The sequence below is a fragment of the Anguilla rostrata genome, chromosome 3 (assembly GCF_018555375.3).
Source record: "Anguilla rostrata isolate EN2019 chromosome 3, ASM1855537v3, whole genome shotgun sequence".
NCBI classification, from domain to species: domain Eukaryota; kingdom Metazoa; phylum Chordata; class Actinopteri; order Anguilliformes; family Anguillidae; genus Anguilla; species Anguilla rostrata.
In genome coordinates, this window is record NC_057935.1 from 60589249 (window position 1) to 60659802 (window position 70554).

Consider the following 70554-nt stretch of genomic DNA (forward strand, 5'->3'; position numbering starts at 1 on the left):
TGTTTAGTACACATGTTAAAGGTACACCTGCTGAAATTTCTGACCTATGCAAATTACTCCAACATCACAAAAGACACAAGAGTTTCTAGCCCCAGTTGGATAGGTAATCGAACCACTGCACACACAGTAGCACAGTACATCTCTCTATGCATACCTCAACATTCCTATCTACTTCCATGTAATACTAAATGAGGGCAAATGACACAAAGCTAACGATGTAAAATGGTAACAAAAAACACCGGGCACTGTTTTTGAGAAAATATTTATTTGTATAAAACCCTTGCATAGCATCTGTCCAGTGAGAGGCAGTATTATGGTCGCACTATGGCTATTGATGCTGACACGCAAAAGCATTTTCTTGTCATCCTGGTAATTACAAGCTGCTTCAGTTAAAATCTGCCATTATAAATTGAAGGGAAGCCCAATTGGTTTCTGCGTACCTCACAAACACAATAGGGGGTGTTCAGCACAGTATTTGAGTGAGAATATTCAGCAGTGTATGGAGCAAATGAAAGGTGATGAGACCTGGGCATCTGTAGCCCATTCTCCTCTGACCTGTGTTAATCAAGATTACAGGTATGTCTGTTTACTGATTGAATCTATCTTGTTTTTATTTCAGTGTATTTTGCTAAACACATTCAACCTTGGTAAATTGTATTGCCCTTTTTAGTGATGAACCTTGAAATTGCATTTTACAACAGTCATAAAACAATTTGACACTCACAAAGGTGTTTTCATATTTAAAATAAGATAAATACAAGTTCAATATGGGTAGCAATAATCCAGTGCATGATAAGTGCAACTTAACTAAAACATACCCATAGATCAGAGTCATTATAACCAAATAAAAAGACTGTCATTTAACATTTTTCATATCTAAAACTTTTATGTATCAATAAATTGTTTCTAAAGACAAGCAAAGTACATTTAAAAGATTATGAGCAATAATATTTCCTTGGTAAACAAACTACTAGGAGAATGTAAGTGATGTCCAGAAGATACCCAAAATGGAAGCAAAAACTGAATTTAATGAAATAATGAATATGTGAATATAAAATAATGAACACAAGAATATGTGTGTGAGTGTGTGTTGGATTGTGGTCCTGAATTTAATTTGTAAAGCTCAGAGCTAACATACACAAATTAATGCTTGGTATAAAATGGCAACGCAGACAGCACTTAAATACAGTACAGATATTAATAAATCAACTAGAAAATATGCATTTCTGTAAACCTGGAATAAGGCTCTCAACCCAATTCCTACACTTTGACGTCTCCACAGGTTTTGTAATAACTGAGCCCTCATGCACAGAGCAAACCAATGTCTATCAATCTAGTCATCAAATTATTTTCTTTCCCACGTCTTAAATTTGATACTATAAATTCTGTAAATTAGCATGAAGGTCGCATGTCTTTCAACCCAAATCTGGAAAATGGAAGCAAATGTCCCAATGCCCAGAATATTTCATAAAAACATGACATTCAGCTACCTTAAAGCAACCCAATAAAAAAACCTCAGCAGGTTTTTTTTTTGTACAAAGACCTCCGGATTCAGGTTTCTTCCATCAGTAATATTTAAAAGGTTATACTATAAATAAGCTGTCAGCCCATCCAAATTAGGAACAACTCTACCTTTCAGAGTTAGGGGGAGTCATGATCTAATCCTATCAACTACAGTAATACCATATTGCTGAGAAAATCTGTCTTTTCACAGTTTGCAAAACCTAAGATTACTCATAGTAAACTTCAGAGTAAAGATAAGTAAAGGATAGAATATTTAACCAAGCAGGGAGGGGGGAAGGGGGGGTGCGTGTGGATAGTTCATGGGGTTATCACGCCACAGGGTCAGCTGGTTCTTCATGGCTGGTGGTGACTTGTTACACATGCTCATCACAAACCCTGCCTGATGCTCTGGATAATCTGGAAGATGGCTACAGGAAAGAGAAACATACACTTGAAGTCATTTCTTCTGTCTCCTTTGTCACTCAAGGCAGCTTTTCAGCCAGAAAGCATTCCAAAATACTGGCATAGACAAAATAACTAAATGGAGAGAGAGTAAAAAAGCTAATGGCAAAAAATGACCGGAATGCTGAGCTTCATTTACAACCAAGGGCTACCAGCAATATGTGGAAACTTGCTTTCTTTCAATGGAAAGTATTGCCTGAGCTCAGTAAAAAAAAAAAAAAATAAATAACACAATCGCAATTTCCATATTATTTAAATGTGGCATGTTTTCCCAAGGAAATGTATTCAAATGAACAAGATTAGATGATGTCTGTCAATATATGGTCTGTGTATGCATGTGGTTTCTCATGTCGCTTCCATTGAACAAATGACAACAAATGAGAGAATATGAATAACTGTCCATTTAAAAAACAAGTTATCTTTTCACAAACTCTACTGATACATGTGACCAAGTTTAGGTTTAACCACACCCTATCAGACATGTTTCTTTGAGGTTTTATCACCAAACAGACAGCAACCAGGCTATCAGGCTCACGGCCAAGCAGAAATCAACCCAACAATTCAGAAATCACATAGAAGGTTCCCGTATATTATTATAGAGAAAGCGATAAAGAGAAAATTTAAATAAATGACATATAAAGCTTGTACACATTTTACCAGAAAATAACCACATACTCACCTGATCCACACACTACAAAGACAAAGAGTGCCAGAAGCCATGGCCCCACTGGTGACTTATCCTCATTCACCACCCGCTGAAAAAATAGGGTAAGAATGGGTAGTTCAGAGAGGGGATAAAGAGGAAATAGCATCAAATACAGTCATTATGAAAGAACAATTTCTGTCCAAGCTGTTCTTCACAGATCGACATTTAAGCCAACTAAAGCACAGCAGCGTAACGGATATGGAACTCAACTCCAAGGGTTGAGACATGATGTGTGTGCTTGCTGCATCGCATAATTCTGGGATACATGATAAAACGTAGTGACCCGACATCACATTAAGAGATTTTATCACTAATTGCACATGAGAAATTGTGCCTATTGGTCAATTTAATTGAGTTTGTGATCACTGAATACCCTAATAAATAAAATAGGATCTTAAATCTAATAAACAGAGAAGAGATCTACAAAATATTTTTCTGTTTGGACATTGCTTTCTGTTCTAACTTTAAAAAAAATACGTTTTAACATACCTGTACGTTACTAAAACACACGCAGATTAGCTTCAGTTACTTTAATATTCGCAAAATTAATCTGCTAGTATTCTCTGACATTTACAATCCATTCTCTGTTTATCCTAAAAAGGAAAACCATCCAGGTCTACCCCAAAGAAAACACCAACCTACAGAGATGTGGTCCACGCCGCATAAAATTCTTTAAGACGGGAATGTATGAGCTGGTTTGCTAACTGTTGTCAAGTATTTTCATTTGTAGCCAACGTCAAAATATTGATATTACGGTCTGTGCAAATTTAAAACGCGTCTTTGTGCACGTATACGTTAATAAAAGCTAAAACAACAATATAAAGCAAATACATTTCTAGAATCGTCTACGTTAGTTACTAGCTAGATTAGCTAACTCACTTCGTTTAGCCGTGCAACCATCACGCGAGAACGTAGCAAAAGCGTTCGCAATCTATCGATATCTAGCAACATATAACGCAGAATTTTGGCTAATCTAGCGATCATAACTGGTACAGCGAATTCGATATCGTTCGCCAGTAAATGTGATTTCTGTAACTTGTTAGTCAGCTAAGCAGATAGCAAGATAATCAGTGCTATAAAAATACCGTTGTTTTCTGAACGTGTCCGCGCTGTGTGATAGTCTTGCTGTGTTTTTCGTTGGCCACTTTCATTCGCTGGATCGCCGACATGATGCAAACTTTAAGCCAAATACAGGCTAAACGAATATATAGTCGCTATTCTTGCACCTCGGTTTATGTACAAATCGTACGCAATGTCGTCTTTGTGGTGAGTCTTTGTGGTGAATCTTTGTGCCGTACAACCTCCGACCCTATCGAGAACAGCTGCAAGTTGCGGAAGAGAGAGAAAGGCTAGGGGAGAACGTGACCAGAAATTGAGGCTTGGCCTTTGTCATGTGATGGGGGTTTAGCCTCAGAGCCATGATGCCACTGCATCAAAGCAGTAAAGAGTAATCATCATCTTTGACTACATATGCGTAGCCTATATGTAGGCTATTACATCGACTAAATTAATCATAGTCTATGCATTCCACTTATTAAGCCAACTTTTTTCTGTTCATAATTCTAAGAAATTTTGTTTCAGTATGTGGCATGGCTTGAGTTACCAAATCCCACCAGACAAATTCCGAGAGACGTTCTTCATGCAGATGTGGCCTACTCATTGTCAATTTCATAAACTCAACTGTGGGAATTGCAGTTTGGTGTATATGAATTCACAGAAATGCAGCACTCTGACACTGTCATCTGACACATTGGAAGGGAAGAATGCAAGAATTTCTCACTAAGGCGAGCATGGGTGCATGGCAGGCCAAGTAGCAGCTCATTAATATTTCAGTGAAAGAGAAGGCTAATAGACATTTAGAATGAGATAGAAAATAATTTCAGACACTGTTATAATTCACATGAAATTTTTACTGGGGACATTTCCAGATTTGAATTTTGTGCTCCAGTGACGAAACAATAGACCATACGCAACATCGTCAAACATTCTTATATAAGACGCTTTGATCTACTTAACCAACTACTGCTTAGTAAGAGTCTCTGTAAAACACTGGATAACAGAAAATAAGTGATGGATAATTTATGGGAACGAATTGGTTCTGGGGTAAGTTTTTAATTAGTCTACTTTAGGACTAAAGTTTCTTTGGTGGTGAATTTTTATTACAGTTTAACCTTGTCCTGTATCACACACTCACACAGAGAGCGGGGAACACGGTTTCCTTCAAATTCATAAGAATATGGGGTAACAAACCGAGTGACTGAACAAGGGACGTTACGTCACAAGGTTAAAATTTCTTATATAAGTTACACGGTAACTAATTTGATTAACAATATTCTTCTTAAGACGTTGGACAAGAAAATAGCGATGGATCGTTCATGGGAAAAAATACGGTTTAGGGTAAGCTTTCACATTTTAAACCGTAGTCTATTTTAGGGGCCGTATAGGCTAATGGCTACCCGTGAATTATAAAATGATAGATTACTTTACTTTTTGTGAAACACAATATTGTCACACACTCACAAATTCGGCATAACATCCCTAAAAAAAATTCTATTATATATAGTATTTTGGCACTGTCAGGGACTAACATCTCTCAGTGCCAAAATACTATATATAATAGAATTTATTTGGACTGACATTGCTTTAATCGACAAATCTATTTGGACTGGCAACTAAACTTAACTGCCATGTTGAAAAATTACATGTACCAGTGTTTAACAAATATCTGGATTATGCATTCTAGCTGGTTTAAACATGAGCAAATACTCTTTAGCTATCTGGCTACTAGTGTGCTTGAATGCATAAGTCCACTCGTGAAAAACACTAATGATATAATGTAATAAAAAAATTTTTTTTAAATTTGTAAAGATTTTCTTGAATTATTAATTTGTGAATCTGTACACATAACAGTAGATTGATATAAATTTGTAAATAGTTTGTAATAGATTGCAATTATGGAGTTTTGGTTGTGCATGGACGGAACACTTGTTGTAGCTATCATGCTGCCAGTGATAATACTTTGTGTCACACATGAAATGGGCTGACAAAATTTTTGGACAGAATTTGAACCATTAGTTGTTTTATGCACTTTTAACATGAGGACATCACAGTAACATCTCATTGTCAATAATAAGGAAGGTCTTGGAGTGTAAGGAGGCCTTCTGCTAATTTGTTCTATTTGAATAGAGTACCATAGAGGAGGCATCAGTGGAGGAGGAGGAAGTGGAGAGGGAGTTTTTGGAGAGGGAGAGAGCAAGCATGGAGAGAGCAAGCGGGAGTATGGTGACAGAGATGAGCCCAAGGTCCACTGTGAGGGGCCTGGAGCACACCTTGAGCCGCTTGGACATGGAGGCGGAGGCAGAACGAGAGAGTGAGGATTCTGAGGGGGAGAGTGTGATTCGGCAGGAGCTGGTGCTGCTGCAGAACAGGCTCCTGTTGGGCAGAAAGAACACTGAGGCCCTGAGGGTGTTGAGGGAAGAGCGGAGGAAAGAAAGGCAGGACATGGAGGTGGAGAGGGAAAGCATTGAGATGCAAAGGCGCATGGAGAGACCAGAGAGGGAGGAGGAGAGGGCGTCTTGGCAGAGGCAGAAGTGGAGGAGAGAGAGGGAGGATATGCAGGAGCAGAGGAGAGGAGAGAGGGTGGAGTGGGAGGAGGAGCGACGGAGAGCATCTGATGAGCGAGAGGAGCTGCTTGAAGAGAGCAGGCGGGAGAGGCACTACTTGTCAGAACAGTCGAGGCAGGAAAGAAGCAGACTGGAGGAGGAGGAGCAAGAGAGCAGTGAGCATGAAATGTGGACAGAGAGGCAGGAATGGAGGAGGGAGAGAGATTTCACACAGATAACACTGGAGCGTGTGGAAATCCTGCGCAGAATTGACAGAGACAAGTTCGAGGGGGAGGTGAGGGTTCTTATTGAGGTGACAACATTTGGGCCGATCAGCGAAAGGGAAAGCACAGAGGAGGAAGAGGAACAGGCCGAACTGATCGTGAGAGAGAGAGTGTTGATGGAGGAGGAGAGCAGTGGGAGAGAGACAGAAAGAGAGGAGAGCCATCTGACAGTGGAGACAGAGAGCAGTGGGAGAGAGATAGAAAGAGAGGAGAGGCACCTGACAGTGGAGTCAGAGAGCAGTGGGAGAGAGATAGAAAGAGAGGAGAGGCACCTGACAGTGGAGTCAGAGAGCAGTGGGAGAGAGACAGAAAGAGAGGAGAGCCATCTGACAGTGGAGTCAGAGAGCAGTGGGAGAGAGATAGAAAGAGAGGAGAGGCACCTGACAGTGGAGTCAGAGAGCAGTGGGAGAGAGATAGAAAGAGAGGAGAGGCACCTGACAGTGGAGTCAGAGAGCAGTGGGAGAGAGATAGAAAGAGAGGAGAGGCACCTGACAGTGGAGTCAGAGAGCAGTGAAGACAAGATTGAACCAGTAGAAGAGTTGGAGAACATAAAACAGAAAAACAAGTCAAAAGGGGGTTTTTGGTCTCGGCGACCCTGTAAAAAGCGAGTGGCTGTGGAAGGAGGTAGCACGGAGAAGAGTGGTGAACAGATACCTCTGGCTGCAAGGAAGGTGGGCACAGCAGTCAGTGCTGTGCTCATACAGGACAGCAGGGAGGAGATGGAGAAAGAAACAGAGAGAGCAGTGATGAATGAGGAGAGCATAACCACAGGGGAGGGAGAGAGCAGTGGCACAGAGACAACAGAGAAAGATGAGGAGAAAGAAAAGAACATGTCGAAGAAAAGATCCTGGCCATGGTGCCACAGGCGAAAGCAAGCAGCCACAGATAAAGAGAGCACAGGAGAGGAGACAGGTCAACACGGTGGTTCGACAATGGGGAGAAGAACAGGAGAAGTGTGTGCCACGTTAGATGAACTGAACAGGAGGGATGAGATGGAAATGGAGGAGAGCTCAGTCAGAGCTGAAGAAGAGAGCAGCGAGTCTGAAACGGGTGAAGAGGAGAAGAAAGAGCAGCCAACTGTGGAAAAAGAGACATTGAAGGGGGGGAGTGGTCCGACTGAGAGAGAAGGAGACACAGTGGCGAGTCTTCTCTCGAAGGAGGAGAGCACAGAGGAGAAGAGAGAGATGGAGAAAGAGGAGAATACCTTCACATTTCACAAAAAGAGCAAGGAAGCAGAGATTAAAGTTGAGATGCAGGAAAAAGAAAGGAACAAGAAGACAAAGAAGGGTTTCCCATCGCTTTTCTGTTGGAAAAAGAGGTCAACTGTTGAGAAAAAGCGCTTGAAGGAGGTGAGAGTTCAACAGAGTGTTCTGACAGAGAAAGAGACAAAGCCCTTCACAGAAGAAGGAGAGAGCAGTGGCACAGTGATGAAGAAAGAGAAAGACATGAAAAAAGAAAACCAGACAAGGAAGACAAAGAGATTTTGGTCACTTTTATGCTGGAAGAAACAAGGAGAGTAGAATCCAAGGACAGTGAACTCAACTAAAGGACAGTTGGATGAATTCAATTTTTAAAATGGTCGACCTATGCACATATTTTTGAGATATGCATAATGGGGTAAAATCCACTCTGAACCAATACGTTTAGCTTTTAGTCCCTCGTGTAAATAAATTGTTCATTGTTGACTTCACTGCGTATTTTGCTATGAAAAACCCATTTAATGACAAATTTTTTCATTGACAGGCTATAGGTTAAGTAAAAGCCATTTGTTATTAGCCTGCTAGCAGAGCAAGGGATGGTTTGTTAAAGAGGATATTATCCCTGGTAAGATGAATTCACACCTTGCTGATTAGATCATATCTTAGTTCTGAAAAAAGTTCAAACTTAATACAGAATGCAGTATGTGTTGTACACACCCAGTTCAACTTAATACAGAATACAGTATGTGTTGTACACACTCAGGACAAAAAGTGAAATAAAATACTTATGATGCTATATCAATGTTTTCTGCTTGATGGTGAAAAATATGCATGTCTATAAAGAGACGGTGTATGGTTTTGATTCATATTTACTTATATGTATGAAACACATGAAAGCTGTTGTGCATTCAGATTTTTGTTTTTTTTCCCCCAGCATTAAAACAACGACTCACTAAATAAAGGACTCAAATGAAGGCCCTGCTTTTCTTATTGAAGTGATTGATTGTCATTGTAATAGTTCAGTCAGGAAAGGCAGTTGTAAAACATTTGTGCGGATTCCTCTGTGCAAGAGGTTTCCATTAAAAACCAGGCGATCCACATAATTTGCTGGCTTGGTCATTTAGCTGGGGGCTGAGAAGCCTTTGTGTTAATCAGATTCCACCGATGAACTCAGCACTGAACTTGAGTCGGGGGGGGGGGGGGGGGGGGGGGGGGGGTCTGGTGAGCTGGCAGGACAGGGTGGAGAGGTGGGGGCAGTCAGGTGAATCGGACAGGGAACTGAAGAGAGAGAGAAGATATCTGGAGATTTAGGGGAGAATGAGTGATTAGCTCTGGATTTTACAGCTATGCTAACAGATTCACCCCTCCCCCTTCCATGCTGCAATTTTTGTAGCTGATGTGTGTGTAGTCAAGTATGCACTCTTCTCCAAAGCATGTGATGTCACCCATCACAACATGACTTTGAAGTATGGCTCTAACAAACTGATTGCAGGCACCCAGTTGACCAGTGGAGGTCGCTAGAGAGAAATTATCCTGCATCCCGATGTGGCGGTCCTGATAGGGCCCATCCATGCTCAAGTAATTCTCAACCCTGGTCCTGACAATCTCCTGATTAATGTGATCTAAGTTCTACTGTAATTGTGCAGATTGACTTTTTTAAAACATTTTTTTAAAACATTTTTTTAAATACAAGTTTGTCTTGTTCTCATTTGTTCCATTAATTTTACACAAATGGTTTTAGGTTTTGGTACTCTCAGCAAATTGGACCCAGCTGATTTCACCCGTCAGTTTGTAATTGAATCGATTAAAAATGGAACATCTTTCAATTGAAATTATATATATATTGCTATATAGTATATGCAGCACTGTAAATGAAAGGATAAGTTGGTCTGACTGATATATACTGAGATATAAATATGGGATCTCTATTTTTTGGACAGGCGTTGCCATTTCTGGCATTATGTGGCTTTAAGAGGCTAAATTGTCCTTTAATAGACGTAAAATCTAATTAAGAATAATTAGTAATAATCAGGACTAGAGTTGAGACAGTGTCCTAACAGGAGGAGACACCCAGCAGCCCTTGAGTTATTCACTCTATTAAATTAATAGTATTTAGAAATAATTTTTAATTTAATCCCAGTATATAGCTTGCTATGTGCTCTTTTGTAACTATGTTAAAACTTTTTTAGTTTTCTGTTTGTTCTGTTTTCTAAATGCTTGAAAGATTTAGTTTGACGTAACACCCTAAGTCTGCATTCCCATAGTACTGATTACATGTCTACATTTCCACAGTTCCACAGTGTTTTCTTTGAAACACAAATTTTGGATTATAGGGTAAAATGGCATGTAGTCTTGCAACCTCAGCTAGCAAAACATTTAAATACACTGTCTTGTGACCTGTCTTTTCTGGTCAACACTAAGAATTTTAAATGTAAGATACTTTTGAAATTGCAACTCCCTGCTAATGTTGGCAAACTGTATTATGTACTATGATAAATCTGTTGGAACAATTTCAGTATTATAACAGGCAGATAAAAAATTAATTTGGTACCAGAGTTTACCGCAATATAGGATTGTTTATTTTGGTAATTGAGTGCTCTAGGACCTCTGGGCCCAATATATTAACTTCAATAATATCAATAAAACAAATGCAGTTGCCTTTGGCTTTCATAAAAAAATAAAATATGAGTTGAATGTAAAAATATTTAGAATACATAATAAATAATACTTATACAAACACGACACACACAGCAGGTTTAAACTCATGTTGAAATTTGGTTGAGGAAAGTATTAAAGTGGGAATTCCCCACATGCTCATTTGACACACAACTGATAGCAACAACTTGTCATCTGATCAGCAAAAAAAAAAAAAAAAACATAACAAAACCACATCAAGACACAAACAATAATACTACAACACAATCACGCCAGCTTGTTACAAAGCTGGGAGTCAGGAACATAAAAGTCTTAGACACCAAAATGTCTGGGGTCCACGTATCACAGATCACATTTCAATAACAAGTTACAGAGAATGGCTTTCTGCTTGTGACAGCAGTACAGCAAATTCTCATCAAATAAAACATCAAAGTACTGTAACAGTAACACTCATAATTAAGCATATGATTAACATTTTTTAAATCATTGCCACGTCTGTTGAGCCGATTGCACACACTGTGTGTTCCTATTTTAATGGAGATTTTGTCTTCATTCAGTTGTTGGTTCTAGAAGGACAAAGATGGCGAGAGGATCCAGTCCGTCACCGTACCCACAGGAGATGGGCAGTGTCACTGCCTCACAAGGATCCTGATTGACCATTACCTGGCCTCTTTAAATTTAAAAAAAGTTGCAAGGTTCCCCTGTAATACAAAGCACAAAATTTGTGAACTGTTTTCATTTTGGCAGAATACAGACATTGTGCTATGTATGGTTCAGTAGTTCAGTATATTCAGTAACATCCAGTATTTCTATTTCACTTTAATCCTCAGGCTCAATGTGACTCTTTAAAGATGAATACTTTACCTTGTCCTATGCTCATCAGCAGCCCAGTCCACTCAGGGATCCAATGCGATCCATCTTAAACCCAAAACAGCCTCTCCCAAAACTCTTCCTGGTTCTGCCCCTGAACTTTCTTTGGTGACCAATAAAGTCCTGGAAGAAGCGGGGCACACCCCTGCGTGCAGGCTCCACCCCTTTAGACAGACCACGACCACCTCGCGAGGCAGTGGGCGGGTTTTCGCCTGACCCCTCGTTGACCTCAGGTTGGGCCAGGAGAAGAGAGCTGATCCGAGCACCAAAGAGATTATTCAGAATCTGCATAGGAAAAGCAAGAAAAAATTAGCTTTTTCAAATTGAATAAAAATTTAACATTTCATTTATTTGCTGTGTGCACGTAACTTCTACTAAAATTTATATGAAAATTCAGAACTACTTGACAATACGCAATTTCCCATTTGACCACACACCAAAAAGCATAGAAGTCAGTATATGCCAGTTCAGCTGATACTTCAGCCTTAGTCTACGTGTAACAACTAACTTCTGACACTTTGATTTTACTGGCTAAAAAGTATTCACAAATTTTTATTATTTATTTTAAGGCTAGACAGTAAACACAATAGTCTGTAAATGTACTGTAAACCTTGCACATTCCAAATGAATTTAATGGTAGTAATATTTTTGAAAATATTTTCAAGTCCAGATTAAATTAGGCCTGCTTTTCACAGTAAAATGCATGCTTAGGATACAATATGACAATGTTTTTTGTGAGAAAAAGTGTTTTAATTGATCTATTCTTGGCTAATTTTATGCTATCTTCTTGCTAGGAAGCTCTTGGTCCTTGTCAAATTGTTGAGAACATGATAATTTGCATTGACAAACTTTTTTGTTTTCCTCAAAAATTAGAAATTTTTGAAAATTCAAGATTTTCCCCACAGTTGAAACATTGTTATTTAGGTAAATTAGGTTTACGGCATATCATTTAACCCTTTGAAAAGGTTTTTTAAAATGTTTTTCAAAATTTTTAGTCAATGTTCTAGAACTCTATTGCTTTCAATTACCAGTAGTGACTGTTACATCAGCATCCACTTGATCAGTTAACATTCTAATCACATATGTGAGATCTCACCACCATATTTTCATAAATTATATTGTAATTGTAATTCAATTTAATTTTTGCTTATGAACTTTAAAACACTCATTTTTATTTGGAGCTTTGGCACTTCTTGAATTACAAATTAAGCGTGGCATGCATTTTTAAAAAAGACTTGAACACAATTATTATTTGAGTTCAAGCATGGTTGTTTGTAACTGCCTAAATGAATTTGTTAGTCAGTTTAGATCTATCACAGAGTTGTATATTGTTATCTTTACATACTGGAAATTTACATCGTATAATTTATAATACGTTCAACATAATGCCAGGGTTTCCGGTTTTCATTATAAATGGCAAACCTTGAAAATGGGAATGGCCAAAATCAGCACTCACCTGGTGGTCAGATCTTTGTGGGGAGGGTCTCGAATCCACCTGCATGGCCACAACCAGTAACAGTAAGAGGAAGAACAAGCAGTGGCATGAGGAAGAGGCTATAGAAGATGAAGAAACCATCTTTGTTTAGATTTTTTTAAACAATGCTTAAAACAAAAAAAATTCTTATTAAAAAAATTTCTTCAACATTAAAAAAATGTTTGTCAAATATAAGATTTAAAAGGCTTTATCCTGGTTCATTCCTGGAACCATGTGTCTATTGATGTTTATATTTTTATTAGCAAAGTTCTGTCCTGTATGCAATCAGGACTGGTCCAGTGTCTGGAGTGGGAAAGGCTGAGACCACTTTTAAAGGCTATTGCCCTGACGTCACACATTCTTAATTGTAGCTCTTGGAAACCATTTACCCCAGTCCAGCTCACGCCTTTCATCAACCAACCAACCCTCCGCCCCCCAAGCACTACTGAATCGGCTAAGCATCTCACTCCCTTTCTTTCTTCCATCCTCTTTCTCCTTCCTCCTTTTCTCTCCTGTGCACTTGTTCCATTACAATGTCCTCACTCCACATTTTCCCATCACCACTCTGTTCTAGATCTGTGGCTTTCTTGTGTACTACATTCTTCCCTCTAACACACTACCTTCCCAAAATATATTCTGGCTCCTGTTTCTCCCCTGGTCCTCTCAACTATCAACTGTTGGTTTCTGCACTGGTTCAACAAACATATTCACTACACCATTAATTCAACTTTCATTAGTTCTCTCATTTGGAAGTATAATCTTCATTATAGTGTTACAGCTCAGGTTCTGTTTTGTTAGACCAGAATAGCTCAACAATGGCCAGCATGAAATTACAGCCCTTGTTAAACCACTGGTACTCTCATAACTGGGGAAGGCAGCTAAATAGCTTTAAAAAGGCAGTGATTAGATGGGGTGAAAGTCTTCAGATGTTGTGAGGGTAATGGACCAATACAGTGTTAAGTAGCTTGCAAAGAAAGTCATTTCGAATTGAATGTGTTTACAGACACACTAATGAAGGCTTATTTTAGAGAAGTCAAAAGCATCACATCTAAAGAGATTTGCTATGACGTGAGACTCCTCAGCCCCAGCCGACAGGTAACACACACAATGCTGATGTGACACCGATGCAATAATATTCCACATGTTGATGTGACACTGGAGAAATGCGATACGGCCTTGATATACTGAGAGTGTTAAAAGGTGTGACATCAAATCACATCAATTTGTACATTTTCCATTTTGCAATTATCGCTTAAGGACCTTTCAGGAAACTTTGCAATTACTCAGACATAACATTTTTTTGTAACTATAACACACCTCAGCTAAATGTCATATTATCTCCTAGTGTCTGGGAAACTGAAATTAGCGATAAAAATGGGAACATTTAGGAGATGATATAAAAATGGAATTTAGTAATAAAGGACCTTTTCAATAATTTATTGACGTTACATGCAATGGTTACTGGTGCAACTGTAGATACATTAATTCTTTCGGTGGTGTTATTAATTGCAATAATATTCCACTCCTTTGTTGTAATGCATTTACAGACAAGGGAAAATGCTAAGATGGAGTAAGAGTACACAACTACTCATATCTAGTGGAATAACTCTCTTAATCCTTGGTCTATTTATAGCCTTTTATTACTTTAAAAAACAACAATAATAGTCCCATTCCAGACTGTCGCAACCTCTGACCTGCACTGGTCCGCCCCTCATAAAAATTCCCCTTGGAAACGGTGCACAATTCAGAAACTATGTCCACCCAGGATTTGAGAGAAGTGGACCCAATAGTTCCACATCTGCTGCAAGTTACCTAAGAGATGGCCAATGGTCGTAGCACCCAGGCCTTTCCGAATATACTCGGTGCAGGACATTTCTGTTGTTGTAAGTTACTGATTATTCAGTCTTCATTTCCATTGTGCGAATGGCAATTAAATCCCACTAGGGGTTATCACTCCAAACAAAAGCATTCCTTATCAGGGCAGCGGTCAGGTTATACGTAGCACTCCTCAAAGCAGACACATTGCATCCGACTCTACTTGCTGCGGTCCACAAAGAAATACCTTACTACAGTGCTTGTCCCAAGTCAATCCTACAGATCTATAAGGTTAAGTTTGTCCTGCTGCATACTCCCTAAAACTAAACTGATAAACTGACCACTATCCCTGTAACTATATGCAAAGGATGGGCAAAAAAGTTTAATGAGTCTCTTTAAATTCAATTCCATTATATGCTAAATACAATAAAGCCACTCCCTTGGTGTATAGATTTCAGCATATTTGTCAGAAGCAGTTTCTAGTTTGACAGGTTGAAATGGGATTGGATTCATATGGTACGAAAAATTTCCTTGATGAATCTTTGTGTTTAATAAAGTGAAAAACTCAAATTTGATTTTATCTTTAAGGAATGTTCAAGGATGAATGAAGGTGGTGTAAAGTTATGGTGCTCTGATTAAAAGAAATTATGCATAAATTAATAAATATAACTCATAATCAGGCTTGTTACTACATGTAAAGCATATAAACTAATAAATAAAACCGTTTAGTACACTGAATGTTTCTTGACATAATTAATAGTAGAGGCTGATATGAAAGGTATATAAATGCGTACAGGTGGTTACAATAGTACTGGAGAAAATGTTCTGCAAATCCTGTTAGGAACTGGAATACAGAAGAAGAGAAAAGAAAATGAATTGAATGAGAAGGGATTATGCACTGGGAAATCACTGGGGGGTCCTGTGGCAGGAAAAGACATTTTGTGAGACATTACACACACATTTTTTTTTGTGTGTAATGATTAGGCAGGCTCATTTATTATAGAGATTATCGCTAATTAGTTTGTTCATTTTGGAACAAAAGAGAATAGAGTGTGAGGCACCTGGTTGTTCTATTAAAAAAGACTCAAAGGCACCCATTTTTGTCAAACGGTGTTCACACTCATACATTTTTTCTGTGACTTATCATTGACGTTTTGATTATTGTATGACTTTTGCAGGTTTTTGTGCCAAATGCTGTACATTTTAAGAACATTCATTTCAAAACACTGTGTCAGTTAAAATAGCCTTATCACACAGGGGTGAAGTGAGCATTTCATAAACTCCCTCACACTGAACTCTCCAAGTCTCTTCCATATGTGCTTCATTTCACTGGCTCCCTGTTAGTTTTAGAGTTGATTAAAAAAAAATTTATCCTGTGTTCTATATCTTTGTTGTGAGTTTAGCTGTAGTCTGTGGTGTGAAAATAAGCAGACGTGCAACACCATGCGTTTTGTAGAAGAGCCACAGCTATCGACACTGGGTGGTTTGCACAGTAACGCAGTAGTGGTCGCAGGCAGTTGGCTTTTCTAAATCAGCCCCATGTTAGTAACAAAAATAAATAACAAATGAAATATTGTATGACAAATGCAAAATCATCACCGTTTTGAGGGTTCTCCCCCCACTGGGAGTTTTTACCTCATGTGCTTGCTATCTGGGGGTGCAGATAAAAAAGAGGGAATGCGACCTCTTCACTTTTATGATATTGTGCACTGGAAAACATAGATTTATACCTGACACTGCATCCCAGACAGAGTACAACACACATAGAGTAAAGAATTGCAATGAACTATAATGCAGAGATGCTCTCTAATGGAGAGCATTGCTAATCAAGTGGACAGATGGAAACTTGGCCATTGCTGCCATTTGCTGGGATCTGCCTGCTGATGTGTGTATGTTTCCACAGAGAGAAACTTGGCTTAAAGCTGAGAGGCCATGTGTCAGGAGGAGATTGATGGAATGGTGCAAGAGATGCATTGGATAATGGGTAATGTATTGTGTCCACTCTTCCCAGGGTTATGACGTCAAAAAGACACCAAAATACCAAGACAACTGGGCTCAATGGACAGGATTGATGAGATGCAGATCAGGGGGTGTTGCTCTAAATCCAAATTTGTCTGTGTGGCACAAAGGCACAGAGAGAGGTTCAGTCAAGCTCAGTGGTTGTAAACAGTAAAACCAAATTACCCCCAATCCCCCACCCCCACCCCCACCACCACAACAACAACCCCCCTGCACCCGTTGCTCATTCGGCACAGAACCAGCTGGTTTCCCCTTGCCCCCACTTTGTTCCGGAGCTGAGTTTTGACTGCTTTAATTAAGTGATCGATAGGATAGCCCAAGGTTTGGGAGAAGACAGAGGGAAGGAAAGGGGATCTCCATTCAGACCACCCTCTCCACATACGCACATCCCCACCAAGCTCTGACGCAGAAAGGCCAATTTTCCCCGCATTCTTCACCTTAACGGAGGGGGGGGGGGGGCGTCATGCCAGATAGGGTGCCACTAGCCACCCCCAGCCGTGTGGCAATTTCAAAGGCTAAAAGTTTCAGCACTAGGGCAGTGCACACAAAAGGGCCCTACTTCTAGCAAGAGGCAGCAGTACTGCTTCTCTTTCACTCAATTACAAACAGCCAATTTCAGATTTACTTTTCCAGTCAGACTGTTTCTCACAACGTATCTACTTTGGTTAGCACTTCTCTTTGTCTGAGCCAGAACAGTCACAATTAGAGCCATGATATGACAACATCACTAAATTTACATGGAAAATCCAGCATTGTACAAAATGGCCTGTTTTTCTTCTGAAATCAATTATAAATTCATTAATTATAAAATAATTAAAACGAGGGAACTATTCAATTACATTTCAATTCAGAAATTTAGTGACTTTTCAGTAATTTTGACTACTATACAGATCAAATAGTTTTTACAGGAAATTGGTCAGGCGTCTGTCAATCAATCTGGTATTCTCAGCGGCATTGCATTGAAGATTATAACATTTATAATTCTATAAAAGAAATTCACATGCTCATGCCTGACCAACTGCTTGGATTATTATGAGTTGTTAAACTTGTATTGCAACTACATGCCCAATGACCATTGCTAAGCAACACACACACCTACCAACAAAACCCCAGGCCCTTTTGAGGAGTTTTTACCATTTACGTCAGAAGGTGGGAGGAAGGGTAGCTGGTTGAATGAGGGGTATCTATGGCAACCCAACCTAGGCTCACATGGTCTTTTGAAGATTCAAATCATAACATCACACATTTGGCTCTTGGATTAAAGCTGCAATTTGCAAAACACACATTTTTAACTCCCACCACAACACAAGACGCAATTTGTAACTGTCAAAGCTATCTCCATCAAGGCATGGAGAAACTAGTTACAGCAAACATTGTAAGTCTGGGAATTGATTTCTATGGAATCTGAACTGAATCTGTTGGAGCAATTGATCACATGATTACAGTAATCCTGCTCAGGGGGACAACAGTGTCTGCCTGAAGAAGGGCACAAGGATTTACACAACCAAAACCCCTCCAATGCACACCCTTGTCACACCACAACAGTCATTTACGTATTCCTTATTATGCACTAAAAAGGAAACGATCATGAGGGCAACCTCTCTTTGCTGGGCTCCTCATCCTGCTAATACACTTCAGTGTAGAATGCACCCCATGGTCAAATGACTGTGCCAGTGTCTGCCGAGACTGGCAGCCTGCAGACTAACATCATCCATGGAGGGAGGGTTCCAGTCAACTGGATTATCCCCGTTTCATTGCCCATGCAGCCTACCTGCAGTCATCCTGCAATGGATTCCTGCTTCTGAAGAGTGCTCCTCTGACACAATGACTGTACAGCTCAGCTGGTGACTGGCACCAAGCCCTTCAGAAGCCTTGAGCAGGAACCTCTCTGGCTAACAATGTACTCTTTCCCTTGGGTATTTTTTTCTCCCTACAATTGGTTCGGGCAATTTTGACGGCATTTGTGTTTAGGAATTTTGTTATAATATTTGCTTGATGTAGATATTTTCTCAATAAAAATAGAACGGGGCTTACTGGTTGTCCACGCAAGTGAAGTGTAGTTGTCTTTGCCTGTAGAAGTTGCTCCCTTGAGCTTCACTGGGATCGGCTGTTAGCATTCTCTCCATCACTCCTTCCTGGCTTCCTCCTTTTTTAGATTTGTGAATCTTACAAGTGTTTATCCCATTCCCCACATCTCTTGATGTTTTGATTCTACTTATCTATCCTTCTACCTCCGCTCATCTTCCTCCACCCTTCTCCCTTTATCCTCCCAGCCCTCCCCACAGACCCTATCCCCTTCATCCTCCTCCCCCTCATCCTACACCCTTGTCCTTTACCCTATTCCTCTGACCTCTACCAACTCAACTATTGAACCACTTACATTGCCTGCTTCCATAGGTTAATCTTGTGAAATACCAAATAAGCAGCATTAATGATGAAAACATAGTGAATCATTTTTTTTAAATCTAAAGTGACTAAACAATAATCAAAATCGTACTTGAAATTAAGCGTTTATTTTTTATTTATATTGTATATGCCCCAACTACACAGTTTTTTTTACATTGGCCCTAGGTCTACACCAGATTCAAGGCTCAACTATAAATCTGCAGAGTGACTCACTTAGAGGAGGGAGGTAGGTAGTTTGTACTTGAGAGTAATACAATAGAGAGGTGTCCCTTCCCCTCATAAAATAGCCAAAACAGAATAATTAGAATCAAATATGTTACAAAATGTTGCAAAATTTGAGAGAATTGGAGAAATGTGATTAAAACTTCAAACAATCTATCCAGAAAGAGAATGTTTAATTTGTCCTTTGCACAGTGAGAAAAGGAACTAAGTTGAAATCAATGTGCAGAGTAGTATTAGTGCCTTGGACAGTGCAGTAATTTCATTGTTCTGACAGACAGAGCGAGGTTAATCTCAGTCGCATCAGATGAAACACGGTCTGGATCCATGGATCGTAAGTGGCTTTATTCAGCAAAGAATCATGGGAAAAGACTGTGATTCGCGAGCACAGATGAGGGAAATGGAATGTGGTCAAGTGCTCAGAGTATCCTTCTTTGAATACCTTTGGGTTTTATATTTTAACATTATCAAAGCTAGAGCCTACAACTGTACCTTCTTATTTCACGCTACGTTACCTCAACTTTATGACGGCTCCATCTAGTGGTTGGAAGCCCAAATAATAAAAAAATCCAACAGAAAGACTTTTCTGTATGAACAAGTGTGCTGATTACATGGCTGATTCATGACCTGTCATCTCCTGAAAAGTCCGGGTAGCACTCTGGTTATAAAATGAATGTTCAGCTGTCTGATGTAATGCGAAGAAGGGGGTGATCTCTTGGCAATTAAAAACCTTATTCCCCTTTAAAAGACCAAGTAGCAACCACAGCACTTGGGAGATTTCATTGTGCATTTTCAGGAAAGATTATATAGGGTAAGCTACCTAAAGAAATTAAGGAAAATTAAAACACATTTGGATCTGTAGATGTGTTAACGAGGTTCACATACAACCATGTATGCTTTCGACAAACACTCTGTTGCACTCAGTCTCCAATGCCTCATCAGAAGAATACAATCAGTTTATACATAGAAATGTGTCCCAGATATAAATGCATGCAGCAAATTAAACATAACAACCCATATATCAAATCATGAGTTAGTCCAGTGGAACCTCTATGAAGGCATGGGCATTTCCACCTGGATGATAAACACATGGGGGCAGCACAGAGTCCACAGCTATGGGAGCCTGGTAATTACAGGGCGATGTCTTCCTGACTGGGGAGGTGGGGAGGTGGGAAGGTTCCTTGTGAACCGGGCAGAGCTGACAGTGGAAGACGAGGCAGAGAAGTCCGGCCAGGACACAGAGAGTGCAGATGACCGAAGCACAGACCATGACCAGCTGGCCCGCCGTCATCCTCCACAGTCCTGGGGGAAATTCACAAAGCTGTGGGAGCCTTTATGGGTACAATAAGAGCATCTGCAAGGTAACTAATGCAATGCCGTAACCTGTGAATACATTCACAATATGTGTACTTCCGCATGACAAGAATTTAGGAATTCTTGACATTAGGAAAGTTTAGTTTAAAATCTATAGACATACACATGCACGCACGCACACACACAGTGCAGTCCGTAAGCATCAGGACAGTGACACAATTTTTTCTTGTTTTGGCTCTGTATCCAAACACATTGGATTTTTCAATGAAACAATGAATATGATGTTAAAGTGTAGACTTAGTTTTAAGGGTATTTACACACATATCCAGTGATCCCGGTAGGAATTACAATCCTTTGTATACATAATCCCCATCACCTAACCACGTACAGTAGGCTGCTCACCTCCAAGACTATGGCTCAGTGTGTCCCAAGGGGCTCTCCTCACTGGTGGCCATGCTTGGATGTCATCCATGGACACAGGTAAGATGTACAGTGGACCCACCATGACCTCCCTCAGAGAGGTAGTGCTGTTCCCTGTGCACACAGGAAAACATGAGGGCATGCAAATGCATAACTACCATTGCCATAATGCTAAAATGTGACCAATGAAAGGTTTTCCATAACATGATTATGGAAAAGAAACAGATGCAGTATGTAAGACAGAGCAGATGTGTGACTAGGCCTACAGAAGTAAATAACATGCACACAGATGTCAGAGACACAACCGTGTGTGCACTTCAAACAACGGAGGCATGTAGGAGGACCCAGCGTACAGGTTAGACAGACACCAAGGCAGATGTATGTATCCGTGTAGAAGACAAAGAGGTGTGCGTGTGTATGTGGACACAGAGAGGGGAGAATGGGCAAAGGTGCTGGATAAAAATAGGTTTGTATGTATGTGAACATACACTTGAGAGAGAGAGAAGTCATTCAAGAGATGATACAGGTATTAGAGAGATCCACAGAGGTGTATGTAAGAGTGGTATAACTGGCACAGCATAAGACTCATAAAACCAGAGAAAGGGATCTGCAAACTGACTATACTGTAGAGGGGAGATGTGACGGGTCCCCCTCCTGCTTCTTCCACAGGACCGTGTCACACAGCAGTCACACAGGCTCTGTTGACCCTCAAGGTCATCCCACCTGATTGGTCCATGGGGCAGGGTCAAAGGGCAAAAGATCACTCGGTCCCAAGAAACAACTGACTTTTTCATGCCATTTCTTCAATGACTACTGTGAATTTGTTGCTATTTGTTTGAAAATATAAAGTCACAATCTACTCAAGCAGCACATTTTGCAGTGTTTAAAATTATACACCAAATCAATCTGTCAAGTATAATGCTTACACAGAATTTATTTCAGCTAACCATTAAGCTATAAAAAAAAACAAGAGGACTGAATGAACACAAGTACAAACCTCCCAGTTTTTGCATCATATTGGCAACTTTTTGACTGGTCACTAGGGGGCGCTTGGATGTCGCTGACTTTCACTGTACAATGAATGAATATCTAAAAGCAAGTCAAAAGGTCATAGATTAGTTGAGCTCATTTGATAACTAATCTTTCCTGAAGAAATGGCCTGGCTAGTTTTAATATCCCTTTTAAATTGGCTCCAGGATAATTGCGCTTACTTTTTCTATGGAAAGTCATACATGATCACAGGTTTAATAGATTTACAGCTCTCTATCAAGACAACAAGCTTCTTAATTCCAGACTTCCAGTTTCCCAGAACTTAAACATCCCGGCAACGCACGCACGCACGCACGCACGCAGTGACATCACCTAATCCTAATCCTTTCTCCTACATGTTGCCATCTTTGGATTTGCATGCCCCTTACCAGATCATTCTTGGATCCCTTGAACTGGAAGGCTTTGATCTGAAATCTCAGAGTGCTGTCGGAACGAGGAGAGAGGAACTTTACCATGGAACGGGACACCATGCTGTCAGTCAGACACCTAGGGGTCAGGAATGTCATTTTTAAGTTAGAGCCTCAGTGAAATAATGTAAATATAATTATTGAATGCATTTTAAGTGTAACAAGCATTGCTGCCATGTGGTGTTTTGGCTTTCATCTTTTTCGTCTTCTTTGTGTCGTTTAATGGCTGAGAGCATCCAAAAATGTTGCATTACCACCCTTTTCTATCAATTCACCTTCCTCTTCATTGCAAAGACATTTGCCACTCTCTTATACCTACAGTCTATGTAACAATCCTGTAATCCTGTATATGGAAATTGTACAGTCCCTATTGGCTCCACACATACAAGCTCATGTTCTCATTTACATATATTTATTTTCCAAACTTCAGCTTTAAATACACCTCTACATGGAGTAGAGGAGGTGGGATCGCCAGCTTTCAATTAAGATCAATTCAACTGCATTTCAGGCTGCAAAAACTTGGCTAAATTCATTAAACAATTTGATCATGTGACAGGAGCACTATCCAGTAACATCCATTTCATTGCAGATGTGATGCACTCTCACCCATAGTCCTGAATGATGGAGTAACTGTTCTCCAATCCTGGACCCTGGCTCGTAGATGCCGCACAGCTGTCCACATAGACTTTAAATCCCACGTGATTGTGTAGATTGATTGACACTTGCAGGTTGATCATTTGGCCCAGGAAGTAAATGCTTGTATTGGACTTTGACTGCCAGTCCTCTAGATCAAACATACCAAACAATTCATAGTAAACTTAGTGACATCACATTTCAAGTAGTTTATTTGCCATTTGTATAATATACATGGGAATTCTTAGACACAATCCACACATCATTTTAAAGACATTAAAAACATTTAAAACACATGAACAACTTTGAATTGTATTCCTGAGACTATCACTGATGATCTCCACTTTTGTAAGCCACTTAGGATAACAATGCAACAATGTAACTTAGCCATGGCATGACATTGCTCAGTATTTCACTGTCAGTCTTATAATATGAGTCTCCAAACACTGCACCAGATTCAGTTTTAAATCTTTGTATAAAGTGTTGAAACTCAGATTATGGTAAAGTCATGTGATTCTGGATGAATAACTGAGCTTCTAATCTGGTTGAGAACTTCCCTTCCTGTATAAGCGCACTTGTATTCCATCTTTCCACAGTTATAATGAATTCTGAGATGAAGTTTTGATGTATTTTCACCCATCTTAGAAACTTTATGTGGCAAAAAATTTTGAATGCCACCTTTAAGATTACCAGCATTGGAAGAAGCACTACTGACCTGACATGACATCAAGGGAGAAATCAAAAAGTCCTGTTATTGATCTCTGCATCAATTCTTGCCTCCAATTGGTCTTGAAACCACCGCTAGAGACAATATTCTCTCTGAATAAGAAAGACAAGATCATCAGTAGATACCTTAGGATTGACCATTTAGGTGCCACTTGTCCTTCAAAACCATTGCCCACCATTTTCATGATTTACCTACATTAACACACAATCCTCATAAATTATGTGAATTATATACAGGTATGAATCTTTTGATGGGTGTTCCCATGAGTTTGTACCCACTGCAATACCACCAAAAAATATGTATTTGTGGAAATACTATAAAACAATACAAACTGTAGTTTATGTTTTGCTAGGAAAATGTTACTATGGCAACTACTCTCTAAAGCCCTTCCCATACATACCGTTCATAATGGCAAGTGACTGTGGTGATGTTTCTTTCTTGTGGCAGTACACCAGTGCTTGGGGTGTAAAGCAGAAAGTTGGAATAAACAAACTCCTTGTTTGTCACCTGTCCAATATAGACAAGGTTAATACTGGCAGAATAAGAAAATGATACGTGTCCTCTTTATTCTCTTGTGTATGACCAAGAAATGGCAATGCAGGGTGTCTTTTCTGCTTCAAATCACAGGAACACCTTTTCAGTTCAGATTCACTGCTCAAAATTGCCATTTAATCAATCTAAACACAATTTAAAATCTATTTAAACTATTCATCTTAATAATAAAAAATAATAATAATAACATGAAATATAGTCAAACCACACCCTTGGGGGTAAACTACTTGTGATATGATCCCATGTAATATTCAAACGATGCTCAGTAACTCAGTGAATGAAATGAAAATGCAGTGTACATGAAAGATTGGTTCTTTTGTTTGATCGACAGTATGCCACAGAATGGACAATTACGCGAAATTATGCTAAAACATCTACCCAAGGCTTTCTGTTTAAGGTGTTTGGGGGTTGTTTACACATATGAGACTATAAAGCAATATGACTGTAGAATTGTCTTCTATTTAATGATTAACAAACTTGATGTGACTAGCCAGACAATCTATAGTATGTGCATAACAAAATGACTCAAATGTATAACAGATAAATGTGATTAATAACATTAATAGAAATTCAAAAAAAATGTAGTGTGAATAGTAAACTACGTCCATGTATCTATGACTGCAGAAAACAGTTTTCATGACAGCAGGAGTAAATATCAAAACGAGTAAGGCTAATAACTTACACTCCGCTTAGTCCCGCAGGAGTTCAGACCGTAGCTGAAGACGATGGTATCAGCGGTGTCCTCATTGCTTTTGCAGGCCTCCCCGAGAGACAGATCGGCGGACGTCAACCGCCGTGTCTCTGTACCCCAAAAATCCTTGCGCACCTCTACCCGGAGCTTGGAGTCACTGCATGTCACATTTATTTGTTGACTCGGAAGGTGCTGGGGAACGAGGTTTTTTGTGTGGAACGGGTGTTGCTTGTATAAAATGGAGCTGCGATTGTTTGTGTAGGTATATAATTTTTTCGTGTCGGAAAGAGCTGCCGCTTTACGCTCCAAACCAATTACATTTCTTAACCCTTGTTCTCCGTGTTTGATTTCCGGTGTGTTACCCCAATTTTGCGCGTTGGTTTTCCGCACAGAGCTTACCATTAATAGACATAACGAACACAGGGTAATATCCATCATTTTCTTGCACAATCTATTGCAACCTTTGTGTATATGGTTTATGGTGCACAGATTAGGTTATTCGAGGGCGCAGATCAACTTGTTTTAACTTGATTTTAAACTTGATAGAACGCAAGATCGTTATCGGAATGAAGTCTCAGTTGCTTCAATTATAGGACTGAGGGATCACATACGTAGAGATTTATGTGGCAATTACTTTATTGGCAATTTGACCGACAGCGAATGGCTTTCATTAGCATTGTACTGTCCGTGGAAAAAATCGCTGAGCTATAAAACACGCAGAATCACAGCAGTTTGCAACTTGTCATCATGAATACTTTCATCGAAATTATGTCGTTAACTGAGTAGTGTAGCCTACGGTTATCAGCTTGGTTTTGTTTTATTTTTTATCGTCAGGTATCCGTCAGGTATAGTGTTCTCCGTGTCACGGTGGAGTGAAGTACAATTAACACAGGAAATGTAGCACCAAATGTCTCTGATCAAAATCTCTAAATTAACGTTATTTATTATTTGAGCCATGAATGTTCCCTGAACAGGAAGCATTTTTAACCTGCATTTAAGCCCTGATCCTCCTGCAATTAAGGACCAATCGAAGACCTTGTTGGCACAAGTATAAAACACCTGAGGGAACTGATCAAAGTTTTGTTGAGTTTCATTTATTTCATTTGTTAAATCTGGTGTCGTAGTTTTGAGCGAGAACGAAAACTTTCACCTGTTACACCGAATAAGACTGGATATGGCCTTGTCATAACTGAATGATTCACTGAGGCATTGTTTAACAAATTGTATTGCCTGACATGTGCCTCTAACAACAACGCATTTTCTGCTGGTTTTCGGTGTTTTCAGCGCAGGTGATTAATTTAAGTAATTCATTGGCTGAAGAGTCCACACACCTTGTTATGAAGTCTTTGATTGGCTGCTGATTGAAAGGAAACCATAAATAACTGCAGATACCGTAGCCCTCTAGAACTGGAGTTTGACATCCCTGCTGTGTGTACGCACTATAATTAGCTGAGCGTGAACTCTGAAACATGAAAGCTTGATAACAGACATTGTATCTGTAACATGTGGGTAGAGGGTCATTTATAGAATGTTGTTCAATGTTTACATTTACCATGCCTATTATTTTGAAAGGAGCTCTTGCTTATAAGATAAGTACTAGAAATGCCTCAAAAAAAAAAAAAAAACATTTTCTTATATGTAGTAATCCAACAACATACATTACATTACAAATGAATATGAATTTCCTGAAGCCTGAAACAGAGCTTATATGGTCTGTCTAGTCTGGTCATCGTGTCTTGGCATCGTGGATTCATCTTCATGCAAGGAAGTTTGGGTTAAAAAATCAGCAACAAATAACGTATGAACAAGGATGTTTTTTTATTTTTTATTTTGTGTTACGTCCAAAGTACCTCTGGCACTCAAGGCAACGAGGATTGAAGATAAAAAATGGAATTTCTTCAAATCAGACAGCGCTGGCTAATTTCTTGACCTTCCTTGTCCCCCTTGTTCTCTATCCCCTGTCTCTTTTAATGACGTGGGGGTCTGTGAGAAATGGAGGAAGGAGGTGGACAGCCATTGTAGATGAGGAGAACTGGGGAGAAGGCGTCAGTTGTTTAATTGACCTTGGGATGACGGAAATCTTTTCCAGCGAACTTGGCTTTGTCTCCGAGCTCCTCCTCAATTCTGCAAAGATGGAAGCATAAAGACAACTGTCAACACCCCTGTACTAAATGGCAGGTAGCTGTCAAAGCTTACAGACCTTCTGCATGTTTTGCCTCAAGTCATGGGATATGTGGCTTGTTGCAGACTTAATCTGGATCAAGTAACATCTACCGACTTGTTTGTCAAATCTGCATATTTAGCGCTCTGGACACTATAGGGTTTTGCACAAGTTTTTGTGTTGGAAAATGTTCTTCTAGTTATTAACTTAAATGCATCTACTGCAAATAGGCACTTTCCACTGAGCTCACCTCATCATCTGGTTGTATTTGGCCAGACGCTCTGACCTGCAGGGTGCACCAGTCTTGATCTGTGCAAGGGGCAGAGATAGACAAGGGTCAGATGAATTGAGATAGGCCAGAAGTTGTCACTCAAATTTAATAGATGTCTGATATGAGAAGAGGTGCAGTAGAGGTACAGTACCTGTCCAGTGCACAATCCAACGACCAGATCAGCGATGAATGTATCCTCTGTCTCTCCGGAACGGTGGCTGACCATTACTCCCCAGCCATTGGACTGGGCCAGCTTGCACCTGCAACACAGTCATTACCATCTATCTGTAGGTGTCAGCCACCCACCCGAAACTGGACCAATCCTCTGGTACTTGTACCCTCTGGGTATCTGATACTCATGCTTGAACATGCAGACCCTGTGGTATCTGATCATTATGCCTGAATGATCTCTATAGTTACTAACACTTCTGCCTTAATGATAGTTATCATATCTCATTCTCAAATCTCAGTGGACAGGCTCTCAGACCTATGATACTCACGCCTTGATGGATTCTGTGACAGAGCCAATCTGGTTGACCTTGAGCAACAGGCAGTTGCAGGCCTTCTTCTCCACAGCCTGCTGAATACGCTTGGGGTTGGTCACAGTCAAGTCGTCTCCCACCACCTGGATGTCCACGGCGGCTGTGAACTGGGCCCAGTGTTCCCAGTCATCCTGGTCAAAGGGGTCCTCGATGGACTGCACTGTTAACGTGATGTTAGACAGGTATGGGAACAGATTAGGTAAGAGATGATGAAAGAAGAGAGAAAGAGAGAGAATGATCTGAGGTTATTTGGAAATTACAACAGTGTACATTTGATGTGTTTTGCTGTGTCTGAAAAGAGGGGAAAAAGGAAGAGACAGCACATATGCATATGGTCCTGTGCCCAGTACCTGGATAATTCTTGATGAAACTCTTGTACAAGTCTCCCAACTTCTCCCCTGTGATGTGGCGGGCAGGGTCATCGGGGGACTTGAAGTCCAAGTCGTATTTGCCATTTCTGTAGAACTCAGAAGCAGCAACATCCATGCCAATGATGATCTTGTCGGAATATCCGGCCTTCTCGATGGCAGACTTCAACAGCTCCAGGGCTGGTGATGAGGAGAGAGGTCGGTTCACAAATACCCTTAAACTAATGAATACTCTTAAACTTTAAAGGGTTGTAACTAGGCAGCTGTTTCATAGGTGACTTAGGCGCATCAACTGTCTTAACGACTACTTGTATTTTTATTTATTTTTATTTTTCCATAGATTGCGTTGTTGCCGTTCTCGTAGTTAGTGTTAATCAGTTTAACCATCAGGGTCCAAGTTGAACTATGCGGTTTTTCCCTGCACTTGGACCGGTACTTCTCTCTAGGGGTTTCGTCATACTTGTTCCTGGTTATGGTTATACACTTTGTTGTACGTCGCTCTGGATAAGAGCGTCTGCCAAATGCCTGTAATGTAATGTAATGTAATGTAAACTTTACCCTTAAACTTTTTCTTCACGAAAGGTAGTACATTTACAAGAAGAGCATTAATCACAAAGAAACTGCAGCGAAGGTTTTACCGCTAGATTCTTTGGGCTGATTGCCCCCAGAGCTGAGTATTACCCCCACGTACCCTCATTGTTCTCCAGGATGTTGGGAGCAAAGCCACCCTCATCTCCCACATTGGTGGCGTCTTTGCCATATTTCCCCTTGATGACGCTCTTCAGGTTGTGGTAGACCTCAGCACCAATGCGCATGGCCTCGTGGAAGTTGGCGGCGCCGACGGGCAGAATCATGAACTCCTGCATGGCCAGCTTGTTCCCAGCGTGGGATCCACCATTAATGACATTGAAGGCCTGAGGGAGAGAGAGAAAAGTCAGATTAGCATCAGATTAGCATTGGGAATAAATGGCTTGTGATCTGTTTGATTGTATGAAGAATATAGTCTCTATTCCTGTTCTCTCCTCCACAAACATCAGGAGAAGCATCCTTGGGGCAATTAAATGTCATACTGCAGGTCTTCTCTGTATACAACCCTAGGGTGCCCTGGAGATTTCTACTTGAAAGTTTTATCCTTATCTCCACTCTCCAATCCCCCCAGTCACATATACACACCCCATATTCCCAGTACTCACAGGCACGGGCAGGATCACATCTTTGTGCCCAGCAAGGTCAGCGATGTGGCGGTACAGAGGCACACCCTTCTCTGCAGCACCAGCCTTGCACACAGCCAGAGAAACGCCCAGGATGGCGTTGGCACCAAACTTGGCTGTTGAAGGGGGCACAGTGAATGTAATTTTAGCATTGTGGCACCACATGTGGTAAATACAATCTGAACATAATTTGCAAGTGACTTCAGTCTGGAAGTCAGATCATTATCTGTGTGCCTGATAGCTGTGGTTGGATATTTCCAAGTCAAAAGGTACCCAATGTCTTACACCCAGACTTGAACATAGTTTGTGTTTTTAGATAAGAAAGGGACCAGCTGTGCATCAGTTGTGCAGCTAATGCATCTGTAAATCTACATAATTGTTGAGTTCTGTATAGGCACCGTATAGTTAAGAACTTGTGGAGGTGACAGTAATGCTCACACTTGTTCTCAGTTGCATCCAGCTCCAGCATAAAATGGTCAATCTTCTCCTGCTCAACCACACTCAGCTTCTACTCAGGAAGAGAGAGAGATTCAGACAGTGCCCAAAAGAACAGAGTTATGGTCAGTGTTCGAATTACGGCGGGGATTGGGGGGGTCTGACCCCTCTAATTAAAACTTGGACCCCCCCAAAAGAGGTAAAAAACAACAGGTCGGGGGAGTCGAAACATTTATATATCCTTCTTACCTGTAATCGTAAATCGTAAGTCTTAATTAGGGGGGTCAGACCCCCCAATCCTGCCGTAATTCAAACACTGGTTATGGTATACAATCAAGTGGAAAAGAATGGTTGAACCACAGTGGGGATAGATTTAGAGAAAGGTTTAAACTAAAGTATGCTCATGTGCAGTATGTAGAGCAGTGGTCTCCAACCCTGGTCCTAGAGAGCACAGGGTCTTCTGGTTTTTGTTTTCACCTTAAAATCAACATCCAATTGAAACCCAAGACACCAGGTGAGTTGAGTTAACTGTGTAATCAACTGCTCTAATTGATTCATGAAGTGCAGAGTCACTATGAAAACCAGCAGACCCTGTAACTCTCCAGGACCAGGGTTGGAGACCACTGATGTAGAGTATCTGTCCATGTCTTTAATACAGATTTATGCTTGCAGACTGACCTTCTCAATAAGCTTTGGGGCAATATCCTTGTTGACATGTTCAACAGCTTTCATTGTACCTTGAAATTAGACAGTGCCACTTAGTATCACAGACACTAGGTTTATATATGACAAATATACATAAACATATTTATAAATATAAACATATATATAAAAACAAGTCCACATATTAGCAGGTTGTACACGCCCCCTCCCCCCCTCTCCAGTGCTGGGCCCGGGATTCCCTCACCTTTGCCCAGGTAACGAGCCTTGTCGCCATCTCTCAGCTCCAGAGCCTCATGGACCCCTGTGGAGGCACCACTGGGCACAGCAGCCCTGAAGCGGCCTGGGAGTGGCACAGGGGCACAGAATGCCGGGTCAGAAGGGTGGCCAGCAGGGAGAATGGAGCGGTGCGGTATAGTGTTACGACAATTCTGTGTTGTGTGTGTGTGCGCGCGTGTATGTGTGTGTTTGTACTTCACCTTTGGCTGTGAAGAGATCTACCTCCACGGTCGGGTTTCCTCTGGAATCGAGGATCTCACGGGCATGGATTTTTGTGATGGACATTTTGACTGTGGAGAGAGAGATAGAGAGAAAGAGAAAAAAGATGGGGCAGTAGGGGGGAAAGGATTAGTATTATTTCATATGTATGGAGATTGTAGATACGCTATGTCATTAGAAAGTGAACCCAGTCATCTGTTTATCATTCACATGAATTTACAAGCCACTGAAAAGCGACTTCTGCTGTGGATAAAATGTTCAGTCTGTTCATGCCATGCCTGACTGAACTGTCTACTACAATGTCTTTCAGACTCAACAAGTGGGCAAAAATGAGACAAGAAGCCAATCACAGCACATTGATGTCACTGGAGACCAATGAGAGAAAGGCAATCGGTGAAGCTTGGGTAAGCAAAGTACAAATTTAATCTGGTTATTATATATAACCAGTGCTGTTGGAGATCTGTTGCTCTTTATCTCAATCTCTCTTTTTAATCTAGTACTTTTCTCTGTTTTCTCTCATCTCTCTGAATTATTTTTGGGGCCATGTTTCCAACTTAAGATCAGATGGAATAAATGATTGGATTGCTTCATTCATGGGCATTTGCATTAACTTTACTTTTGTCTTTTGCATCCTTATGTAGCTTATATTTTATGTCAAGATATATCATTTTAAGAGCATGTGAACTGCTATGTGTGTGTGTGTGTGTGTGTGTGTGTGTACACATGTATTACTATCTTTGTGAGAACCAAATGTCCCCACAAGGATAGAAAGATGAGGAGAATTACACAAGGTGGGGACCTTTTGCTGGTCCCCACAAGTTCCAGAGGCTGTTTTAGGGTTAGGACTTAGGGTTAGGGTTACAATTAGGTTAAGGTTAGGGTTAAGGTTAGGCATGTAGTGGTTGGGGTTAGGGTTAGAGGTTACGGAATGAATGTAGTCAATGGGAAGTCCTCACAAGTATAGCAATAAATTATTGTGTGTGTGTGTATCTTTAACCCCCCTACTCTCTCACTCACATTTAGTTGTTCCCCTCTTACATAACTTACACACCCTTACTTTTCTATGCTATCAGTATGTCCCCAGATAACCTCTATAGACTAGTTTGGCCCCTCTGTCTGCATCGCTCTCTAAGGAAGGTTATTAATAGCCTTAATATTTATAGGAGTTTGGCGAGGGGAGGGGGGGCATACCTCACACATGCAGCCAAGCTTTTACCTTCTATCATTCTGCTGCCTGGTTTTCACCAACTGCCCCTCAATGCACGTACTGTCCACATATAGAACCATAATGTGATTTGAGTGTGCAGTGTTGTTGTGGTTGTGTGGCACCATTATATTAGTATGAAATTAATTGGTTGAATCTGAACTCTCCACAGTTGGAGCTTCTACACGGTCTTAGCCTAAATCTCAGAGGACAGAAAAACTATTCAAACTTTGGGATAAGGGGAGGGGCATTATAGGAAAGTCATAATAACTCTGTCTGACCTTCTCAAGCCAAATCTTGAACCCTGACCTTTCTGTGATAGATGTATGACCTTTTTGTGTAAATCTGTAGTGATTGTGGGTGTGTCAGTACGGTATTACAGTATTACAATTTGGCAGACCTACAGCAGTCCGATATTTTTATACCAAGGATACTACACCACAAAGGCCTTCAACACATAGTCACATGAAATTTCAGGAACTGATATGCTTAAGTAAGGGACTATATGTGAGTTTATGCTGATCTTTTCAGAATGGCTAACACCATTCTACATAGCTGATCACTGCATACTTCACACTTTGAAAATTAATTCTAAAGGCAAAAGGTAATAGCACAAATATTATTCTAATCTATCAACATGTTCAACTTCTTCATTTGGTAGAGGTGTTTCCAGTGCTTTTGAACATCCATTGAAACTGCATGGCACTTGGCGCTGCCCCTTCTTTTTCTGAATCTTTTTTTTAACCTGTGGTTTTCTAAAAATTAAAAGGATGCATCTTCTCTCGAGTAATTTGCTGCCTGTAGTTGGACAGGCAATGATTTGAAAAGATAAAAAAAAATAAAACACTGACTGCATTGACAGATGTGCTTGATGATTGCAGCACAGGACTAGTTGTTTGTAGCATTCACAGCACTCGATTTGCAATTTTTCATTCAAAGTCCTGGGCAGGGATATCGTTTGCGTCACACCGTACGCATGGACGTCAGCAGCAGAAATTCTAGCGATTTGCTATACTGTGTACCACCTCTTCTGCTGTTACGGTCACTGAGTTACCTCTTTCACAATGCGGGGGCCCAGGGGGTGGGATGAGAGTTATCAGCATATCTCTGTACTCTCAAACCTGCCGATACAGCACTTCCAGATATATTAAGAGCTGACCTTTAATATGGAAAGTGAGGATGGGCAAGGTAACGTGATTTTATAGAAAAGTGACCTAAAGCTATATGCAATTTATACTGTCTGGGACATTTGAGGAACTCAGCACCCCCCCTGCTGAGCACACACACGCGCGCGCACGTGCGCACACACACTCACACTCGCACACACACACACACACACACACACACACACACACACACACACGCACACACACATACACACACACACACACACACACACACACACACGGAAAAACCACATTATTACTTAAGTGATTTCTGAAAAGAGCTAACATTTGTCTAGTGTTTTTGTGACATTGATATAGATTAAGACTGATGGTAATCTTTAAATTAAATAGTCTGGGTTCTTATAGGGCCAAAAGATTATTCATAAAACCATGTGGACAGAGAACCAAGTAATCCTTCCTGTACTTCTAAATAAAATTTTCATTTGTCCTCAGTATTTTTAGAAGGTAACCTGCAAACCATTTATGTTCTTTTTTTTTAGATAAATAAACTTTGGACATTTTTTCTTTTAACTGACAAATAACCCAGAGCTCCCATAGACAGCCTGCTTCAAAGACGTTCACCTGCTCCTGCTGTAACCAATCACATTTCAGCTTCCTGTTAAACTGAACAATAACAATTGAGGTTATGAGGCAATTGACATTGTGTTCAGTGCACGCATGTTGTAACTGAACTTTGCCCGTTCAAGTGATTGTAGAGGGAACAGTTCCGACAATTGAGCAACATGACTGTTTTGAAACAAGCAATACTCTTAATGTCACCACTGTTGAATGATATCTCCAAACCATGCACATGTATTACAGTATATTCTAGATATGAAAATGAGCAGTAGAACCATTTATTTACAAGCACAGAAAGATGCAAATAATTTAATTTAGCCTTTTATTCCATTGCACACACATCAAACATAGCATATCATATACTGAAGGTCATCTACTCTGAAGCTTGTTCAAACCTTGGTTTCATGATAAAACACTGACCTCAAATGTACCTTCTAAAATGGCAATAAAGGCCAAGAAATATTCCACATGTCTATTTTTTTCATATGATGAAAAGTTTCAGGTTTGTCTGAGTGATTTTTAGTTGACTTTTTTGTGTGCGACTAAAAATAGAGAACTACAGTAACTTCCTGTAATTGTTATTGCATGGCTGCACAAGTAATGTACCAAAGTCATATGGAAAAACTTTTTCATTTTCAACGCCAGTCTAGTTGTGTTAAATACCACTATTCACACACAAGTAATGCACTCAAATAGTTATACTAGCGTTGAATAAAAAAGACTGGAAAAATGAATTTACCTGAGCTGAGTGTGGTTGGCTTTGATGTCTGTCCAAATGTCCGGCTGACTTCAAAGTGTTCACTGCTCGTTCTGTCTCATCATTTATAGGTGTCCACTGAAGACCATCGCCTGATATGGTAATGGTCGTAGGGACTATCTACAAATTACATTCTGGTTTGCAAACCTGGTGTGATGGTTTTGAGGGCTGTGTCGTAAAATGTGTATACAAAGACTAAAAACATTGCTTCACAATTTTTGTCTTTTGAAAACCAAAGGCTATACCATTTTAAAAGCAAGAAACAAAAGCAGCATGAACATTATTTGAAAATGAAAATGAAATTTTATTGAAAACATTTTGTATTTCAAGTATAAATGTTTCCCTGTGCGTTTTATATGTTATTTGGTGATGAACATACCTGACTCTCCCCTGCGGACCTCTGGACTGTCAATAAAGGTCAGAGTTCACCCAGTCAAGGAAATGTGACACTGGCTTTGGGTTCGAACTTAAAGGGCACCCCCACTCTCCCTGTCTTATGCGCCCCCTACCCTTTACCATGTGGCTAAAATTAACATTTCCTCTGAGTGACTATCAGACCTTACACCTCCAGGCCTATCGACTGAGCAAACTTTTCTGTCTGCATAGCCAGGGGTCAAGACACATAGTCATCTAACAGTCTTTTCCTGAGCCACCAAAACTATCCAGTAAAATGCAACCATTTTCCTCCTTTGTCTACATGTATTATTCTCTCTCTCTCTCTCTCCCTCTCTCTTATTCTCTCTCTCTCTCTCTCCCTGTCTCTCTGCTTCTTTGTGTCAGTTTTGCCAATAGCTCCATTGTAAGCATGTAAGATGGGATCAGAGCATTATTGCGAAAATGTACAGTGGTCAGGTATACTGTGAGCATTATTACATTGTGACTCTAATGCTGTACCCCCAAAAAACAAAACACTTAATCTGAATTGCCTTTTTACTAATTTTTTTTTAAAGGGAACTTTCTGTGAAGGGAAAAGACAACTTCATGAATACAAGTCTGCAATTCCACTGGAGGGCGCACAATGCATGTAAGTGATAAGGTGTGTCAATGTACAAGTGATACAGCATAGTGTGCAGGTTGTATATTTTAGTGTTTTCAATATGATAATATATAAATACAGTTTGCATATATGGAAATAAAATATGAATTATTTATTTGCAATGCAGTCACCAACACCACCACATATGTTTGTAAATGCCTTACTGAGGTTGTCTTTACACAGATTAATTTTTATCCAAATGTCAAAGCACATTTAAAGTAACTGCAAAAAAAGTTCAATTCTTATTACCATTGAGGTACTTCATGAACTGTGATATTCATAGCCTTTTTTGTAATAAAATATCCATAATGGGAAAAGATGTTTAAAATTGCTTTTAGATGAAGACATGACAGACACAAGATCATAGCTTGCAGCCTACCATAGTTTCCCCATCCTCAGCACTTACTGAGTGAGTAAGCCACCATTTATGGGAGTTTACATTGCAGTACTACCATGGCTTCCAATTTCTACCTGAAAGTTTTATTTTTCAACATCACTATCTGCATCTCAATGTATGCATCCTCAAGCACACTGGGTCTCTTTGTATGTGTTGTGACCAACTGCTGATTACCAAGATGCTAAATAAGCCAAAGGTTCGAACCAGGATACACAACTTAAACCCTAGGAAGAAGCATTAACTTAGATTAACATAGTCTATATTTTTATTTAATAAAGTCCTGATTTATGATATTTTTTTAACTCTGTGGTCCACATGCTCACATTACCAGGAGTGCATTTAACCCTTTGGTTCTGTTCTTTTTATGTTTCTATTGTCTGAGCTCCTGTACTGAATAGGGTAGTCAGTCTTCACTGTTTGCAAAGCAATCATGAAACGTTAATTGTAACCAAATGTTAATGTTTAAGCAACTTCATTCCCAGTCATTATTTGGAAGTTTTGCACTTCCTCTTGGAATTTTTGTTCTATAGAACCTCATTTACCTAAAATTGTATCACTTGTTTATGAGTAAAATAAGCATAATTTATGTATTATTTTGACCGTAGTAAAGACGAGTGGAAAACATGTTGAGTGATTATCAAAGACTGGTATACTTGTTTTGAAACCTTTTCAGGTTTTGTACTAGTGCCAGATAATGACATCTGTTGATCGGGAGGGTTAAGATTCTGTCTGCACCTCACACTACAGGATAATCTGGTCAGATTAATTAGTTTGGACCAGCCTCAAACTGGAAATACTTCAGCAATTGTTGTGAGGGGCGAATTGGGCCCAAAATCGACCCGATTATCCTGTAGTGCGCATCAGTCATTAGGCTCACTGTAAAGTTGGGAGTCCAAAACAAAACTTTAGCACGTTTAAACATGTTTGTTATTGCCATGTTTTTACAGTGGAGATCATACTTTATTGGTCTCTGTGATTTTGCAACCTTGCCTCTCCTGTGCAATGGTCTAGACTCTAGCGCAATATATGTACTTAAAGCCCATTAAACTCAAAACATTATAGTATATAGTTAGTATAGTTTCATTTGTGTGCGTGTGTGTGCACATGCATGTCTTTGGGTAGGTGTGTAGATCTGCTGGATGAACTTAATCTAGTAAAACCCAAATTTTCTACGGCTGGCAATGTTTTGACTGAAACACGACATATGTACAAAATTTGCGTTAAACCCCTAAAATATAATGAAAGTGGTGATCATTACTGTTATTTGTTCAGATGCTTCGTACGGAAAAATTAATGCAGCCTTATGGCAATTCGATGAAAAAAAACAGGAAAGTCAGGCACAGAAAAGTTGCAAATCGGTCAAGAACACAACTGGAGGATTAAATACCGATATTAAATTGATAATTCATTAAATTCAGAAGATTGCAACCTCCAATTTTAATATTTTTATGCTAAACTACTGATTCAAGAAAGAGTCCTTTACAAAACCATGGATGGAAATCTATACTCACTACACTGCATTTTTAAATAAATATCTTTGTGAAGTGACAAATTATAAAATTGAAAGTTTATTTTCTTTAGTGAACCTTGAATGAAGTCATCACAAATCCAACCTCCAGTAATTATATTTAATCACAGGAGCCAACATCTCACAGCAAGTGTAAATAAAAAGTCACATACAAGGAATGCCTTTTTTAGAAGATTCCATCTGTTTATTTACCAGTATAAGTAAGTTTCAAGGGAGATCAAAACACAAATTCATTTGTGATCAAACTATAGAGGCGGGAGGGGGAGGGAGAAAGGAATCTCCACCGACAGCAGTTTTGTGGGTGGCATGGGAGAGGAATCAGTAGTTAGAATTTCTGAGGTGCTCAGCCATTTTATATGCTTTGGTGTTCAGTTTGCCTCCATGGGTATCCTTTTTTCCTTTCACAATGACTAGAGCTGTAGGATGAATAGGAGCATGTTATTAGCTAATGAGAAACAACTATAACTAAAGCAGTTTTTTTCTTTAACAGCTAAGGTCTGCTATGTTAGAAAAGGATATACCAAGACAATGATGCACTGCTAATCAAAAATAAATACATTCTAGTTCTACAGAGGACAAATGTAACAATCATCAGGGTTCCCACTCATTTTAGGAAATCATTGTCCAGGACTTTTCAAGGACAATTTCCATGACTTAGACTTACAGACATGAAACATGCACAATGGTAGCCCAGAGCCGATGGTGGACCGGAGGGGGGCAATATGCAAGTACCATAGCCATTCAAAACTTTGTGCTGCCGTGTAATCTCAGCAGCTAATAAAATTGAGAAAAGCGGAGAAAAATACAGAAAAATATGCTCAGCTCTAAATATACTATTTAATAGTTTGACTTATAGCCTAGCCTATGATTTGCCAGGACCTCACAAATATTTCCGGGACATTTTGTACATTTTCTCATTTTCCAGGTGTTTTCCATCACTGGAAAACTAGTCAATAAATTTCCAGGTTTTCAATGTTTTCCAGGATGAGTGGGAACCCTGATCATGTTCAAAGGAGGTTGCTGCAAAAATAAGTTAGCTCTTACTTTGGATGGATAACTCCACCCACATTGACCCCTATTTGAACAGTATTTCTCATCACTGGAAATACAAATATTACATGCGCTCAAAGATATGGCTATAACACTATCTAGTGACTAAGTTATTTCCAGAATACAAAATGTTCTACTCACAACACGCTGAGTAAGAAAAATCCTATTTACTGATTTACGGTCTGTTCATTTCAGGTTTACAGCTTGTTTGAAGTGTGTAAGAAAAGGAGACAAGAAAAGAAAGTTAGACAAAAAAGGTATATTACCAAAAGGCTAAGTGGGATATAATCAGACAGGGAATAGCAGAGAAAAATACAAGTGAGAAACACAGGAGAAAGTAAAGGGGAATCAGCCAAGAAGGAGAGTGATAAGATTAGTGAGGCTGGTAGAGTCTTACCTTGTTTTGATTTAGCAACGGTGATGCCGTAGGTGTCTGGTACCTGATCTGAGGACTTGGTCTTGAGGTCCAAGGTGTACTGCCCTTCTGTATTGAGTGCGTCCCTCAGCGTTGTGCACCTCATCCCAGCAACCGTCACCCCAGAACTAAAAAGGGCCGAGCGGTCATTGGCCACCAGCTTGCGAATTTCTTCTGGCTGCAGGGAACAAATACAAAATATACAAATTAGGAACAGACACTTATTTCAACAGCAGTATTTCAATTCTGCATGGCTTGAGCTCAGGACGAGCCATCGTCTGGGGATAAGCTTCTGATCATTAAGTACAATATGAACACTTGAATAATGTAGCTTGACTAAGCCATTCACTAAAATGGAGGGGGTGCTCCAGTGGTGTGATCAGTCACAGGAAATGCAATAGAAGAAAGGCAGATGTGTATCTGAAGTTCTGAACTCTGAAATGTGTTGTTTTGCACCATGCTAAAAGTGCATTAGCAAAGATGTAACTAGAGGGTATAACTGCAGAGGACAGGCTGCAAGCTCCGACTAGTTAGAGAATTTGGAATCACGTAATCTGTACCCCGAGGGAGGTATACCAACCCCACCCTGACAGACATTCCAAGAGTTCTCCTGCCCCATCAGGTTTTAATATTTCTATGTAATCACTTCAGGGAGCAAAGTCAGTACCTAGCAGTCACGCCCTCTCCTTACTACTGTCCATTCAGCAATCAGCTCAGCCCTCTTATTTTTCAAACAGTTTGTGTGATGTACACCTGCCCAGTTTGAAGTAAAGCACACTTGCAGGCGGTGGATTATTAGTGGCAGCATGGATAAGAGGTTGTGGAACTAGACTGAAAGTTTAAAGGTGTGAATCCTCAAATTAAACACTGCTGATACAGCCATGAGAAAGGTACTGTACCAGGCATAAATCACTTTAGAAAACCAAGATATAGTACTCACTAAAAGACCATCTCTCTATCTATCAATGGCCAGTAGTTCACAGAAATTTGAAATGAGTAGACTTTCTTCCCCTTTTTGAAAGAACTACTCATTTAGTTTAAGACAAATACTTAAAACCTAATGAAACATAAAACATGACAACTCCTCTAATAAGGCTTCAATTGCAAGGAAACATAAAAGCTATCTAGAAATGGTTTTCCCTATTTTATTAGCTCTCACTAATCATACCCTAACCTGGCAATTCTCACAATTCAGCAACCTGTCCAATGTAGGCCCACCACAGGTGACACAGGTGACACAGGCTTGAACAATCCATTCACCCCCTGTATGGGCAGAGGCAATATAGCATCTCAGAGTATAAGACAGTGAATGAAGTTCTGGATAACCACACACCCACATCCATGTGCTGCAATCTTGGTCAGGCATCCTTCCCAGCTGGCTTTAGTAGCATAAATGAACACGTGGATTGCTAAAAGCAATAGCCCCATGAATAATTCACAAGTCTGGTACTTTTCCAATAGTAACTCATGCTCCCATCAGGCTCAACACAGAGTGGATGACATAGTGATTAGATTCATGCCTCTCAAACATTAAAGTACCCACACTGCCAATATTTAGCTTTGAAAGGAAACAGCAACAAGCTGTGCAAGTCACTGACACACAGCACTGAATTTTGCATTCTAGTATATGCCTCATCAATGGATCACACACAGAATTTCAGATCTGGGATCAGTCACTACTGGGAGTTTCAGATACAGGTTTAAATTGGCTGGAAGTTCAGACAATGAGAAAAGGAGACCTATCCAAGTTTTTAACTTATGTTTACTCTTAACTCAATTAACTTAAATATACATCTAAAGGAGATTAAAAAACATTTTGCACGTTATCTCTTCCTGAAATTTGCAACTGCATGAAGTAATGCAGAGATTGCATCACCTAAGCGAAGCTGAGTTAAGTGAGTTAATTTGGCAGCTGTGTACATGCCAACATGTAAATCACTCCTTCACCATGGTCTGCTCATGAACATGTTCCCCCTCCCCCTCTCTCACCACAACCACCTTCCTCCTCCCCCAGCCTGTGCATGTCCACGCCCAAGAAGAACTTAGCTACTGGTTGTGAAATGACTGTGACACATTGGGAGCCAAAAACTCTCTTAATGCTTTCAGAGAAGTGCTTGCAGCTGCGCGTATAATGGATCAGTGCACCTCCTCAGGCACAGGCACAGAGCATAAACCATTTTCTTCATGCTTGCCATTGGATGCTGCAACAGCTCTCAACTGCCATTATTACGTTAGACATCATTTGCACTGAGAAACATTGCATGTAACCCTTCTCCAGTGTCCATTGCGTCCTTTCATAATAATGCTCAAACACTCGCTACCATCCTCATGTCTTCTACGACTTCTACGAGTTATCATCACTGCCACAGAAATGAGGGGATGCTACAGACGCTCTATCAAGCTTGCAATAAGGTGACTGCTGAAAAATGAATATAAGGCGAATAATAGACATTACGACAGGTCTAAAGTCTCCAGTTTCAAACATTACTTACATTAATGTACCAGAAAGATGTACTTATGCCTCCCAGTCCCATATATTACAAAAGTGTCAAAGGACTAGTTGGATACCCTCTCACATCTAACAACGGTTTTATCTAAATCAGTAGTCTTTCAGCTCTCCAATCAAACCAGAAACTGTTGCGATTTCTCTTCAATATTAAAAATGTGTCTCCGATGAAAAATCATAGCAAATATTGTGGTCAGTGTACGGTAGGCCTTAAACATATCAAAAGTAGAGGTGGCTTCTTGGGTATTACAATGTAACTTTAAAAAATGTGATAAAGTAACTAAAACCGCATTACACTTTCATCATGTGAAGACAATTTTTTTCCCCCAGCACCTGCAAAATTCTTTACCCAAAAACATCCAATCTTGTATACTGCAGACCAACCTGTTTTTATCTTTTATGTTGTCAATGACCACAATGAATCATAGGGCAGAGTATTGGTTGTAGCACGGAAAGGAATGCATTGTCTGACGTTTCCATTAGGATCTTATGAGCAATTGAAGCCATTCACACTGGCCTGTGAGGAAGTGAGCTGAAGGCAGGCTACTGTTTTCGTAACTTCCTAAATCTCGCGTTTGCAGATTTGCAAAACCATATGACCAAATAAGGAATCATTTAAGAAGCTTATTCCGAAACGACCATGTTGTGGCAATAGTCTCGGTTAAAATGCATAACGTTACTTTTGTAAACGCGACGTCAGCATAGCATACTAGTCCAATGACTCCATAAAACACACTTTAGTTTACATGCATAGGCAAAAATGTTCGCTTCTGCAGTGCAGGTTTCTGCATGCCGATGGTTCTTCATCAACGTAGCCAACTCGACCCCTATCAATATAGTACCGCTACAATATCTCGAAAAACAGGCGTACTTTACATTGAGATCTATTTCTTTTGGGATTAGCTTTAGTCCCGTCCAATTTTCTCCCCACAGTTAACACAATACTGCAATTAGCCAAAACGAGGCTATGCGGGGCGATACTACGAATGATGGATAATGGTGTAGGGGCAGGTGCAGATATTCTCACACACGTTTCGCTCTTTATACAGAGAATATAACGGATAACGGAACCGGCCCACTTCGGAGTGGAAATACGTATGCGAACGTTACTTCCAGAAATGTTTCTCTCATACACAGCAAATGGGCTTCGAAGATAAAAGCGCTTTGCCTTTTGCTTAAGAAACCATTCTTCAAGTAAAACTGTTCCAGCAGATAAAGTGTGCTACATAGGCTACTTGCGGTTACGTGTGCTCTTGCAACATAAAATAATTTCAAAAAGCAGCTACACATCCGCTTTCTCAGGGACGCGCCCTTTCGACACCCCTTCCGAGCATACAGTATACCGTGGTACACTTCCATCTCTCGATTCCTTGACAAATTAAAAATACAGAAATAAAACTATATCCTAATCACACAGCCTTTAAATATGAATGAAGTTAAAGTTTTCAAACGTTTTACATTCTGCAGACATCAGGTCCACCACATAACACATCACAGTGTAAATTGTAATAAAACATATTTCGTTAGGAAGTCGGGGAAATTTTGACAAGTTGAAATAGCGTTTGAACTAGTAGCTATTCCGGCAGGCAAGTTAATGTCATAGTTGATTCACCATATTCAATATAAATGATACAACGGTAGATTGTTTAGTCACTAATGGATTTGTTATGTTCTAAATTACGATTAACACCTCTAAATGAATCTAGCTATAATTTTTATTGTATGGGGACTGATCGGAAGAAAGGTGTAAGCTAAAATATTTTGAGAAACAAAATTCCAATGTAATCTTGTCGCACGTAGTAAAATCGACCTCGAATGAACTATGTACATAATAAAAATAAGATTGTTAATGACCCCGTAATATTTTAAATGTGTGTTAAGATGCATGTAAAGTAGTCAACTTTACCGTGATGCTTCCGAAGGTTCCACCTTTGTGCGACGCCCATACAGATTCTTTGCCAGGTTCACACCCAACGATCACAGCGTCCTCAACATCGCCACCATCGATCAAACTCGTAATATACGGATCCCAAGACATTGTTGGCGTGGTCTATTGGTGATTTTTGATATGGCCACTGAAAAGAACACAACAGGCGGAAAGATAGCAAAGAAACAGTAAAACACTCTATTGCAAAACCGAAGGGATGTTAAGAAAATGCTCATTAGGCTACACAAAGGACAGAACGTTGGAATCCATTGCCAAGAACTACACATATTTAAGCATTTAAGAATTGACTAAATTTAACCAAAAATGAACAAAAATGTATTTTCATACCCACAGGACAGTCCTTGTGACTTTAGCAAAGTTGCAAAGTGAGATAAGGGAAGTCGGGCAGTACTTATATTCATCGGCGGCGCGCGCCCGTCCCACAGGACACTTCCTCAAAGTGCTCAGAGAGGAGGAGGGCCCGGAGGGCAAGAGAGGGGGATGCCAGGTAGATCTGACAGAGCCTATCATAATTAACGCCCTCCATATCATGGTGTACCCCCTCTAAAACTGAAAGACAATACATTTCAAATATCGCATGTTATGTATTTAGGCTACCCCTTTGCTTGGATTAGCTCAGAGTATATATATACATTGCAAACAACTGAGAATGTTTTCCACTGGTATATGGCTATATCCCGGCAGCAAGGATTTAAACAATTAGCAATAAATAAATACATAAATAAGTAAATAAATAAACCATTGCCAAGAATACAGTTCTTTTTACATTTACGCTGCCCTTTTTGTTGCATGATCGCAGAACACTTTACAATGAAGGGGTAAGTCACCTTGACTATCATCAATCTGTAGCACTCACCTGGATAATGCATGACAGCAATTTTTGGACCAGAACACTTACCATAGGGATTGCTGCGTTGTTTAAATGCGGGATAAGAAAACCATGTTGCCAAAATAGCCAGGGCATTGGGGAACCCCGTACTCTGCAACAAGTCCCACAGGATCTTTAATAACCACAGTGGATTAGAACTTTGGTTTAACATCTCATCTGAACAACGGCATTTATGACAGTCTTCCCATCACTGTACTGGGGCCCTGGGTTCAATTTTGGTTCAGTGGGAGGACTGCCCCCTACTAGCCCTAAACATAACTTCCAACAGCAACTTAGTTTCCCCAGAAGCTCTCCCATCCAAGTACTAACAAAGCCCACACTTTAGCTTCATCTATTCGGCTTGGGGAAAATTTCACAGTGGTGTGGCTGCAGGCTTTAGTGCGTGAGGCAGGTAGAGGCAGGCCATTTTATCAGAAATGCACAAATCTATGCAATTCCACACAGGACATGTAGCAGCACGCTTCAATCATGGGGATCATTCTTTGGCTGTGTGTCTCTGAGCGAGAGCGTGGTTTACATTGGGCAGCTGTGAAAATCAGTAGTGTGGAAGAGCCAGTAAGCAGTGGTCTTTAATTGGAAAACACCAGTTGACTTCTAAGTCAAGCACTAATATTAATTGCAGTTTTTAAAAACAAAGATACCTTTTTCCAATCAACAAAATATTGGGTCCAGCGGTTAAATGTTTACAGTTTTGATGAAAGTAAGTCGACTTCTTGCACCCATGATATGCCACTTCGACTTTATTGGCTGATGTCTTTATAAGGCTGAGAACCTTATGTGCGTGCTGCTCGTTACAGACACAGGGGGTAACCACATCCTGTTTGTCTTACTCAAATCAGCATGTCAATTCTGCAGAGTAGGAGAAGGCGGAAGCCACTAGACCCTGGGGAAATACATTGCTTCTGTTCCTTTATGTGATTGGGTTAATTAATATTGATGCAGGCCAACTAGGTAACTGTTTCATTGATGATTTCTATTGACACTGATAACATGCAGCGTTACAAGACACACTGTGCAGGGAGAAGAGGTGGTTGTTTCTAAGAAAGCATGTGAACATGAAGAAAAACACTTCACAAATCTTAGTACTGACGTGTCAGATAAATCTATTGCAACAGATAAGTTTGTTACAAATCAGTCGAAGTGTGTGTGATTTTTCTATATTTCATGCACCACTGAGGCACTATGTGTTATTGCCCCATGAAATGTACAATTCAACAAACTGATTCAAATATAGGATATAAGGATGCAGATGTGTTTGTTTCTTTCAGCAAATGTATGACGTTGTGTACATAATGAAAGATCTGTCACACAATTGTTTCGTGGTACACATAGCAGCTCTAATTACACATGGACACACTTTCAGTAATTGTAGAGACTTCTCATAAGCTGTTCTCTTACAGGCCAACCTGCCATCATTAGTTCATACATAAGTATACATGACCCAGAATAACAAATATATATCTCAATATGCCTATTGCCTCTAAAAATCCTGACGCTCTCTCATTTAAAAAAAGAAGTTTGTTCCATATGTATAAATCAAACTAAAACTAGTCTCAATAATATGTACCTCCTTTCGATTAGTATTCACATTATATATAATCATAACTGTCCTTGCAGGTGTACCTACGCATGGGACATCTGTCTAACTGCATATACTGCAGCTTCAAAAATACAGACAAGACTGTGGTGTCTGTCTGGTAGTCTTGCTGTGTATTCATCAACAAGTTCTTTAGCCATCCCCATCCCCCATTCACCAGTAATATAATAATGAGGAGCAAGGCAACAAAGCCAGGTGTCATGGTATGATGACACATCCACTCTGACAAATGACTGACAGCTGTAACAAAAATTTACTTTACTCCTCCAGCTTGCTTTAAGGTCCTCCAGTACATTAGAGTTGAAATGAATGAGGTTAAATTGCTGTCTACTTTAATTTGAGGGTATTTACATCCATATCATGTCAACCATGTAGGAATTACTGCCATTTTCATACATAGTTCCCTGATTTTATACATAGCATCTTATGGCATCATCAACATGCCTTCCAGGTGAAATGTCTTTCAGCTTAAAAGATCTCCAGAGAGTTGGAGAGAAGAGATAAACTGATAGCACAGTACGTTAAAGGGGAAGGGTGAGGAAGTAAGGTCCATCAGACCAGATTAGTCATTTAGGATCTATTTGGCTAAGGTAGGGAGATTATGATTGAAATTGTGGTGACCCCGAATACGATTTAAAATTTCACCTTTTTTTCATTTTTTGGCTCCAGAATGAATACCAACCGGCATGATCCTCTTGATCTCTTGTGGCAGACAGACTGTAAAAATGCAGAAGTTTCTTGCCTGGTGACATGATTTAGCAATGGTTAGCCAATGGGATTTTGCCATGGACTACACGTGTGATTATTTGCAGAGGAAGAGGCCACAGGCCTGTCAAAAGTACATCCCCAAAATGTGTGGAATCAGTCATAATATCACTGAATATGGCCTTAAATACAGTAGTTTCAGATGCCTTTTTCTTTACCCATGGCACCTACATCAAAGCTCAAGTCAGTGGCTTTACATTAAGGATTTTGAGCATGAGCCTGAGCATGAGCAACAACCATGATTATTTCAGTAACTCTTAAGACAGTGAAGGCCCTATAAGCTATGTGAGTATTTGCCAGAAGTGCACGAATATGTACATCATATCTACCATCATTTTTACTGTCTACTGCTTTTTGCCTCTTTGACTTTTGTTGGAAAAGGTTTCATGGTCCAAGAAAAATGGAACCAGAAAAAAAAGGTTTTCACATTTGGATCCCCTTCCACCTTGTCCTGCTCTGATTCTGTTTCAGCTGCATAATGGAATCTTTCACTGCCGACATCTCTGCTGGACCTCGAGCAGGTATTACAAGCTCCAGCTGAGGACATGATGAGAAGGCTCAGCCCAAGACACAAAAGCAGAAGAGGAAATACGGGTGACTTGACAGCCTGTTGTCATGAGACTTCTCTAACCGTTCCGCTCGATACAAACACTCCCTTGTATTCTCTTACATTTGTGCATACACCCTCACCTGCCCTCAGAATGTTGGGGCTCTCAACCATGCCTGCTTTAAACGGTTATGGGCGCCAAACTTTTTCAGCAGGTTGCATGCTTACTGTTCTACCCATGTGCTTTTTTTTAGCCTCTCTTTTCTCATCTTACCGTCTAATGACCACAGCCCCAGTCCCCAAACTGTGATGCTGGCTTAAGGTAACCTCAATTGCACCTTTCATACATACAGCATAAGCCTTTAGCTCTCCCTAAAGACCTGCCCTTTTCTGCTACTGGTCCTCATTCTTTTTCTTCTCTCTCTGCCTATGCATTGAAAGCCTGCAGATTTATACCTGGTGACCCCACAGTAGTGGAATAAGCTGGCCGACCAACATCAGGTCTGGAATATCTATAAAATGGCAACCGATTGGTTAGATCTGATTATCTCACTTAAATATATTAAAATCAATAGTGGTGATAATAATTCAGCTGCTAAAAGTGTGTTTTAAACAACAGCAGGTTCATTGAGACCGATGAAATGTATTCAGCCCTTCTCATCTTCAGTCAATGTGGGTGCACCAAGAACAGATGAAAAGAACACAAAAGACACCGATACTGAGCAAGAGACAGAGTTAGAAGCACAAATCTGAACAGGCAGGCGGACGGGCATCTCATCATACCTATACTCTCAGAACTCAACAAGGAGAGGGGAACCCTGTCTGCTTTATCCTATAGCCCAAGTTTGAATTGCAAATGTATTCAAATGCCACATGCATAGTGCACCAACTCATATTTAGTCTGAAGAGATGCATGCATTGTGAGCAGGTAGACACCATGCTATGGCACAGGGCAAATGGTCTTCTTCAAACATGAAATCCTTATCAAGAACGGGTAGGGAGAGATCTCTTTTTGAACACACATTCACATCCTTTTGGATTGAAGAGATTTGCAGCACAACCTAGAATGTGTGAGTTTATATGCAAGACTGTACATGGAGAGACCAGGAGAGAGAGTGGGGGAGGGGAGAGGGGGAAGGGGGGAGGGAGGGGAGCAGACCTGCATAGACATGATCACAGCGCTAAGTGATAACAGTGAGGGGGGGGGGGAATCACTGAGTTCTTAATTCCTACCAGCAGGGGAAGAGTCTCACAGCACAGGTACATGTTTGCTAATCAGAAACTGTGACCCGAACAAACACGTCCTCTCATGCAGTGAAGCTACACACACTCACTTTCCACTGCCCGAGGCCGATCCTGACTTGTACATAATTCTAGGTGAAAACTTCCACAGGGCTGAAATGGTAATATCCACAGGCACCATAAAAATCAGGCACCATTTTCACAGGTGTACTCGCCTACCACACATGCACACAAGCACAAACACACCCATGACTCACTCACCATGTAAAGCAGAGTGGGATTTTCAGGACAGGTCAACATAAAAGCCAGTGACTAGACACAAACACACATATTATGTAACAGGAATGCACAGCACACAGCTCTTCAGGCCCCAACTATGGTGCAAGAACCTTTCACGTCCACTCAACTTAAGCTCTCTTTGGCTTTAACCCAGTTTTTGAAAGCTTCTGTAAAAATGATGTTCAGCTTAGGTGGTTTTTGTTTTTAAATAAATTCACTCGAGTTTTCATAGAGCACGAGCCTTCTCATTTAGAGCATCACCATTTTCACCATTGGTCAGACACACTGTGTTGAGAGTACAAAAGGGTCAAACTGGCCAGGCTCAACAGGTACAACAGAGAGAGAACATGAGTCATCATAAATCGGTCATATTCTCTTTATGGCACAGACTAAAAGAAGATACATACAAAATATAAAAATCTATGCAGGGTGAAGCTGGAGGGGTCAGAAGGTTATGAGTCATAAAGCGACACAAAGCACATTGATACAAGTAAAAAATAAAGATATTTCATTAGTATCATTACACAGTAAGAATTTGGTCCCCATTTAGAGAACAAGAACTGTGATTATTGTTATTTGTATTCCTGTTACTAGTGTCACAGCTAGAAATCTTTTTGAATTAAAAATCCAAAGATGGAAAATATTATCATCTTAAAAAAAACCAACTTGACTAGTGATGAAAACACATGTACAACCACACATCTAATCACATCTAAGCGGAGTTAATTCAAAATTGACAGTTGAGAACGTCAAAGTCTATATCAAAATGTAAATAGTGATTTCATATAGTCAGTAAACTTCCAGGTAAGATGGGTTCAATTTCAAACCTAAACTGTTGGAATTAAAGTCAATGTACTATTGTTTCTACTTTAATTAGTTATGAGCTAAATATAAAGACAAATAATCGGTAACGCTAACTTCATTTATTTAAAAGTCAAGGTGAAACAGCTCTGTGCTTTAATTGGAAGACCACCACAGCACCGTGTGTGTACTTAACACCTTTGACAGCCAAAAGACAATTTAAAGGTGTGGTGTGATTTCTGGATTGAACATATTACAGAAAAAACTAAACTGATTTCAAGTTCACTGGAATGCATTTTGTGGCATCTCGAAAGGAGTGCCATTTTGTGGCATCTCAAAAGTGAAACCTATGCTGCAGAGTCTTTAAAAAAAGCAAATGGCAGCCTTGAAGAGCCATCGGTTTTTGATACCTGTACACATTCATGTACCTCAGGTACCCATGTTATCAGTTTCAGGTATACGATGCTTAGATTAATTCAAACTGCTCCATAGTGGCTTAACATTAAGATTTTTTGACTGCTCTCCTGCCATCTTGCAGCTTATTGGTCTCTGGGCCATGTCTGCCATTCCATGAATCTGCAGCTACAGACAGAAGATGCCCTTATCTGAGGCCGATCGTTCACTTGCACTGCATTTTGGTGAATTCTGCATGAGACATTAATGAGTCACAAAGGGAACTCTACCAGTACATTCATTATTGTGCAAAGTCAGGAACTTCTCACACTTGCTGTTGCTAGAGCACCATATATTGGTCTTCACAGGTGTATAACATATGAAGAGGTTAACAGAGAAGAGCCAGAGCCAGAGCTGGGTTTGCCTTGACTGCAAACGATGAAAGGAATCAATTCCAACTGTATAAGAAGTGTACATTTGTGCTGAACCCATTTGCACTGGAGTACCCGGTGCCAGCAAGAAAACAACATGCTCAGACGAAAATCCAAACCACAGTTATCCATACGAAATGTGAAATGCACTTGGGTGTAGGCGTGTGCCTGGATATGGATGTATGGGTGTGTGGCGCATAACCAAGTCAAGCCTCTTCCAGCCGGAACACAGAAACCTGTGGCCTTACACTCCGTAATGGTGAAGAACCTTTTACACTGATCTGCATGGCAATTCACTAACATACTGTGGCGGTCTGGTGAACTGCATTTCAATCATCATGACAGTTTTTTCATCAAAGTGTAATGTTCCTGAGAGCGTGTTTCACTAGTTTATTTTGTTCATGGTAATATTTGCCCATAATAAACCTTCCATTTTAGAATGACAGACTTACAATGTCCTACTGCAACAGAATACACCCAACCTCCACAAGATCCCCTCCAAAGATTACTGTACATCCATACAAAACAAGCCAAATGTAACACCTTGCGCTATTGGATTAAACTTACTAAAAAAACAAAAACAGTCCTTATTGCATTAACAGTACAACAGGGAAAGGGGCAAGAGAATTAATCAATTACTTCCAAGTAGATCAATTCTCCTCCAAAAATCAGATACTCCCACCCAAAATCTATATAAAAAATAAGAAATAAAGATGTTTTAGTGTGGGACTGAACAGGTACAGTTAGAACACAGAACATAAATGTAACATCACTAAAAGAGCAACAAAACAAAGATAAAACAGTAAAGGTAACATTTTAAGCGTCATGTTACACATGAAGGTAGTGAGCCTGAAATGGTAAGCAGCCGCAGTAGTGTGAAGACAGTGCTAGCAATTCCTTCAGCGACAAGTTTCGGCCTGTTCATTTTTAGGCAGAAAGCAGAAGAATCTTGTTACCATGACCACCAAAGTGGGCTGGCTATCTGTAGTACACCTCATCCCCCAATCCCCCCCCCCTTCCTCCCCCCCTTCCTCCCTCCCTCCCCAGCTAGAAGGTTCTAGATAACTCAAATATTACAAAGGCCACATGAAAACAACACTGACCAAACAGACTAAACATTTCTCAATATTACATTAAGGTGCCCGACAGTGGACACTGGACACATCTGTGTGCTACTGAGGACTGCCTAAAATCCATTACAATCCAAATGTATGAAAGGGGAGAGGGGGGTTGTACAAAAATGAAGTCTGAGCAGCAAAAAAATATTTTTGGGGAAAAAAAAAAAAAGAGTGCAAATTTCTCCACAATAGGAGATGTTTTTCCATGTTTGGGCAAATAAATCGGGTGTTTTTTACGCTCTGGCCACATACCACTGATCCCAGCCAAAATTAAGTTGATTTACGCTACCTAACAGATGACAATTTCAGGTTAAAAAAGGCATCTGCTAAAGATACCATGAGATCAATGCCTGACTTCCGAAGGAGCCACAGCTGCGACCCCTTTCGAACACGTTCAAGCTCGTGCACAGACACAGAGCGTGCAAGGCCATATCACAATGGCCATTTCACCTATCTGGTAATATATAAAGTAGAAAGCAGGACTGCTCTCAGTTAATGACCGACTCATTTCTGGAGCATCTGTAAACCCAGACAAATGATTCAACTTAAAAATCCCTCACTTGAAGAAACTGTTTGCCAATGACGCCATCAAACATTAATTTTTGAATTAGCTAGTAGCTTGAATTTTTTCCTTGAGCTTGAGTTTCCCCTGGCACAATTATGGCTACTTTCTGCCAGCTGCATTGAGACAGATGAAGCCTATACCTGCAAACTAATTAGTGCCCATAACTGTTTATTTAGTGCCGAGTGAGATCAAATGGATTTAGAGATAGGGACAGACACAGGACAGACAGAGTGAGTGGGGATACTGAAACTGGGGACAGATTTTGCTGCTGGGTTGGGGGAATGGAGACAGGCGAAAAAGGCAGCAGAAGGGATCGGAGGTCTGGAAAAGAAGTGAGAAACGGTGGTGAGCGAAAGACAGCAGAAACGTGTAGCAGCGCGACTCGGGGAAATCTCAGAGAAGACGAGCGACTCCCCGCGGCCCCTCAGACCCCGATCGCGCCATTCCTCAGGAGGTGGGCGGTGTCTCCGTCCGACAGGCTGGCGTCGTCGCCGTCGCCGTCCCCGTCCCCGTCGGAACTGGCCGAGTCCTCCTCCGGGGAGTAGTAGCCCTCGTGGCCCAGGATGGGCGAGTCGGAGCAGGCCGCCGAGCCGAGGCACTGGGCCGCCGTCACCGTGGCGGCGTAGGCCCCGGGGCTGCCCGAGGAGGGCGAGCCGGGGTTGGAGGGGCGGAGAAGCGGGGTGCGCTCCGACTCCGCCTCCGCCCCGCCTTCTTCATCGCTGGCCGCCGCCCCGCCGGCCTCCCCGTCGGACTCGGACTCGGAGTACTCGGGGTTGGGCCGGGTCACGCGCTGCTTGCACACGGGACAGGTCTTCTTGGTTTGGGTCAGCCAGGGGTCCACACACTTACAGTGGTAGGCTAAACACAGGTGGAGAAATGTAAAGTTGTGTACAGACAGGGAATGCAGTCCTGAGTTCTGACCATGTACATTTAGGCTTGCGGATAAACTGTACATTAGGCTGAGGCAGAGAACAGAAGTTGGCCTACTGGCCACACACTTCAAGTCCTATTGCCCAGAATAATAATGTTAAGCACTTTTTTTCAATTATCAAAAAAAAAAAAAAAAAACTTTGAGTCAAGCAAGGAACCTTTCAAAGAATATCCAGGCCTTTTGATTAGAAATAGTTACTTCCCTTTTTTCCTGCACCTTTCTGGAAATTAGGTGGTTTTTTTAATAGCTGCGGTATTTTGTCAAAATTCATAACTTCTCTGCTAAAAAAAGTTCTCCCCTCGCAGCATCAAATTTCACGTCCAATGATAAATTGGACGTGAAACGTTACTTGAAAAACGGGAAGGATTACCATGTGAACAGGGCAGAATCCTCAGCTTGTCACCATCTTCATACTCATCGAGGCAGATGGCGCATACATCATATTCATCACCTGAGAGACAGAGAGAGAGGCTTCTGTTGAAAAACCGCTGTACGTGCTGTGTGGTAGCGCTTAGCTAGTGATCTGGGAAGGGCTGCTTTAAGGGACACTGCTGCCTAAAGTTAAAATGGCTGCGCCATGTTAGGGCCAAGTGAACGATTGATTCGGTGAGTTGAGACGCCTCCTTTACTTTATCAGCACCTCTTTGTGAACTTCCGTCCTTCCGGCGTGTTCTTTTGCTTTTTGGGCCTAAAATGTATGACAATCAAGCAGAGAGGCAAAGCACAACACAAAAATCTGAAACTGAGAATAAGACAAAACCTAGTATCTTGCTAAGAAGAACTGCTTTTCTGTCTTGTGGATATTGGGGACCCTAGAAATTATGCTACTTAGACCCACTGGGTTCAGATGTGTTTTTAGGGTTCCTTCAGAAGAAGAGTACCCTTATCACAAACATTTCAGCATATTTGGGGAATTTCTTCAAATGAACAATGTGCTTGGGATTACACAGAGGAACAAGTGTTGCAAGACTTAAAATAAGCTAGTATGGTAAACGTCAGTATTTTTATGTTGGTTACTCTCACACCCAGTTCCCGTAGCTAACGACTTCAAGAGAAGCTTGTTAACTTCCTGACTCATTTTGAGACTCAAGCAAGCGAGGGAGTGAGAGAGGAAGTGGTCAGAACCAGCACTCAACCCATCTTGGTTTGCTCTGTACTGACGCTTTTTTCTTGTCTTTTTTTTTTTTTCGCTTCTGCACATGTTGATTTTAAAGACTGACAAGGAAATGACAGTTCAATTTTGCGGAGTATGTCCTTATTAGGCAACCTAGTAAGCGAATGAAGGAGACGGAGGGGGGGAAGGGAAGAGAAAAGACACAGAGAGAGACAGAGACCGAGAGAGAGAGAATTTTTAAGCACCTTTGCAATAGTCTAGAAATTATATCATCCTGCGGGTCAGGTCTAGACATTCACGTTCGCGCATTTTCCAAAAAAAGGATCAGGATATGCAAACTGAGGGTGGAGTTTCTGCGCAAATGTCATCCAGGTTCACCACACACACACAGTATTGGTCAGCAACCGCTTTCAGGCCGATTATTATTAACACAGAACACAGTCCACTAGCGCGGACGTGACGATGAGAAGATGCATACTAAAAGCACGGCAGAGAAGAGAAAAGTGGAAAATTCCACTTCGCACTGACAATGCAGGTCATTCTCTGCTCATGAAACATTGCCAGCTACACCACTGATCAGAGCTCACACCTGAGCTAAAAGATTCATGTATAGCAGATCAGGTATGATGCAACAAAATACTAGCCATCTAGGAAGGAAAATATCCTCAGAAGGCATATGCAGAAAAACTCTCAACTGAAAGTGCGCGTTAGCTTATGTTTGAATCAGGTACAGCATGCACTGCCTTTCAGTAACATTACTGGTCGTTTCCAGCAGCTGGAAGCCAGAGTAGCAGGAGCTGTGGAAGAACTTCTAGAAATATCTTTGGTGTTCCACAGTCACGCGATTCTCTCACTATCGATTCTCCCGCTACCTGCACCCTGGGCCACGTTTGCAGCCAGTTACGACACCATGACACAAAGTCTCAACCTTGCGGATGTACCCCAAATCCCAGGGTAAATCTTCAGACAGTGCGTGATTAAGGCAATCCACGTTACAGTTCATAGAAATGTCACTTTTTAAATTGCAAAATAATTTTATTTTATTTTTTTGTCAATTTGTCACTTCCCCTGACACAATTTCCCCCATAAATTTAACAGACCTGAACATAGGGGAAGTACACACAGTGAAAGGGAGGGAGAGAGAACAGAGACTGAAAATCTTTGCCCTTTTTTTAAACTATCAGCGAGCAGCTAACGGTATTACTTCCACAATTCTCACTCCAGGGGGTGGAGAGTGCCGTGACACACAAGAGAAGGCCTTTTTAAAGGTCCCCCTGGCTGTCTACTGGAAGTGTCTGGTTAAATAACCCATAAATTGCTCTCGCTTAATAGCTTGTATTGCATCCCAGAAGAGACATAAGGGAGAATGTTACACAGGTTACACTGGTGTGAAAGGCTTTGAACTACACCTTGGTATCAGGTCACACTGGGCACAGGAGTGAAAGCAGTCTTACGGGAGCTCAGGGGCTGCAGCCAGTGCATTCTGGGTACAGTTACTCTCCATCATGCACTCTAGACTGCTGCAGACCGATCACAGCACCATCACAGGACCATCTGCTCTTTTAGCACACGGGCGACTGATGGCCAAGGGAGGTAAATGGGGAAGTAAATAAAATGAAGCAGAACTGCATGAACTTGGCACAGAGGGGGAAGGAACTGCCACACACAGTTAACTGCAGTTCATTATTAAAAGCATGTAGTTCATTACTAAAAGTAATTGCAAGGAGCGATGGTGACGAAAAAGCCTGAATCATACACCCTGCATGTGAAAGATAAGCATTACTTAGGCTGGCAGAGCAGAACTGAAGCATCTGCCTTCTAGCTGACAGCGTTTCGGCCGGAAGCTTTGCCAGCTGCTTCATACCGCTGGCTTTACACTGCTGGTCTGTTAAAAAGAGGAAAGCAGTCAGTCTCCTGTAATCTCAGAGTCTGGCCTTAATCCCCTCGAACAGCTTGATCTACTGCACTGTAACATCACCATGCACCCAAAGGAATAAAATGCGTGCTGCCTCTGGCAGCAACGAAGGACACGCATGCACACATGCGCGCACACGCACGCACACACTTGCACGCACACAATCGTGCACACAATCGTGCACCCACACACATTTTTAGGTTGAAGCGAGACCCGTTGGGAGGGAAGTGACAGCGAGCACACGGCCAGAAGGCACACCCGCAGAATCAGATATCATTTTTCACTCCCCGAAGCAGAAACGCCAGACCCTCAAACATATGTGTTAGCGCGAGTCACGGCCTCTGCTGCAGACCAATAGCTGCAGAAGTCCCAGTGATTATTTGGTGATTACAGGCTTCCCTTGTTATAAAAATGACCTTCTGGAATGAGAAATCTCCCTGTCTGCACAAAGACTGAGGGTCTCCATCTACCACAAGCGATAATTACGTTCAGTCTTTCACTACAACTTTGCTGACCTCTGACCTTTTCCCAGATTCCTTTGCACATACCCTGCTAAGGAAATTCCCATGTAGGTAAAACACGCTGATGAACATGCAGAGCTTGTAATGCAGATGTTTCAATTTCTGTTACCATGCAATGTTGCCAGAGGCTTTTAATCACGCTGTCATTACAAAAGCAAACCCAGGCACAAATAAATCTACAAATAAAGGTCAATCAAGGTCGATCAAGTGGAAAATGTCAAAACCTATTCTTAGATAAGTCATCTGCATATTCATTAACAAACTGCAGAAACCGAGTGTTTAGCATAGAGTGGAAACTCTTAGCTACTGCCGAGCAGCAGCCACAGGAAATGTGGGAGTGCCTTTGTAACACATTTAGTTTTGCAGTAAGAGCACACATTATGCTGTAAACAGTCTTAAAGTTTACTTGAGTCTCCCAGAGGCACAGCTAAAGAGGCCAGCAAGAACAGTACATAAAAACAAGACAAAAAAATAAATGGAAAATATGCGTGTGCGTGTGAGCGTTGGTATCACACAGGAAGTGGGAGCTCAACGTTTGCACTTCCTGTCACTTTCACTCACCTGCTTTCTCCAAACTTACACGCGTGTGCATGCTGGCGTGCTCAAGCACACACATGAACGTACAAGCACGCTCAAAATTCAGAATTTTCCCCCTATGGTTTGCTGCCATCACTGCAAGTTATTGAACTGACATTCTCTCAATCAATCAATCAATCAATCAATCAATACTTTTATTGTCCCTCTTCACGACATACTGCCACGTCTGTAGAACTGGGGTGTGACATGACAATAGTTTGACTCCTGAATGCTGCTAATGTCACACCGCCCACACCTAATAACACCACCCAATGTCCGTACTCAGGATTTTACACCCCAATTCAATCTTAAATGGTTTTTTAAACCCTTCACACAACATACAAAAGTCAGTTTGACTCTAGTTTCTGTACTTGCATGAATATATTGGCTTGGAAGCTGGCCAAATGAAGCAAAGCATCATAAAAAGCACAAAATAAAACTGTGGAGAGGAAGCAGGCCCTGTGTACCAGCCAGATTTGAACTGCAATCTCTGTCGGCCAAGCTCACTGAAAGCAGAGTGAAAGGCAGGAAATGCACTTCTGAACCCACGGTGCCAATGGGGCCTTTCCACACGACCACTTAGACCCACAGCTCGCTCTGAATCGTATCGCCGTTTGGTGTTCAGAGCAAAGAAACCTACTTTCGAGTCAGCTGCACCAGATGTGTGTGCGCTGGCTGGTCCACGTGCACATACATGCACAGGTATACATGCTGTATGCATGTCTTACATTTCTGTCTGAGCTCAGCTGTGTATGCACACAGTTGCAGATCAAAGTGCTTATATGTGCACAGGCATAATTTTGTCAGTGTGCTTGTTTGTATATATGTGAAGAAGTCCTTGTGTTTGCAAGTTACTGTAGTTCTTTCATTGGAAACTCAGCAGCTTATGGTTCAGGAGCACTGGTGCATAGAGCGCCCTCTGGTGGAGAAGATCAAACATGCAGAGAGAAAGGCAATGTCAAACAAGAGGCAAAGGGTGGGTGGTCACCTTTCTTAAACTTGTGAACAGGAATCTTCTTTAGCTGTTCTTTGCTCAGTCTGTTCCTCCGCATCCTCTTCCTGTACTGCACACAGCGCACAATCTGAACCAGACAAATAGGTAAGGTACATAGCTTGAAGGATGGCAATCTTGGTTTTTGAAATTACATTTCACATTATGGAGCAAAATCAGGTTACTTGATAAAAAAAAAAAAATAATTTTCCTTTCTGTCTTGGTTGAAAATAAAAATATGAACACAGAAAAATGTGTCACAGTTGAAAGAAGTTATTTGTATCTACACTGTGCACAGTTAGCCACCTTGTTTGTAAAAACATTTACAAGTCGGTTTTGAGAGCATTTCTGATATGTCCAAAGGCGAAAATTCAAATATGTAAATGCTGGTGCTAGGAGACGCAGGTGTCATATTCGGCTGTCACGAGAGCAGGACTGGGAGGGGGAGGAGTCAAACAGACAGCACTGCGGGGCTGCCGCTCTTACCAGGACGGTGATCATGACCAGGATGATGATGCCCACCACTCCAGTGAAGGGGATCAGATAGTAGGACAGAGGGAAGGAAAACTCGGGCCTGAGGACAACGTAGGCCCTGCAAAGCAAACGGAACAGTTAGCGTCTGCAGCTGCACCCGGAGAGCTGCTGACATGGCTGCCCTTTACTGGGGAGCTGGACCTCTGGGTCTGGCTGGGTCCGCAGCAGGATGAAGACATCCACGCCGAAACACTCACGCAGGCAGCCGAGCAGATGGAGACCAGCTCCATCCGTGTGGGACGGAGCAGCTTTCACATTCTTCAGGACTAACAGCGTCGCTTAATTGTGGGTCGATTTCACGCGGTTCAAAGGTCTCTTCCTGATTATTTTGTACAGCCACAGGAATACAAGCCACCCTGCTGCCCTAAAGCCTCAGCTGAGCGTCAAATATTTGCCCTTGACCTGAGACGAACTGGACCACACTTGTGTCTAGATGGAGATGAAACCCGAAACCCTGACGTGGTCCGAGGTGCAGTCCAACGCGTCCTCATGCGACCTTTTAATCTTCCATGGCCACTGCTGCTCCCCGCTCGTAGGCTTCACGAGTGCTGAGAGTCTGCGTCTATATATACTGCACTGTGACACTGTGCCCACGCACTTGCATTTGTGCGAGACTATGTGCTTGTTCAATTGTGCAATTGTGTTTGCTACGGGGCGGCAGTGTAGTACAATGGGTAAGGAGCTGGTCTTGTAACCTAAAGGTCACAGGTTCAATTCCCAGGTTGAACACTTGCCGTTGCAAGGTTTCCACCAGTGTATTGCAAGTTCCGGCGGCCCGCTGGGCCTAAGCATCGGGGAATTAAAAAAAAAAAAAGTATTTTAAAGATGTTTTTTGGTTGGAAAGCTCACCAGCTACATCTGTTGGTTAAAACGTGAACGCACTAAAGGAAAACAGCAGGTCTGAGATCCGTGTTCTTTACCCTCATTGTGAGTAGAGTAACGTTCAACACTTGACGCTTCCAACTATCACAAGCTAACGTTACCTAGCAAGCCACCATTTCTTATTTAGTAGGCTAACTAACCTCGTTACAAACCTCCGCGGTATCACTTAATCTCGTTGGTAGTAGGCCTACATTCTTTTTATATTAACTTAAGCAGTGTGTAGGGAACGTTAAACTAGTAGCATGCATGTAACATTCGAAACATTGTAACATTACATGAGTTATTAACAGCCATCGAAATAACGACTTCACTTGTTTATTAATAACGTTAGCTTGATGACATTGATGTGCACGACAACGTTGTCATAATTTTTTCCCGACCGTGAAAACTGCCGGACCTGTTTATATTTTGGACAGATGGCTCCTCAGTAAATCTATCGTTGTTTCCGTCGCAGCACTTTCAACACAAAAAAAATCGGAAAATCCTAAAATTTCTTCTTACGTAAACGTAGAAATGTGTTAACACAGCGGCAAAATTAGGCTATATCTAGAAATACCATCTTTTGGGAAAAACGCTATGGTTGAGGGTCAGGCACTCTTCACGCATACCTGCAAACTAGTCGCTTTTCGGCGTTCGCCGTTTTGAATCCAAAATAGGTCATCTGTGTGATTCGTGTAGATCCGTTCAGTTTTTGAAATTGGTGGGGGTGAGCGGGGTGGTTAAACTAGCAAGTTTTCACCGTAGGGTTTCGCCACAATCAGTTAGTAACGAGCCAATAACTGTTACACCACCGCCGTTTGTGGCGTTCACTCGCTGGGTGACGCTGTCATAACATTTTCCCCGACTGTGAAGACTGCCTTACTTGTTTACATTTTGGACAGATGTGGCTAGTGGGTACATCTATCGCTGTTTCCGTCGCAGCACTTTCGACACAAGCAATATTGGAAGCGCTATCCTAAAATTTCTTCTTACCATGAAGAGTGCCAGCCCGCAGCCGTAGTAATGTGTTGACACTAAATTTTACGACAACGCTAGCTAACCTTTCGAAAGTCACGTTAAACAAGTAGAAATTAATGCCATCGGCGGTGATTAACAAATCTACCAAGTATTTTAATAATGGATTTGCAGGCGTGGATTTCAAATTATTTGTATTTTCTTGTAGACCATTAAGAGCAATGGAGAAGAGCCAACTGTCAAATGGTCTGTACCACCGCTTACAGCAAAGTGCTAGTTATTTTTGGCTGGACCGCAATAGCGGGGCTGTCCTCAAAACCATATACTAGGTTTTGACCTGGTCTTGTATTTAAAGAGAAAGAAAACCACAGGGTGTCCTAGTTATGGGTGCTGAGCTGAAAAATGAGCAGGCAGAAAATCCCTTAATCTGACTAACGTTATTATTGGTGTCAACTTGTTTTTAATTATTGTACTTGATTAGAAATGACATATTACTAAATATGATAGAGACAGTTCTCCTCAATTAGTTTAGACGAGAAAAACATTTGCATCGCAAAATTGTGCACATTTCAATCGACATTAGCATATTAAAAACTGGATAAACGTACACACTCCGAAAATGTCCATGGCAAAGATGTGGAATACGCAGATTTTGTCATTTGAACGAGCACAGGTTAGATGGCATTTTTGAGTTTATCATTTATTTTGGACAGTTTTTTAAATGTTTAAATGTGCCTAGCATTCCAAGGCTTGTTGTAAGATTCAGTAGCCAATCAAAACTTTGATATTATTTATTTTATTTAATTTCTTTTGTTGTTGAAAACACAGCATTCCAAGACTGTACATTGTTGTCAGATTCTTTGTAGGACTCTGCTATGCTGTAAATAGTTGTTGATTTTTTAAATGTGTGTTGAATAAATTACTTATTTATAACATTCACATAACGTAGTCCTACTTTCAAATCTCCAGTCAGCTTTTAGCATTGACTTAATGTAGGGCCCTATGGAATCTGTATTACAGCTGTTTTAAATTCTCAATTCCGCGATTCCATCCCTGATTCTGTTATCACAGAAACTATGGGCCCTACCTTAATACTGCCATCAGTCTGTCGCTGGCCCACGCCGGGCCCCCGTCAAAAAAGACACTTGGCCCCTGGCCCGCGCCGGGCCGCCAGCCCCCGTCAAAAGATACTTGTCCCCGGGCTTAACAACTTTTCTGGGGGAAACCCTGTGTTGTACCCTTGAGCAAGGTACTTAACCTGCATTGCTTCAGTATATAAATGGTCATATAAATGGATGCAATGTAAATGTAGAAAATCGTGTAAGTCGCTCTGGATAACAGTGGCTGCTAAATGCCTGCAATGTAAAGTAATTCTATGATTTGTGTGTGAGATTTTCCACGGGCGTGAGGACGTGCGACGGGGCGTGGTGCGTCCGTGAGGACACACGCCAGGCGTCTGGCTCCCTCACCCTCTCTCGGGAATGACGTAGCTCTTGAGCAGCTGGGAGGCCGTGTAGCTGGTGAAGACTGATGGGATCTCGATCTGCTGCACGATGCTCTCTGCAGGGAAACCGAAACGGCAACAGTCACCCACTTCATTCAAATATTTCACAGGCTGTGCCAGGGTAGGTAAATCTATTAATCCATATTTCCATAGCCCATGTTTCCACATGAAAAAACAGCCAGTTATAGAGAGGCAAATGTGACTGCAGGACACGCTGTCTGCATTTTGTCAGAGAATATCATTTTGAATATCCCCTCCACAGACTGTGTAAGCTGAGTGGTCCCTGACAACAAAACACAGGGGCATATGAAAGAAATTGTGGAAACTTCATTCATAAAATGACAAGCATTACAGCTGCTGGATTATATCAAGGCTTTATCACAGGACTGTATGTAAGCAAGCAGTGAATAGTCTAGTACAATCTTCCACGTGTGCATGCTGTCACAATAATACTTATGTACACTGAAAGAGAGAGAGAGAGAGAGAGAGGGGAAGAAAAGGAGGAGCCTCACCATCGCTGAAGCCCATGCTGAGCAGGACATCTGAGTGCATGTTGTGAACGATGGCTGCGCTGTACCCTGCCTGCTGGGCGTGCAGCACCTGCGAGAGGGAATCCACTGAGATACGCTCACAGGAGACACTGAGTGGCATATGCTCACAGGAGACACTGAGTGACATATGCTCACAGGAGACACTGAGTGGCATATGCTCACAGGAGACACTCTGAGTGGCATATGCTCACAGGAGACACTGAGTGACATACGCTCACAGGAGACACTGAGTGACATATGCTCACAGGAGACACTGAGTGGCATATGCTCACAGGAGACACTGAGTGACATACGCTCACAGGAGACACTGAGTGACATATGCTCACAGGAGACACTGAGTGACATATGCTCACAGGAGACACTGAGTGGCATACGCTCACAGGAGACACTGAGTGGCATACGCTCACAGGAGACACTGAGTGGCATATGCTCACAGGAGACACTGAGTGGCATATGCTCACAGGAGACACTGAGTGGCATATGCTCACAGGAGACACTGAGTGGCATACGCTCACAGGAGACACTGAGTGGCATATGCTCACAGGAGACACTGAGTGGCATACGCTCACAGGAGACACTCTGAGAGACAGTCACACAAACACTGGACAGCCAGCATGTCAGGCTCGAGTGAGAGATACCTTGATGTCAAAATTGCAGTCGAAGCGCTGGATGAGGACGATGAACTTGGTGAGGTTGGCAGAGATAGGAGTGAGCGGCGTGGGCGGCGGCTCGATGGGAAGACAGGCGTTGAGTGGCCGAGACTCCACCAGCACCCCCTAATGGACACGGAGGACCATGCATGGACACAGCAGTCACAACACCACAAAACTACAGTATCCTTTAATTATATCTTTACTTTACCTGCCTCCTGCCACTTAAAGGGTCAAGTACTACGCAATGAAGCCTGAAAGACTTGTTTTCTTTAATTTTAACCATTTTCACTAATTTTACATATTGTTCACTATAAATTCCTCTTTCTTCACGTTCTCTTTCGTCCTCTTTCACTTACCAGCAATCCATCTTTTGGCAGCTGGTTCCCGAAGAGAGCAGGCAGGTCTTCAAACACCATAGACGTCCTGTTGCTGTAATGCTGTGTGACAGACAGATTGGGAAACTTTCATCAATGATGGACACATTAAAATGAGAAGCATGGCTGTGCTCAACACAATATAGAAAAACACATTTTGATATGATTTTACAGGTATTAGACAATAGTACAGGGTGAGGTCTATTATTCAGTACACACACACACACATACACACACACACACACAAGAGCCTCCCACTGCCCTTCAATTCCAACCACACCTCACAAGAATCACTTTGTGTTAGGCAGGATGAGGGAAAGAAAGAGAGGACAAAGACACACTCACAAAGAACATAACAAGAGATCCACTGTACTGCACAGGCAGTGAGACTCACGGCGTAGATGTACGCGTGTCCAGGAGAGGGCGACAGAGAGAGGCACAGAGCCACCATCAGCACCACCAGGCGGGCTCCCATACCCCAGGAACCCCAACGCGTCATCCCGACAGGGGGTGGGGGCACTGGGCCAAAGGAACGGAACGGCCTGGGGGGGGGGGGGACAGGGAAAGGATGGCTGGGAGTCAGTGTCCTAACTCCCTGGGGAAGATAAAAAGCACCGACCGACACAGCAAAACCAACAGCGCATTACAGAGTACAAGGAAATCACAAAGGTTTTAATCAACCATATGCATCAACACAGTGACTGTGCAGGAATGACGGAAAATTCTGTGGCTGGGCGTGGCCGAAGGACACATTAACATTTCCCCAAACGGCTCATGACGGAAACTGTTAAAAGTGATTCAATCACGAGCCAATTACAACATACCATTGTGACAGACATTAACCTACAGCTCCAACCCAATGGCCACAAGTTTCCCCATGCTAGACCAAGTGACCTCTTTCATCATTAGTGTGTCAGTCATAGAGCTCAGCAGATGAGGAACGCGACATTTTCAAATCAATGAATTTTTTTAAATAAAAATGAAAATTCCTCCCAAAAACCATATCAGTGAAAAAGCAAATCGAAAGCCAAAATCAATTCGATACCATATTTGAGCATCAGTGCGTATGGTTGTGAGGGTACCGAGAAACTGACTACGGCTGATTACACTGCCTATGAAATGCTTCCACACAGCCAGCATAGCATCAGAGACCCAAATGTAAAAACACAGGCAAACAGAAAACCTGCTAGCAAGACTGAACTATAGCTGGGAACTCAGACAAATGGTGAGCAACCAACCAGGCGATTATTTAAAAAATGTTAAACCTGACACTTTTATTCGTCTGGGGGCCATTGGCTCTTTCCCAGAGAGCACAGAGGCCTAATTACAGTTTATTTAATTCAAGCCAGACACATTATGAGACTATTTTAAAAGTAATGCAACACACAAGGGTCAGAGTGCAAAACAAGACTCCATAACCACTATGCAGTTTACAGCGTCCATGAAGTTTAAACACATTTAACCAGATGGGAGTATTTACAACTGCTTATGGAGGAAATGTAGCGCAAGCCAGCCCACAGCTCCTCTATTCACAGACCTCTAAAGATGAAGCATGCCACATGCACATTATGAATGACAGTAAACTAAGCTTCAAATGAACTGCTGATAATCATTCACTTAACAATGGGGAAACTTCCAGAACAAAAACACAGCCACAAACTTCGTTCATAAATCTTCAATTATACAAATTAGATTATGCGCTTTGTAGGGAAACTGAATGATTCAATTCAATACTCTAAATATTACAAAATTAAATAAAATGACTTTGGAACCTATTTGAAGCACTGGCTCAAGAACCAACACATAGTGGCAAATGTGGCAATATTAGCTCTGAGGAGATATTCTTCAAATAATAACTAATTATTCTGCATTATTTTCATGAAAAAAACATGTCCCCTAGCTGAACAATCCAGCATTTATTACACACGACCAAAGATAAGCACATAAATAACTTTAAAGGCTCTAACAAAATACCAGACAACTGGACTTTCAATTCACAGGTCCTAAGGGCTGCTCTTTGAAACATAAAGCACAAGGACAGGTTTAGTCTGAGTGCATAATATGAAGGTTTCAAACCTCCGTTCGAATAAAAAACAAAAAAACATTTGCCTCAACGAAAAACATGTCTCCTTTTCTTTTTTGATTCCAACTGTGCCATCGGTCACATGAAAGCTGAACTGGCACTACAAGTGCCACAGCCAGGTATGCCATTGTAAGCCCTTTCAATTCCAGAGAACTGCATAGAACCAGAAAACCAGGAAGATGACAGTTCAGGATATATCCTCTCACTGTAGACGTGTTTCTATGAAGCTAAACTACCATTTATATACACATACTACACACACACACTCAGCAGCTACTTTATCAAATGCACCCATTTAGTACTGGGTAGGACCAATTTTTGCATCAATTAGGCCTACAGCCTGAATTCTTCCCAGCATGGATTCAGCAAGGTGCTGGAAACATTCGTTAGGGATTCTGGTCTATGCTGACTCGATAGCATCATACATTTCCCCTGTGCTGCAGGACTGTACAGGACACTGGAATAAACTGAATTCACTGTCATGTTTGTGGAACCAGGTTGAGATGATGTGTGCTTTGTGACTAGCTGTATTATCCTGTTGAAATATCCATGAGTAGACTGTGGCCATAAAGGGATGCACATTCCCCACACTGTTACACTACCACCGCCAGCCTGTACCACTGACACAAAGCAGGAAGTATCCACGTATTCATGCTGTTGACGTCAAATTTTAATCTTACCATCTGCATGTTGCAGCAGAAATTGAGATTTATCAGACCAGATAACATTGTTCAAATCTTCAGTCGTCCAGTTTTGGTGATCATGTGCCCACTGCAGCTTCATCTTCCAGTTTTTAGCAGACATCAGTGGAACCCTGCATAACCCTCTGCTGCTGTATCCCATCCACTTCAATGTTTGATATACTGTGCATTCAGAGATGCCGTTCTGCACACCACTGTTGTAAGCAGCTCTTATTTGAGCGTTTGTGGCCTTTTTGTTAGCTTGAACGAGTCTGCCCGTTCTCCTCTGACCTCTCTAATTAACGAGGTGTTTTCACCCACAGAACTACCACGGTCAAATTTGTTCAGCTCACGCTTCTTGCCCATTCTATGGCTTGGTCGAACAACAACCAAACCTCGTCACCATGTCTGGATGCTTTATATACAGAGTTACAGCCACATGATTTACTGTTCACTGAGGAGCAGGCTACTTGTGTTAACGAACAAATATGTCCGTAATAAAGTGGTCACTGAGTATATGATACATATCAACCATTATATAACCTTGTATTGCTAGATTGGGAAAAAGTGGAACAGCACCATTGCATTGTCTTTTGTGGCGCCAGCCAAAAAATGTCCTTGTTTTGCAAGCACGAAAAAAACGAAATTGACCTAAAAACAGGACAGGCACACTCATTGGCCTTAGCTGGTGCTGAAAACCAACAGTGAAGCTAAATCTAGTGCGGTGAGACCTGCTCTCGGGTCAGCTTGTTCAAAGTGCATAAACAGGCCCAGACCCTGTGCAAACAAGTGCTAATGTTGTGAAAGAGAGCGGAGGCAGAACAGAGACAGGATGCAGAGGCCGAGACCAGACAGGAAGTGGTGGAACTCAGCCACCCAGAGGAGGAAGATGGTGCTGAAGCAGGTGACACCTGCTGGAGGAGACCTGTGCTCGCCCCGCCATTGTGCCCTTTAGTGCAAAACTGCCCACCCAAGCCACACCACTGTGCCATTTAGTACAAAACTGCCCACCCAAGCCACACCACTGTGCCATTTAGTACAAAACTGCCCACCCAAACCATAACACTGTGCCCTTTAGTATAAAAATGCTCACCCAAGCCTGTGAACAGACCAATAAAGTGCCCTACCAAACACATTCCACAGAAACCCATAGTGATGATCGGAATGCATCAGATTAGCTCAGATGGTTCTCTTAGCGTTGCTGTTGTCCTCTGCTTGCAGTGAATGTGTAGATAACATCAGAAGTGGAGTCATCTTGTCAGAGATATAGGCTAGCACGTGAATGCCAAGTGTGAGCTAGGTGTACACAAATAGCAGTACTAGATCAATATATACAGGTATTTCATCAACCTGTTGAAATGCTGGAATAACAGAACGATGGAACACTTCAGTCAAAATAAATTATTTAAAGATACCTAGCTAAATTAGTCTGGGGTGACAGTAGTGGCTGTAAAATTGAAGACCTTTGAGGCAATTTTTCGGACAGATGGAATTGATTTCTCTGGCTCCACAATTTTTCGATTTTAGGTTTCGTGTTTCTGCATGCACTAAGCGGTGTAGTAAATACTTCCCTTGCAAAACACTGTTGTAAAATAACGTAGCTAAGCCTTTTAATAGTGGGCCCAGTTTTGGCAACGCACCAATCACGACACGTGATTTAATGAGACAAAGACAAAAACAAAAAAAGGATAGGTGTGGAGTTGCGGGCATTATTTCAATTAAATAGCTAACTGGCGAATCACTTTTTATATACTGGCAAACGATGTGGCTAGTTCTCCGAGGAATAAATTATAACTACAAGCTTTTCTGGCAGAGCATACACGTTACAATAGGCAAAGTTAACATTTCAGTTCGCTAACAATGTCAGCCTACAACAAATAACAGGAGCACACAAGACAACCTAACACTAGCAAGACAATCAGTCAGTATCCATTGATGATATGCCATTGTGAGACTAACTGGCGAACTACCCATATCAAGGGCGTCGGATATTTCCTCGATATGCTAGTAACGTCGCTGAACAAGTTACAGTTTAACATTGCATGCATTGCATGTCCCTTGCCAGATTGGTTTGCCTGACTGAGTCATATTCACATTACTTTAGCTAGCTAGCTAACGCAATCGAACTTTAGACCGTTATACTTTCCAGTTAGCTAAGCTTACTTACTTGATTGTGAAGCTAGCTAGCTGGCCAATTCAGTTCGTTAGTGTTAACCAACGTTAGCACCGATAGCCAGCCATTGGCCAACAAACTTAACGTTACCGTGGCAATGTAGCTTGGTAAAATTAACCAACTTGACAAGAAAAGTCACGAATGTTCATGTATCTAAATAGCACTAGTGCTAATACATTTCTAACAATAGCTTCGAAAATAGCGTTAAAAAAACACTATTTGATCAGCAAAATGCGCTAACGTTGTGTTAATGTCAAGTGACAGTCTAACATTACATTTTCCGAAGAACGATTCAAGAAATCGAATTGACTTTCGCGAACGTCAGCGTTAGCTGCCTATCTAGGTTACATCAGCAGCAATTGTTAACGTTGTAATACCTGTCATGAAAGGAAAATATTTCCCATTCTTTACTTACCGAGTAGCACTTAGCCTGCTTGCTACCTTGTTGGCTAGCTAGCTAAAGCGCTTGTTAACGTTAGCAGTTTTCTCACAGTGTCCCTTCAATCAAGCAGTGATGTCAGCGCCTTTTTCTGTCGAAATCCCCCGGACTTCTCAACTAACAGTCTTTCCTTCCTAAAGAAATTGGGTTGCTATTGATGTTTTCGCTTGTATTAACCGTTCTATTGTCAATCCTTCTGAACTGTGCTTGCTAGCTAGCTAGCAAACTAGCTAGCCACATACCAAAACACCGTATTCTCCCGTTCTCATTCTTCTGTTTACATTAAGCTCTCAGTCTCGCTTTCCCAAGACCAAGATGGATGCGCTGAAATCCCGTGTATCGCGTGAAGACAGGGCCAAAAGTAACATATCAATCAAAACCCACAAATGTTTGTCCATCTTTTTGTACAAGCATTTACGTATATGATACGAGCATCGTGAGCTAAATTTTTTGAAAGACACTCTGGTATAGACCTGGTAGTCAAGTTGTAAATTACACTGTAGTTAACTAGATGTGTTTGTATCAATTTGGAGAATGAAACAAAGCTTAAGAGTGAGACCCCCGGCCCCATATCCCAAACATGCACAAACTGTAAACTTACACATTTTATTAGCCTGTAACAATGGAGGACCAAACCAACTACATCCAATCAGGAGAGAAAAATGTGACCACAAAACTAAGCATACCCCTTCTGTGCATGTTTTATCATGTATCAGCCAAACACTGCCATCTTTACAGGTTATGGCCTTAGAACCCATGAGCAGATTACTCAGCTTTCAAATTCCACTGTACCATTATCCTTAGCTGAAGTGCTTTACCAAAACTGGACTTGTTCAAAGCATGCATGAACAGGAAGTAATGCGGTGGCTCATGCTGATCAACACATACAGTTAGTGTATGCAAGTTAACACCCTTTTTAAACAATGTATCATCTCCTTTTTCTTGCAGTTTGGAATGCCCAATCTTATTAATTAGTGCTCAACACTGCAACCTCTACTCCTGATCTGAGAGGGTGCAGACAACCATGTGCCCTCCCCCAAAGCATCTGATGTCGACTGCTACTTTCTTATCTCGTTGCAGTTCACAGGTTGTGCTTAACAGACATGAGGGACAAGACAGCATTTAATGTGCAGCTCAACAGGCCGACTAGCAGGGCAGCCAGCAGACTAGTGGAGGTCACTGGTGTGTGAAGAGTTGCTGTGACTGTCATCCTGGCCAACTGAAACCCCTTCCTGGGCATGCTCGTAGCAACTGTTTATTGCCAGGCAGGGTGCTTTTACAATTGCTTTTTTTTACTTTTTTTATTTTTTAC

The 70554-nt window shown here is 41.3% G+C and overlaps 6 protein-coding genes across 9 annotated transcripts; all 6 read right to left on the bottom strand.

The window, feature by feature from the left end:
• Positions 1-248: 248 nt before the first annotated feature.
• On the bottom strand, positions 249-4029 carry zgc:85858 (uncharacterized protein LOC405879 homolog). The gene is made up of 3 exons (XM_064329010.1): positions 3757-4029; positions 2645-2720; positions 249-1931 (listed from the first exon to the last, which is right to left on the bottom strand). Exons 1-3 carry the CDS (start codon positions 3838-3840, stop codon positions 1891-1893), a joined length of 201 nt encoding a protein of 66 aa, XP_064185080.1. The 5' UTR covers positions 3841-4029; the 3' UTR covers positions 249-1890.
• Positions 4030-10506: 6477 nt separating this feature from the next.
• Positions 10507-13082, bottom strand: nppcl2 (natriuretic peptide C-like 2). Its single transcript, XM_064329935.1, has 3 exons — positions 12738-13082; positions 11276-11566; positions 10507-11112 (listed from the first exon to the last, which is right to left on the bottom strand). Exons 1-2 carry the CDS (start codon positions 12855-12857, stop codon positions 11291-11293), a joined length of 396 nt encoding a protein of 131 aa, XP_064186005.1. The 5' UTR covers positions 12858-13082; the 3' UTR covers positions 10507-11112; positions 11276-11290.
• Positions 13083-19324: 6242 nt separating this feature from the next.
• LOC135251495 (zona pellucida sperm-binding protein 3-like) lies at positions 19325-25613 on the bottom strand. 2 transcript variants are annotated; one of them, XM_064329011.1, is made up of 9 exons: positions 25000-25613; positions 24166-24272; positions 23754-23857; positions 23012-23189; positions 22367-22484; positions 21946-22037; positions 21568-21671; positions 20931-21062; positions 19325-20516 (listed from the first exon to the last, which is right to left on the bottom strand). In XM_064329011.1, exons 1-9 carry the CDS (start codon positions 25444-25446, stop codon positions 20248-20250), a joined length of 1551 nt encoding a protein of 516 aa, XP_064185081.1. In that variant the 5' UTR covers positions 25447-25613; the 3' UTR covers positions 19325-20247. The 2 variants fall into 2 exon arrangements, with proteins under 2 accessions (XP_064185081.1, XP_064185082.1); XM_064329012.1 differs by having other exon boundaries at positions 24166-24222; positions 25000-25139.
• Positions 25614-26807: 1194 nt separating this feature from the next.
• Positions 26808-34984, bottom strand: eno3 (enolase 3, (beta, muscle)). Its single transcript, XM_064329013.1, has 12 exons — positions 34843-34984; positions 31136-31225; positions 30904-30999; positions 30675-30733; positions 30000-30069; positions 29544-29677; positions 29042-29264; positions 28333-28530; positions 27941-28142; positions 27592-27700; positions 27420-27478; positions 26808-27132 (listed from the first exon to the last, which is right to left on the bottom strand). The coding sequence occupies exons 2-12, from the start codon at positions 31218-31220 to the stop codon at positions 27063-27065; spliced, it is 1305 nt and encodes a 434-aa protein (XP_064185083.1). The 5' UTR covers positions 31221-31225; positions 34843-34984; the 3' UTR covers positions 26808-27062.
• A 2995-nt stretch (positions 34985-37979) lies between these two features.
• On the bottom strand, positions 37980-44226 carry pfn1 (profilin 1). Of its 2 annotated transcripts, none has more exons than XM_064329016.1 (4): positions 44068-44226; positions 43699-43867; positions 39269-39464; positions 37980-38237 (listed from the first exon to the last, which is right to left on the bottom strand). In XM_064329016.1, the coding sequence occupies exons 2-4, from the start codon at positions 43828-43830 to the stop codon at positions 38140-38142; spliced, it is 426 nt and encodes a 141-aa protein (XP_064185086.1). In that variant the 5' UTR covers positions 43831-43867; positions 44068-44226; the 3' UTR covers positions 37980-38139. The 2 variants fall into 2 exon arrangements, with proteins under 2 accessions (XP_064185086.1, XP_064185087.1); XM_064329017.1 differs by having other exon boundaries at positions 44072-44188.
• A 5191-nt stretch (positions 44227-49417) lies between these two features.
• On the bottom strand, positions 49418-69547 carry rnf167 (ring finger protein 167). Of its 2 annotated transcripts, none has more exons than XM_064329014.1 (10): positions 69219-69547; positions 64262-64409; positions 63850-63930; positions 63479-63616; positions 62802-62889; positions 62255-62345; positions 58902-59007; positions 58413-58506; positions 53669-53749; positions 49418-53225 (listed from the first exon to the last, which is right to left on the bottom strand). In XM_064329014.1, exons 2-10 carry the CDS (start codon positions 64364-64366, stop codon positions 52792-52794), a joined length of 1218 nt encoding a protein of 405 aa, XP_064185084.1. In that variant the 5' UTR covers positions 64367-64409; positions 69219-69547; the 3' UTR covers positions 49418-52791. The 2 variants fall into 2 exon arrangements, with proteins under 2 accessions (XP_064185084.1, XP_064185085.1); XM_064329015.1 differs by lacking the exon at positions 69219-69547 and adding an exon at positions 68798-68821.
• Positions 69548-70554: the final 1007 nt, after the last annotated feature.

Bases quoted from the DNA above. Each gene is read 5' to 3' on its own strand.
- zgc:85858 (XM_064329010.1), bottom strand. From the start codon at position 3,840: ATGTCGGCGATCCAGCGAATGAAAGTGGCCAACGAAAAACACAGCAAG. The intron at 2,721-3,756 runs GTATTTTTATAG...CTATTTTTTCAG, and splicing joins GACACGTTCAGAAAACAACG to CGGGTGGTGAATGAGGATAA. The intron at 1,932-2,644 runs GTGAGTATGTGG...TCTTTCCTGTAG, and splicing joins CTTTGTAGTGTGTGGATCAG to CCATCTTCCAGATTATCCAG.
- nppcl2 (XM_064329935.1), bottom strand. From the start codon at position 12,857: ATGGTTTCTTCATCTTCTATAGCCTCTTCCTCATGCCACTGCTTGTTC. The intron at 11,567-12,737 runs GTGAGTGCTGAT...TTTCCTATGCAG, and splicing joins CACAAAGATCTGACCACCAG to ATTCTGAATAATCTCTTTGG.
- LOC135251495 (XM_064329011.1), bottom strand. From the start codon at position 25,446: ATGATGGATATTACCCTGTGTTCGTTATGTCTATTAATGGTAAGCTCT. The intron at 24,273-24,999 runs GTAAGTTATTAG...TATATTGGACAG, and splicing joins CCTGCGGGACTAAGCGGAGT to GTGACAAACAAGGAGTTTGT. The intron at 23,190-23,753 runs GTCAGTAGTGCT...TGTTTGATCTAG, and splicing joins CTCCCTTGATGTCATGTCAG to AGGACTGGCAGTCAAAGTCC.
- eno3 (XM_064329013.1), bottom strand. From the start codon at position 31,220: ATGTCCATCACAAAAATCCATGCCCGTGAGATCCTCGATTCCAGAGGA. The intron at 28,143-28,332 runs GTACTGGGCACA...TCACGTTAACAG, and splicing joins TTTCATCAAGAATTATCCAG to TGCAGTCCATCGAGGACCCC. The intron at 27,701-27,940 runs GTGAGTATCATA...ACTGTGTTGCAG, and splicing joins GTCACAGAATCCATCAAGGC to GTGCAAGCTGGCCCAGTCCA.
- pfn1 (XM_064329016.1), bottom strand. From the start codon at position 43,830: ATGTCTTGGGATCCGTATATTACGAGTTTGATCGATGGTGGCGATGTT. The intron at 39,465-43,698 runs GTAAAGTTGACT...TGTTCCCTGCAG, and splicing joins GAACCTTCGGAAGCATCACG to CCAGAAGAAATTCGCAAGCT. The intron at 38,238-39,268 runs GTAAGACTCTAC...TTCATCCTACAG, and splicing joins CGTTGCTAAATCAAAACAAG to CTCTAGTCATTGTGAAAGGA.
- rnf167 (XM_064329014.1), bottom strand. From the start codon at position 64,366: ATGACGCGTTGGGGTTCCTGGGGTATGGGAGCCCGCCTGGTGGTGCTG. The intron at 59,008-62,254 runs GTGAGGGAGCCA...TTTGCTTTGCAG, and splicing joins TACGTCATTCCCGAGAGAGG to GGCCTACGTTGTCCTCAGGC. The intron at 58,507-58,901 runs GTAAGAGCGGCA...TGTCTGGTTCAG, and splicing joins TGGTCATGATCACCGTCCTG to ATTGTGCGCTGTGTGCAGTA.